This window comes from Tenrec ecaudatus, chromosome X, assembly GCF_050624435.1.
Source record: "Tenrec ecaudatus isolate mTenEca1 chromosome X, mTenEca1.hap1, whole genome shotgun sequence".
NCBI classification, from domain to species: Eukaryota; Metazoa; Chordata; class Mammalia; order Afrosoricida; family Tenrecidae; genus Tenrec; species Tenrec ecaudatus.
The window spans coordinates 1,943,232-2,015,320 of record NC_134548.1 but is presented as its reverse complement, the minus strand read 5'-3'; the positions used below and the strand labels follow the sequence as shown (position 1 = coordinate 2,015,320).

Genomic DNA, 72,089 nt, shown 5'->3' with positions numbered 1-72,089 from the left:
AATATACACCACTGAACACCTAGCATATGGATTAGGTAGGGGCGCCATGCTGGGGATGGGGAGACAGGCACCCCAAGAGGCCTGTGGGCTGAGCCCCTAGTCAGCCAAGAGGGAGACACAGCTTCAGATATTCTTTTAAAAAACAAAAATAAATCATACAACAAAGAGGTTTGGAGGGCTGTCCCATTTATACACCACATTGTAAATATACAGGGTTTATAATACATGTGCTTCGGTCTGGAGCTTGCATGTCTGTCTGTACATCTGGTCAGTCTTGGGGCTGGATCTCAGGAGCATTTTAAAAAATCATTCTACTGGGGGCTCTTACAGTCTTAGAACATTCCACACATCAATTGTACCAGGCATATTTCTGTAAATGCTGCCTTCATGATTTCCAAAACATTTTATATTTAAGATCCTCGTTTTGCACCCCCTTCTGCCACTCACACCCTCGTGAAGATTTGCCATTTGTCTTCCACAGAAATTATTTACAGAATATACCTTAACAAAATCTTGTTTTCAAATAGAAGGGATTTTGATGGTTATCTCTTATTTTAACAGTCACATGGAGAAGCTGGGGCATTAGTGAAGACAAGGATTAGTGAACGGATTGAAGGAGATAAAAAATAGAAATATTATTAAGTAATCCTTAATGTTACTAACAAAAAGTGTGGAATTAAGTGACTAACAGTAATAAAAATGTTAAGTAAATGGAGTGTAGTGATACATATTTCTGAGGGTCATGTGGTTCATTCATGGCCATTCTGTATATTTAGCTATTGCATGGCTCTCTAGGCCATCTACCCACCTCTTTCTTCTCTAGCCAACTCTGGCGTCTCTATCCACCTCTGTGCCCTCATTGGATTAGGGACCTCACTGACAACATTCTTCCCTTTCACCAGAGTATCATTGCTGAGAGCCTTACCTTTACCCATCTTTGCACTGTAGGAGTAGGGTCTACTCATTTAGGACTATGCCCATTAGACATTATTCCATGTGATTACTGTCATAGAAACAGCCTAGACCCATCTATTTTGTTTACATTTTACTGTGGCATTCAAATTAACAACCATCTAAAAGCGGCACCAACTAAGTCCACATGGAAGAAGCACAGCTGTCTATGAGACGTCCCAAGAGAATGGAGAACAAAATGCAAGTATGGAGAAGGGGAAGGTATCAGAACTGAGGTTGTGAGCCCCTCTTTGTAGAAGGCATTGGAAGAGAGAGCGCCTGACGTCCAGCTGCAGCGCACCTAGTCGGACTCTGCCTCTGGCAGATCTCCTCTGGTCACAGTTTAGGGAAGTGAAACGCGTCTCTGTCAGAAGGAGATTGCTGTAAACTTTCCTGTAGTCGATGGGATTGTGGTATTATGGAAGACCTGCTCAGGTGACCTCCCTCTGGACTCCTCAGAAAGTTCTCTCGGTTTTTCCATGAGAGAAATCTTCCCTCTCACTTATTTTAATATTTAAGGTGGTCTTTTCTTTCATACCCTTTATTTATTTGAATTTAGTTGAATGCTTCCACGATGCTTCTGAATGTATCAGTTATCCCTTTCTACCCCAACCTACCCCTTGCCCTCCTTGTGTCCCTACTCTCATTATAGGTTCTGAGGGGTTTATCTGTCCTAGATTCCTTGTGTTTCCAGTTCCTGTCTGTGAATGAGGGGGAGTGCGGAGTGGAGGCCCAAAACCCATCTGTAGGCAACTGGACATCCCCTAACAGAATTGTTTCAGGGAGGAAACGAGCCAGTCAGGGTGCAGTGTAGGACTGATGAAACGTACACATTTCCTCTAATTCTTTAATGATCCCCCGCCCACTTCCGCGCTATCATGATCTCGATTCTACCTTACAAGTCGGGCTAACCAGAGGATGCACGCTGCTTGCAGATAATTGATCACAAGGATCGTTATATAACCCCCTCCAGGGGGATGGACAAGAGAAAAGTGGGTGAAGGGAGACATCAGACAGTTTAAGACAAGACAAAATAATACTATTTTATAAATTTCCAAGGGTTCGTAAGCGAGTCAGTGGTGGGAGGGAGAGGGAAAAAATGAGGAGCTGATACCAAGGGGTCAAGTGGAAAGCAAATGTTTAGAGAATGATGATGGCAACAAATGTACAAATGTGCTTGACACAATGGATGGGTGTTTGGATTGTGATAAGAGTTGTAGGAGCCCCCAATAAAATTATTTTAAAAAGAAAAAATAAAGAGTATTTCAATAAGGTATGGAACACAGGAAATTGTCAAAAAATCAATCCAGGTCAGATGATCCCTTCAGGGCCAGTGGTAACAGTGGTGATACCTGGAGGGTGGAGGGAAGGTGGGGTACAAAGGGGGAACCGTTTATAAGGATCTACATATAACCTCCTCCCTGGGGGTTGGACAATAGAAAAGTTGGTGAAGAGAGCCGTCGGGAAGCGTAAGATATGACAAATTAATAACTATTTATGAATTAAGAAGGGTTCATGAGAGAGAGGGAAGAGGGGAGGAAGGGGGAAATTAGGAGCTGATATTAAAGGCTCAAATCAAAAGCAAAGGTTTTGATAATGATGATGGCAACAAATGCACAAATGTGCTGGACACAATGGATGTATGGATTGTGATATAAATTGTATGCACCCCCAAAGAATGATTAAAACACTAAGGGGAAACCACAACAGGGTCATGAATGAGACATGCATATTTTATTAGAGATTACAAGATAGGTACTTGTAACCATGCAGTCAGTGTATATCCGCTAGGGTCTGACTCCTGACCAGGGGTTAGCAAACTTGGGCTTGAGAGCCTTAAGAGTAGCGGTTCTCAACCTGTGGGTCCCAACCAATCTGGGGGTGGAAGGAACCTTTCACAGGGGTCGGTTGCCAAAGGCCATTGGAAAACACATGTTTCCAATGGTCTTAGGAACCTAGACACCACTCCTCTATCCGTCTCCAGATGGGTCCGCCCACATGCAGATAAGTTCACATAACAGTACCCGGTGTGAAGACTGTTCCCCATGCGACACCATGCTTCAAGAAAAAATTTCACTTATTTGTCATTAGAAATAAATATTTCACAATTTAGAGTTACATATTGTTTTTGTGATTAATCACTATGCTTTAATTATGTGCAACTTGTAACCATGAAAATGCCTCCGGCATATCAGATCATTACATTATGATTTACAAAAATGGCAAAACTACAGTTATGAAGTAGCAACGAAAATAATTTTACAGGTGGAGGTGACCACCACATGAGAAGCTGAATTAAAGGCTTGACGCACTGGGAAAGTTGAGAACCACTGCTTAAGAGGATCTTTCAGTACATACATGTGTCTCTAAAATAAAATTGTAAATTAACTTATCATAGTTGTATTTGAAGGGTAATATTTCCATCATGGTGATTTCATTTGTTTGTAAGACTAGCTTCAAGACACTGGAATCCTTTTTATATTGTTGCTCTTCCAGCTCTAAAGTTTGCTAGCCTCTGCTTCCTGACTATGGAAACTTCATTAAGCCCATCAACGACACACCCAAGACCCTAAGAGACCACTTTCCCCGAGGCTGCTGGAGAAAGAGGGAAGTAATCCACTTCTGATTCACTTTGCCTGAGGGGGAGATGATCTGCTTCTGTGGATACTGATTGCAAAGGAATTCAGTGAGGCTGAATTAGTGTGGGGACTCTGCACCTACATCTCTGGCTATATCTCTCAATAACCGGGCACCATCAGCTTTCTTCACCACGTTTGCTTACGCACACGTCTGTCTTCAGTGATATCAACAGTAATTGTAATGACCACAGGACCATTATAATTGGGAATAAACCCGATGACCAGTGAGTTTGGTTTATTTCATATTTTTAATGGCAGACTTTGGCATCTAACGATCTCCTACATGGTCAGCCTAGGTGATAAATAAGCCAGGTGTGACAAGATGCAGGGTGGGACACTAAGAACTTGATATCTTCAGAGCACAGATTAGATTCTTGGGAGGGGAGTTTTCTGTGGAGGCGGCTACAGAATTTGTCATTTGACAAGAGAGGATCAGTTATAACAGCCAGCAGAGAGAGAGAAATTCACAGCAACCCAGAGAGCTGACCTGGATACCGTGCTCCGGTGAACCTGAAAATTCTACCCACTTCCTGACCCAGTTCCTAGACTCAAAGTAAGTTGATGGGAAGACACACGGCCTCTTCAAGGGAGGTCAGATCCATGGATATTGAACAGCTAAAAAGACCCATCCCCAGACACATTGGCTGCAAAGGTTTTCTCTTTGTACCACTGTTTCTTGGTCACATGCTTTCTCTTGAAATGGTTGATGGTCTAGCTCTCTTTGGTTTGGCGACTTTGTGTCCTTACATCTTCTACTTATGGTCCCTCCATCTCTCAACAACCACTTTTCTGCCAGCTTGTTGTACCCTGGTCCCTTGTGAGGATGGCACAGGACTGGGCAGTGTTTCCTTTTGTTGGGCAGAGTGTTGCTTTATGGGTCAGGAAGCACACAGTGGCCGATAAAATTAACATTTCAAACTTGTGACCGTGTATTTTTAGTTGTGTTTAATTTTTTTTCCTCCACTTCTATCAGCTAAAGGTCTTCAGTTTGTTCAGCTTAAAAAATTTCTCAGGGGGTTCTTCAGTTTCCCCAAAGGGTGAGTGCTTATACCTTACAGGCATTTTGACAATCCTCTTGAAATAAAACCTACTGGCAGGGGGTCAATGCTCACTGAAATAGACCCCCTGTGGATTGCTGACACTGTAGCTGTTTATGGGAGTAGAAAGCTCAGTCTATCTCCTGGGAAGCTGCTGCTGGTTTCAAACTGCTGACTATGTGAACTAGTAGCCCAACATATAACGATTTCCATGTCAGGGCTCCTCAGTTTTTCCTAAGGCCTGGAATAGTCATACTGCCTTCTTGACAACACCACACTCACTTTCTGACCAACAAACTCTAGCATTGAATTTTCAGGGATACAGGTAAAAGCAGTAGCTCTGGATCTCCCTGGTAGTCCTGGAAACCAGTAGGAACAGATTTCTATGAGAAAGACAGGTAAATGAATGAAGGTACCCCAAAATTGAAGGGTAGACCTAAGAAGGTTCCCCTGTAGTCTAAGACATGTACATGAGAGAGCTCAGTCTTTTGTCCTTCATTCTGACCTGATGGATCCAAAAAGTGCCCTCTTGATTACAAAGCTATAAGCAAAGATCTTGGCAGAAGTGTCTGTGTATGTTTAGTTTGTTGAAAAGAAAAAACCACAAACAGATATGTCTGTAAATGCTTCAAATGCCTACATTTTCCTTTGGTCTATGTCAGGCAAAGCTTTGTTGGGGTATCTGCCCTTTCCCACCTCTGTTTTCTGTACTACATATATGGAATGAAATTCCCTTTGTCCTCATATTATAGATTTGATTATTTTCCCCTTGGACAGCATGCTTTGGCATGATAGTTTATCTTCTTACATTGCCCTTTGAAATGTTATGCTCAGTCTTGCTCCTTCATCATTTCTCGCATTTCCTTTAACGACGTCCCCACGAATGGCAGACTCTGAGTCTCTGATTTCCACCTTGATCGTTCTGTTCTGTCTGGTGAATGATTTTGCTTCCTTCATGCATGTTACTGATGGCATCCTACAGACGGCCCAGGTCCCAGTCCCTAGTGATCACTTAGTCAAATCTGCTCTTGAGATGGTTTGGACATTCATGTGTGATGCGCATAAGTTTACATTTTGCTGTATTTGCATGTCAAGGCTGTGGGCCAGAATTCTCAGAGGTATTTCTGTTAGGTTGTGGACATTCTGTCTAATTCCATCCCTACTCTGATGAGATCTGTTGTGATCAGACAACCATGGAGAGGTAGTATCTGTGAGGCTGTGACTCACAAAGCTCTCTGACTCTTGACTGGATCTCCAGGGCCCTGGAACTGAGAGAGTAATGGTTCTTAATGCCCATTTATCTTGGATTTGTCAACTTGCACGGTTTCTGCAGCTTTCAAAAAGCAGCCTGCGACTCACCTGCCCATCTTGGATTCATCAACTGGTGGAGTCACGGGGGTTAGTAGAAATTCCCATTCTGATATCCCAACTTATATTGAGGGCTTCCCAGGCACTACATTTGTGAGTTGAAATGAGGACTACTGGGATGAGAGAGGCCCATAGAGTCTCTAGGAAATCAGGGCGAAGGAACTAGAGTTTGGAGTGCGGGTCTCAGTAGCTTGACTCTAATTGAGGCTTTGGCACAGGTCCGTATCAAACAACGTGTGAGCAGGAGTGGAGAGATTTGAGGCAGGCTGGACATCAGTTCACTCATAGACACAACGAAAAAACATCCCATACCTAAAAAAGTACACCGACCACCACCCACACCCATGGAGCCCTGATGGCTTAGCTGCTAAGCATTGGACTACTCACTGCAAGGTCAGTGGTTTGAAATCACCTGCACACCTTGATTGAACTATGAGACTTTATACTCCTGTAAAGACTGACAGTCTCAGGAGCCCAAAGGGGTTGTTCTACTCATCCTACAGGGTTGTGATGACTCAGAGTGGATACGAAGGTAGTGAATTGGGCTTGGAGTGTCTTACTTGTGTGTCAGACGGAGACTGGAGGATGAAACCCTGCAACGTCTCCTGAGTAAAGATGACTCTTTGTTACTGTGAAAGTCGGCAGCCTTGGAATCCCTAGTGATTTGGAAGAGACTCAAAGAGAGTGAACTTTGCGTGTTATCATTTTGGACGATGTAGCTCTGCTTTGTGTCAATTTCCAGCATAGTGAACTATGAAATGATAAGGCAATGTTTGGTAAAGGGACTAAAGGCAGAATTCAAACATTTAATGCCTTTAACAGTGCTGACAGAAGCCTGGGGATTTTCCCTGTTGTTGATTCCAGCACATTTAAACATGAAATGAATTATCACTACGGGAATACAGTCCACAGAGACTTGGGGTAAAAATTACTATCTGGAGGATAGAACGAGGTGCATTCAGTGTGGCGTTTGGACCCCCAGTTCCTGCACTGTCGTCCTCATACACCTGGAAACATGGGTGCTACAAGAAAAGCCCCCCCAGCACCGAATGATTACAATGAGGGGCAACCCTTCCTGTGCATTGCCTCCAGGAACAGCTGCAAGGCAGAGTTAAATGATCCCCATATGTTTGTAAAGTTGAGTGTGAGGCTCTAAGCAGATCCATCCGAAGTTGATGTAGTCACTGGGGGCACATGACTGATGGAGTCACTTTTAACAAGAAGTGTCGTCTCACAGCACTGGATCAATTAATATGTCTAATGTCTGCTCAGAAACTCTCTACTCTCAATGGACTTTATTAAACTTTGGGAATGATTTAACACCGTTCTCATATTTGAAGAGGAATAAATATGACTGTTTGTCTAAGGGGAATCTGTTTCATAAATCCCAGCAGACTTAATCATATTGGCATATGTGAAGTTCACGGTGATGAGGCCATCTCTGGAACTATGGCTTCTCAACACTCCCTTTTCTACATGTCTTATGTTTTCTACAACACAGGTGTTGGTTGCTAGTGAGTATTGTGTGACTGGGTAGATTCTGTGTCAGGTTTATGGGCTAGAATTCTCAGAGAGTTTTCCTTATGATGTTGTAATTGGCCCTGATGTTGTCTGTTGTGGTGCAATCACCTCTGTGCTGAGATCACTCTGTATGCATGTGTGGACTCTCTCTCAAAACTGTCTACGTTGTTGGTCAGCTTGCACAGCCTGTGCGGGAGCAGTCTGCCACGTGAATTGCCCATCTTGGATTGATCAACTTGAGTCAAGAATAGCCATCATCTGGCATCTGAACTTCCATTTAGGCCTTGGCAAAGTCTAACTGGTGAGTTCAGAAAAGTATTGTATCCCTTCTCTAGGTACATGTTAAAAACTGCTCTGACAGAGGAGACCTCACCTGAGCTGGGGTCAGTGTTTCCAGAATGAGGGGGAAGGATGCATTTGTTGACGTACTGAACTGCGCACACAGGTGAATCCAAGTCACCAGAAAAGAATGATGTTTCCTAGAAACATTAGTCCCACAGGCTGGGTCATGGATCTCAGTGGTTTAGCAACACTGTCATGATGAAGTCGCCCCTGAACTTGCAGTTGGCTATAACAACGTCGTTTTGTTGATGAAATCTCATATGCTACAATCCCCTCTGTGGTGGGATTCTATAGGAAACACAATCGATAGGGAATTCCCTGGTGCTGTGTTTGACTCAGCAGAAATGAGACCTTTCTGAGCGCATTCTTTGTTTCCCTTTCCATGGTTAGGATACTACAACTAGATTGGCATCACCTGACTGACAGCTTGGACCCCACAGGCCTTCTGACCTGGCATAAGATTGTGAAACGACAGTAGTCAGAAGAGCCCAAACTTACACCCAACCTAAAACCTTGAGACGCTTCAGCACCTTGGCTGTCTTCGAGTTGAGGGAAGTTCCTGGACACTTCTCTGGTCAACAAGGATTCACATTCCTGCTGGAGCACCTGAATCAGCATGAAGAGGTACAGCCCACCCAGTCTTGTGGACCTTGCAAGCCAGAGCTTCCTGAAGGACGAGACCTCAGCCATTGCCAAGCTGCGCTGTCTACCCCGTCCTCTCTTCCTGCCTGTGTTCAAAGCAGCTGTTACTGGAAGGCACCTTGCAACATTGAAGGTGATGGTGGCTACCTGGCCTTTCACACGCATGCCCCTGGGGACTCTGATAGGAGCTCAGAAGCTCCCCCAGGACATTTTAAAAGCTGTGTTGGATGGACTAGATGTCCTGCTTGCCCAGAAGGTTCACCTTGGGAGATGTCAGCTGAAAGTTTTAGATTTTTGCGCACACGCGCACAGCAATTCCTGGAACCTGTGGTCTGATCCAGGTGCCCAAGGTTCATCAGACGACCTAGAGGCAGCCCAGCCCCCTAGAAAGAGGGCCAGAAGGTCTAAATCAATGTCTAACAGGCCTTCTGTGGAGTTGGTCCTAGACCTTTGCTTCTTCGAAGCCACTTTGGATAAAGTGCTCACATTCCTCCTTAAAAGGGTCAGTCAGAGACAGGGCCAGCTCCTTCTCTGTTGTAGGAAGCTGGAGATTTTTAATACGTCAACTAGAATGGAAATTATTGAGAAGGTCCTGAAAATGACGCAGTTGAACCGTGTCCAGGAGGTGGCAGTGAATTGCACGTGGGAACTCTCTACCCTGGCCAGGCTAGCTCCTCTCCTGGGCCAGATGGTTCATCTGAGAAGACTGATTCTCTCTGGAATCGTCTTGAACTCCTGGAGGGAGGAGGATGAAGTGAAGAATCTAGTCTCCCTATTGGCTTCACAGTTACACCATCTACACCAGCTCCAGGAGCTGTATCTGGACCCTGCTCAGTTACTGGTAGGTCACATGGACCAGGTGTTCGCATGCTTGGAGGCCCCCTTGAAGATGCTCTGGATAACGGAGTGCTCACTTTCTGAGTCTGACTTCATAGATCTGTCCTTGTGTCTGAGCACCAAGTCCCTAAGATCCCTGAATTTGAGTAGAATCAAGTTGACTGGCTTCAATCCTCAGTCGCTGCAAGTTCTGTTGGAGAGCGTCTCAGACACTCTCCAGATGCTGAACTTGGGTGGCTGTGGGATCACAGACTCCCAGCTCAAATCCATCCTGCCTGCCCTTGGACACTGCTCCCAGCTCCAGCTCTTCAGGTTCTATGGAATCCCGGTCCCAGTGGCTACCCTGGAGGGTTTGCTGCGGCACACCCTCCCTCTGTGCAAGCTGCAACTCTTGCAGTTTTCTATCCCTCTCGAGTGTTACCTGGACCTCCAGGGCCCTCTCCAACAGGAGAAGCTTCCCGTGTATATGGCCAAGCTGAAGCGGACACTCCAGGACTTGGGAAAGTGGAACAGCTTGCTGGTCTGCCAGCATGATACTGCTATAGACGACCATTCAGTCACCTGCATTTTCCAGGACTGATGTGACTATCCTCTAATGCAAATGCATTTATGTAAAAATTGTAAAATTAAAAACATAGACTACACTGTGTAACTTTATTAAAACATGTTTACTTGGATATCATTAAAAATTAGTTCACAATGCCAGGGTATCCTTAGCTGAAACAAGATGTGCTTCATGTCTTATTGTTATGTACATTATGATGATGGTGTTGAAGAATTCTCAGTCACCAGGACACTCAAATAACACACAAGGCATTTTTGCAATCATTCTGTAGGGGAAAGCAATGCTATAGCTGCTGTTTTAAACATGGACACAGTCAAACCATAAAAATTTGAATCCAGTTCAGTAGCATGTTTCCTGAGCAGATTGCATGCACCGTTTTGTCTCTTGCCTGACCTTGTACTTGTTGAAAGCAGAGTGTTCTTTAGAAACGAAGCTGGTGCCGCTATGTTTTGAGCTCTTTGAAGGTGTGATCAGGAGAGTGGTCTCTGGGGAGGGACATCATACTTGGCAATCTGGAGAGGCAGTGAAACGAGGAAGGCCCTCAAGGGGATGGATTGACCCAGGGCCTGCAGTGCTGTGCTAAAACAAAAAGATTGTAAGAATGGCCCGGGTCATGGACGTGTTTCCTTCTCGGTCTCTGGTACATAGATTCCAGATGTTTGTAATCCAACTCTAGAACCACTAAAAACAGGATTTATACTCTCAGAAACCCACGAGGACAGTTCTGCTCTGCCCTACAGGCTCACTAGGCCTGGGAAAGATCTGATTCCTTTAATCAGAATAAAAAATTTAATGATTACAGATATAAAAGTTTCAGAACTGCTAAAATAGTAGTGCATAATTTATCAAGGTGTCACGACGGTCAGGGGAGGGAGGAAAAAAGAGTAGCCAATATCAAGGGCTCAATACAAAGTATATGTTTAATCATTGTAAATGAGGGTGATTGCAGACTGCAGACCCAAAGCCCATTTGTAGGCAACTGAACACCCCTTCACAGAAAGGTTGTGGGGAGTAGACCAGTTAGACAGAGTGCAGGGAATCAGCGATGGAACATACAACTTTCCTCTGCCAGGAATGTAAAGTTGAGAAAGATTTTATTCAGGTAGGGAAAGAACTCCTGGGAAGGAAGTGAGAGCATGGAAGGACGGGCATCTTCAGCCCCCGGGCAGGTTCTGAGACATACGAGTTAGATCAGGGAAATCGCTGCTAGCAGTGAATCTTGGGACATATATAGGGCTTGAGCCAAGGATGTATGTGCTCATGAGGGGAAGGAAGGCCTTCTGGGGCTGCAGGTGCAGGGTCTGAGTCAGGATGTGGTCTGTGAGTAAATCGTCCCGGAACACTGAGGGAAGGGGCTGTACAGACCCGGCCTGGAGAGATGAGCTCCTTAATATGCTGGAGGCAGGGACTGCACAGTCCAGCTCTGGCCTTGAGAGCTGGGGGGAAGGGGCCCCAGAGAACAGCAGGCCATCTTCAGGGAGAGTTAGAGGAAGAGGCTGCATGGTTCGGACCTGGCCCAAACATCAAAACTCTTAATAGTGGAAATAGGTGTGGTGTTCTATGGTTCACTACTTCCTGCTGTGATAGGACAAAGAAGGGGGGATTAAGAGCTGGAAAGTTCGGGCCCGGTTTAGTTGGCAGCAGACTATAAGGGCGAAGCAAGAGTTGGCTGAAGGGCAGGTTGGAGATGGCTTTCATTTGGTCCTGGAAAAATTTAAACAGAGGGAGGCAACAGTAACAGTACACAAATTATTCCCAAAGGTCCCTCGAGGGGCATAATCCAGGACGTGGTTTTACAGAACTCCGTGACAAGGGGTTGATGGTGCCCCACTGAGGTTTCCTTATTTCCCTGACCATGTTATAGAGTCCTTTAACATTTTATTTAACAGCTTTTGACTCATTGATAGAGTGTGTGTACTTTTTTGTCAGCTGTTAGCGGATTTAATGCATGGTGGTTCTGAAGGGTTACCTGAGCCAAGGATGCAATTTGTTGCTTCAAGGAGGTGAGAGACTCTGAGGAAGAGTTTATGACCAGCCGGAGTTGAGAGAGGGAGCCTGGCACAGGGTTCTATTAGGGTTTTCAATAAACTTAAGGTGGATTTTTTGTAGGTTGTTGGGAGACAGCAAAGACAGGACTTGGTGTGAGGGAAGGTTTTGCAGTTTGTGGGTAGATAACGTCTGGATAGGCTCTCTTAGTGTTAGTTTGACACCTTCTTTTGTAAGGGCGGCAGCTTCTGCCAGGTCCCAACGCACGGCTGCCCGCCTCTGACTGTCATATCTGTCTGTATAGACTTGTAAGTTACTGGAGAGTGGGTGTGTCCCAGGACCTGAGTCAAGACTTTAACTGCTATTTCCTTGGTTTGCGTTCATGTAAAGTAAAAAAGGTTTACTGGGTTTGGTAAATGTAAAGGCGGAGATTGGAGGAGAGTTTGTTAAAAAGTTGCTTTGAGTAAATGGGGAGGACTCTGCAGGTTTAGCAGAGGTGGCTGGTTTGAATGAGTGACCTTGTCTGTTTTGTTGCTTTCCTGTGTTCGCGAGGAACAGTCCACTTGATATCCTTTACATCTTTTTATTAACTAAGTGTCAGCAAGGAGTTAACGGTCTGCTGGGAATCATTTGGGTTGTAGCACAGGAAGGCTGCTGCTTGGAGGGAGAGAGAAGTTAAGGGAGTTGGGCTGTGTCTGCTTTAGAACTGTTTTAGGAGAGGCTGCAGGTAACGGCAAATGAATGCTGGTAAGCTGGGTTAAGGGGGATGGTAATACAAAGGCATCATTAAAGGTGGGGTGGCTAAAGGCTTGGAGAGATGACCATCAGCTCCCATAACTGAGACCTGGCAAGGGGAAGTCGGGCTCGAGAAGGAGGGGAGGACTGAAAAGACCGTGTCCACCAAAAGGAAACCGGCTTACCTGCTGCCCTGGTCACTACCCTGAGCACGGAGAAGGAGGGGTCAATGAGGATGCTGAGTGAGGGGCTTCTTCATCAGTCATTGGAGGCCAGGTCAAGCAGTGTTAATGGTGGTTCAAGGTTTGGAGGGACTGACTCTCCATGACTAGGCACTGAAGGACAGTCACTTCTCCAGTGGCCCTGCTGACTGCACGATGGGCAAGGCTAGGTGGGTGGCCGGGGATGTGGGCAATGCTTAGTCCAGTGCCCTTTCTGGCCGCCTGTGAAGTGACTGCTGAAGTTGCTGTTTCCTGAATTCTTCTGACCCCTCCCACCAGACGACTTCAAGACTTGGGCTTGCCATCTTGCCTCAGAATTCTCAAGTTGCCTCAGCCTGGTCTTCTCAGGTGCTAAAAACTTTAAATGCCACATTGACTAAGTCACGTATTGGCATCTGAAGTCCATCCTCAGCTTTCTTACGTTTCTTTTGAGTATTGGTGACTGACTATGTTATGAGTGGCTAGCACCGGAGGCCTCGTTCGAGAGGGAGCGTCTAGCCTGGTGTACTCAGGTAAGGCTCCAGCTAGGCGAGTGAGGAAAGCTGCCGGATTCTCACTCGGTTGCTGGGTAATTTCCTGGAGCTTGTCAGAGTTTACTGCTTTATGAGCGATGGCTTGTAAGCCTGAGTAAGGGTGGGCGACTGAGGGGTTTGGGAGGCTGTGGATGTCACCACTGAGAGCTCAGGGAGGTGGTGCTGAGGGGCACCCAGAATATGGATGAGGCCTTACTGGGGGTGCAGACAAGGAGTCAGGGGGGTTAGAGAAAGATCAACGGGAGTAATGTCAAGGGCCTGATTAAGAGAGTGTTTGGTTAAGAGAACTTGAGCCGGGTGACAGGCAGTACATAGAGAGGGAAGGGAGCGAAGAAAGAAAAGGGCCTGAACATTGGGAACCTCAGATCATTTTGGAGTCTAGTGACAAAAATTGTGAGGTCTCAGAGAATGTTGGAATCGAAAGCCCTGGCCAGTGTGACTCATTGTCCAATTGGGATTGTGGCCACACTTGCTTACACAAAAAGACCGGGTGCTTAGGGGGAATATCCGGAACCAGGCCCCGTTCAGTGAGGTTGGTCAGGAGGCTTCCCAAGGGACTGGTCTTGGGAGACTTAGAGAGCGAGCTCCCCATGATGTCTTAAGCTGCAAGGGGTAGGATCAGAGAAGGGCGTATACTGGTCCCTGTCCACACCCGTCAGTCAGGGGGTGACCTGGTATCCTTGAGAGGCGTCCGGGTCAGAGCTAGGGGCCCCGTGGGAGAGTACTGGACTCCCCGTACAGGAAGGTTCCCTGGCACAGTTTTCGACTTTAACCAGCACACAGGGACTTTGGGTCAGTGACAATGAAAGACACTGCAGGAAGCGAGGGAGGGGAGTGGCCTGGCTTTTGGGCCAGATGTATGAAGAGCAGTCAGAGGAGTTGTTCAGGAGGGAGTTGATTTTAGATAAGGTCTGAGAGCAGGCACTGCAGAACTGGTAGGCAGAAGGAGGAAGTAGATTTTAGAATAAATCTGAGAGCAGGCACCACAGAACTGCCAGCAAAAGATACACAAACAGGTAGAAAGAGCTCAGACAGACTCTGAACTCTAGTCCAGTCAGAGGTGCAGGGACTGCTAGGTACTCACTTGTAGATGCGGAGGATGGCAGCTGAGAGGTCCTGGTTCAAGGGAAGTTGGGAAGGGTGGGTGGGGCGCGTCAGCAGACCTCTTACTCCAGCAGCATTCATGCACCAAGTTGAGAGGTTGAAAACGGAGGACAGGACTGTGCACTCCCCAGAGGATGGACAGGGTCCCCCCCTGTCAGTCCTGCGTCTGTCAGCACCAAGATGAGAGGTTGTAGATGGAGGCATGGAACAGAAAGAATTTAGCCAGGAATGTGAAGTTGAGAAAGATTTTATTGAGGCAGGGAAAGAATTCCCTGGAGGGAAGGGAGGGCAGGGGAGCATCTTGAGCCCTTGGGCCGGTTGTGAGAAACAAGGAATTAGGTCAGGGAAATCGCTCCTGGCAGTGAGGCAGCGCTTGAGCCAAGGACTGATTAGGGGAAGGGAGGCCTTCTGAAGATGCAGTTGCAGGGTCTGAGTCAGGAGGTGGTCTGTGAGTAAATCATCTTGGAACAATGAGGGAAGGGGCTACAGAGAGATACGCTCCTTGGAAAGCTGGAGGTAGGGACTGCACAATCCATTTCTGGCCTTGAGAGGCGAGGAGAAGGGGCCGCACGATCCAGCAGCCCATCTTTGGGGGGGAGCTAGGGGAAGGTGAAGCATGGTCCGGACCCAGTTCAAACAAGTCGAAGAACCTCTTTGGCTTCCTAAGGACAGTCAATCTCTCCAGGAGTAGATGGCCAGACCAAGCCCCATAGATTGGCTGTCCTGGTGCTCTATGTCTCTGTGGAGGCAGACTCTCATCGCTTTGCATTGTAGAAGTTACTTGTTTAGAAGCCTCCAACTAGTGATTCATAGACCAACACTACCCACTACCCAGGCACAGCACCCTAATGGGCATCCTTTCATGCCTACTTCTGCTGGAAAGACGGATCACCTCCCAGGTCATGAATGCTTGATTTTTGTATTTAGTCTGTAGGAGAAGTGAACATGATAGTTAGTAGCTTTACAAAGAGATGTTTATTTAATTGTAGGCATGGAGAATGGGTTTGGAGAAATTTGAGCATCTGTAGTGGGAGGGAGTGGTCTCTTTTCAACGTCTGGAGCGCCCCTCTCCCTTGGAAATCTCCATGAGTCTTGTTATCCACATTCCAGAGTCCAGGAGGTTCCCAAGGCAGGAAGGGACCTTGTGTCCACAAAACAGGCTGTGCTCTGTCTCCTATCTGCACCTATCTGTGTGCTGGCCTCTCTGTTCATGGCTTCAGAAGAGAGATGGGATGTCAGCAAGGGTGGTCTCGGGTGAAGCTGCTGATGTGAGACGCCTGCCGTAATCGTCACCTCCACGTAGTCACATTATCATAGCACATATGTCATGATCACGAACCCAGTCCCAAATGATCCCGTATACATCAGAAACATGAACATTCGACAAATGGGGTAGAAACTCAGAATCAATGGTGAGGATTGAGAAGACCCGGTACGGAAGGTGAGCTGTCTATGTGAATGATGATTGCATCCCAATATCTGTAAGGAGTGCTGCCAGCAAAGCTTACATAGAGAGGCTCATAGGCTTGCAGGGTCTCCCTGAGCGCCTGCATTGCCTCTATAAGAGAATCCTGGCACAGAGACACTTGGAAACCCTCATAGCAATCCTGAGGGACAGGCAGCTCCAGAAGGAAGAACTTGCACAGTGGCCAAGTGTGACGAAGGAAGTCCTGCAGGGCAGCTAGGGAGACAGGGTTTCCACCCAACACCAAGGTGCTCAGCAGGGAACAGTGGCCCAGAGCAGGCTGCAAGGCACGGAGCTCAGAGTCCTCAATTTCGCAGTCAGCTAAGTTCAGGTGGGTCAGGGTGGCTGAGACCCTCCCTAGCAGACTTGGGAGGAATCTAGGGCTAAAGCCTGCACTGAGCGCACCACTCAGATCGAGGTAGCTGAGGAGGCTGGTGCAGGGACACGAGCACAGACTTCTCATGTCCGAGTCCACAGGCACGCAGTACGAGAGGGTGAGGGACTCTAAGGGGGCTGACAGACTTCTGAGCAGCTGGCCGAGCTGTTCATCCCTGAAGAAGTCCGATTCCAGGATGAGGTGCTGGAGCTGATGCAGACCGAGGAGCTGACAGGTCAGTTTTTCAAGTAGCTCCTCCACCTTAGCCATGCGATCTGGTACCGGGCGTTCCAGGATTATTCCCGTGAGGTGAAGTTTGTGAAGCTGACCCATCTGGGCCAGGTAAGGAAGAAACCAGTCGAGGGTGTGCAGGTCCCATCTGCAATGCAACGCCACTTTCTGCACATCGCCCAGCTGCACCGCCTTCAGGATCTCCTCCATAACGGGAAGTGGTGGGAGACCAACAAACTCTAGCTCCCTACAACACAGATTGGGCAGGTCCTTTCCCTGTTGGGCCCTTTCCATGAGGAAGGTAAGCACTTCATCTGGGCCTGTCTCTAGGACTCGCAGGTTTGTGAGGAACATGGCGGGGGCCAAGGGCTGAGGCTTCTCCCACGTTCTGGAATCCTGCCTGGTGTGGGTCAGAGTCCCGGGACGGGTGGTCACTGGATCCTCTGATGAGGTCACAGAGGCAATGGATTCGGTTCCAGACCACACTTTCCAGAAGTTGGTGTCAGTGTCCAGGCATAGATCCAGCACTCTCAGCTTGCATCTCCTGGGGGGAACCTTTGGGGAAAGCAGGATGGCAAAAGCATCCAGGGCAGCCTTTAATATGTCCTGGTGAGAATGCGAAGACTTCATGAGAGCCCCTAGTGGGAGCCGGATAAAAGGCCAGGACCCCACCATGGCCTTCACTGTCTCTCCGTGTCCCCCAATGACAGCTGCCATGAACAGCGGGGGGAAGAGCTCTGTGGGCAGCCACTCCAGGGCAGCAATGGCTGAGGCCTCGTCCTGCAACACACTCTGGATGGCCAGATCCAGGAGCCTGGGAGGGTTCTTGCTGCTCATGTTGAACAATCAGCTCCACAGAGAGTCTAGACCTGTGAATAAAAAGAGGGGTGTGCTCAGACTTCTGGAACAGCCACACGGATTGTCCCAGCACTTTAAAACCCGGAACCTGCCCGCCTTAGCTCCTCAGAGGGAAGCTTCCTGGCTATGCCACTCCTGTTATGAACTCACAGTGGTAGAGGCTGGCAAGGTAGGGGCTGGAAAGTTTTCAAACTGGATACTTTCGCTGACTCAAGTGGGTGCTCGAGTTGTAGAATCCAAGATAGGCAGGGCCGATGGTGTGCAGTGACCTCAGCAGCTGTGGAAATGCATAAATCAAAGATCAGTAGGAAGTATGGTGGTTGCATATAGAATCCAACAATCCTATGGCTTACTGTGCAGGAGAGATCAATTCAGAAGGAATGACTGGGCATTCCTCAAATGGAAATTTTACATCTATATTGAACTAACATGGTCTCTGTTTCGGGATATTATCTATTGGAGGACATGAAAGTCTCGTCAATACAGTGTGCAGTCAAATTTGCTCACCAATCGCTAAACGAAAGAACTGAAGGATTCTTCAAACCATCTCAGTATGAACTTGATCACCCGTGTAGTCAAGAGGCAGAGATGAAGATAGGTGATTGCAATAGTAAATTAGGAAACAGAGAGGAAGGAAAAGAGGACAGGAAATATGATCTTGGTGACTGAAAGAAACCTGGAAATAAAGGGTAAATATTTTAAGGCCAATGACTTCTTCCCCAAGCACACCTGCTTTAACAACACAAATGGCAGCTACACATGTTGACTTTCTATGCAGATATGATGGACAGATCTCAAATAGACTTAATCTGAGGAAAATGTTTTAGGGTACAGAAGAGACCCCAATGAAAAATGTCAATTAAGCAAAGCAAGCACTGTCATAAACGATATTAAGGCAAAATGAAACCAAACATACATGATCTCAATGAAGAATGCTATTAGCATGAAGCCATGGTAGAGACCAAAGATTCAGTAAGGATATTCTGTCACTAAGTCATGGAATACAGGAAACTGTCAAGTTCAGGAATCATTGGAAGCTCATTAATCACAATAGGAGGAGGGATTATGGAAACCCAAAGATGGCCAAGACTAAAAAAAGATACCTTAGCCTTCATATAGCTTAGATGATTGATCTTTCCAAAGAAGGCCGCCTAAGCAACAGAGCTAGGGTATGCCTTTTGACTGAAACTTCCAGTACTGGACTAACCATCAAGCACACACCCAATCTGGTAAGAGACTGCTCCTCCCAGGACGACCTGTAGGAGGGTGGAGGTAATCCACTCTCCAATGCACTCTCCCTGTGGGCAAGATGATCTGCTTTATTGTTCCATGATCTCAAGGAATTTAATAAGGGATTTATAGGTGTTTTGGGGTTTTTGGTTGTTTTTTTTTGCATTTCAATGTTATGTTTACCTTCCCCAAAAGGAAATGTTCAGACTTAACCACTAACATAAAGGAGATTTTGGAGGAGCTCGGTATGTGCCGTCAAAAATGAAGCTGAGACCATGAATCTGAAGAAATGAATCCAATACACAAATTTTCAAATATAATCTGAGACTTAACACGCATGAATGTCAAGACCATCTGAAGAACAGGTATGAGTAACGGAGCACTAACTACAGGAAACTGGACCAGCTGTGGAATGACATCAATAATATCACTATGAAGAAAACATCCTTCACAAGGCAGAAAAGGAAGAATGACCAAGGTGGACATCAAAGAGACTCTGAATGTTGCCTCTGGGAAAATCATAGCTAAAGCAAATGGAAGAATTGGTGAAAGAACGAGCTAACAGAACAATTCAAAGACAAACTGAAGTATTAGAGTGAAACATGCTGCCCGGGGGTTTAATCGTGCTCTACAGACATGAGCATTTTGGCAGATTTGTTGGTTCCAATAGATGACAGCCATGAGCATGTCTTGATGATTTAGAAGAGTCTTTATTCGGTTATCTACTAAAGGTGACTCTGGTTGCAGTCTGAAGTGGACATTTGAGTCTATCTTTAAAGGCAAAACACTCATACATCATTTGTCTAAGACTCAATCAACAGTGGACAGAACCACAAAGGAAAATGAATGTTATTATTCTATATTGTTAGCGAGCCTTACATGGTACAACATTGATATAACATCGCGGTTAATAAAACAAAAATAGCAATATCCTGGTTATGCATCAAAATCCACATTATTGAGAACAATGTTCTGATCTGTAGAACATAAGAGCGCACTTTAAAACCAATCACTGTCCGTCCTCTCCACCCCAACCCAGAACTATCAGACCAATTGTTTTCTCCTCCACACTGTTCATCCAGCCAATCTCATCTAGAGAGAGCTGAAGAGATAATAATACTTACCAAAAATACGAGGCATAGCAAGACAAAGTGACAAAAGAGAACACAGCGATGACAACAGAAGGGTTGTAGCGAGGAGACGAGCCAGTCAGGGTGCGATGCAGCAAGGATGAAACATACAACTTTCCTCTAGTTCTTAAATGCTTCCTCTCTGCCACTATCATGGCCCCAATTCTACCTTACAAATCTGGCTAAACCAGAGTATCTGTAGAAGGGTACAGATAGGAATTGGAAACACAGGGAATCCAGGGAAGATGACCACTTCAGGACCAGTGCTGAGAGTGGTGATACTGGGAGGGGGGGAGGGAAGGTGGGGTAGAGAAGGGGAACCGATTACAAGGATCCACATATAACCTCCTCCCTGGGCGAATGACAACAGAAAATGGGTGAAGGGAGACATCAGACTATCTAAGATACGAGAAAATAATAATAATGTATAAATTATCAAGGGGTCATGAGGGCGGGGAGTGGAGGATGGAGAGAGAAAAATGAGGAACTGACATTAAGTGCTCAAGTAGAAAGCAAATGTTTTGAGAATGATGATGGCAACAAATATAACAAATATGCTTTACCCAAATGATGGTTGTATGGGTTATGAGAAGAGTTGTAAGAGCCCCCAAAGAAATTATTTTTAAAAAACAAACCAAAACCAATCACTAGGTGGACTATCCATGATGGGAGGGTAAAGGTGGCAGGTCACTCAGCAGTCAACAAGATGGCATATAGTGGCTACTGCTAGTCTGTCTCCGAACAGATAATAGAAATAATTCTGTTGTATTTTCTGTTGTGAATTGATTCTTGATTGTGAATCAGTGGGCATTTATGCTGGAAATCATCAGTTCAGATTCAGAGATTTAAGCTATGTGTTAATTCTGTAATGCTAACTATCCATCCCCGTAGTCCCTCTTGAAATGGACTGTGCGAGCGCACACGGCCAAAGTGCTCTTTAGAGGCAAGAATGGCAACACATTGGTGGCACTCGATTCACATAGGCCCTCAGAGACGAGCTTCAAACAAACATCCAGGCTCCTCCCCACACAGATTCTCATGCCACTCCCAAGTCCAACTCACCGTTGCAGAGGCAGACAAGGCTCAGATTTCAGTCTTGACTCTTATCCTTGATCAAGTAGATCCAGTGGATGATGAATCCCAGATGGCAGGTCCAATGGCAGCCTTCTTCCTCAAGGGTGTTGAGACTGACAACGTCCAGAGAAGCAGTAATGATGGCAAGATTCTGTCCCAAGTCCCAAAACCTTCAGGTCAGAGGAAGGGTCCAGGTCCAGAACAAAGCTACAGTGCTCTCACAGAGACCTTTTAAATCATGAGACCACACCCACAAGGTAGCTCTCTTGCCCCTCATTGGCTGTTCACAGTAAATCTCAGCTGGAAATTGATGGTATTTTATGAAATCCCATCAACAAGGTTGATGCCATCGTAAAGAACCAGCCCCTTAGAATCCAGACCCAGCCCTGTTGACACAAACTCTCAGCCATCACACCTTACCCACTGTGGTTGAGACAACATAGTAAACATTGAGGAGTGGGTAAGCTGCTGAGAGTGGATTATGCTATTGGTTACAGACATGGCTCTAGAGCACAGAATCTCACCTTTGCGACAGGGTTTTTTTTTTAATTTTAACAATTTATTAGGGGCCCATACAATTCTTTTCACAGTTCATACATATACATACATCAATTGTATAAAGCACATCTGTACAGTCTTTGCCCTAATCATTTTTTTCTCCTCTTTTCTTTTTTTACATTTTATTAGGGACTCATACAACTCTTACCACAATCCATACATATACATACATCAATTGTATAAAGCACATCCATACATTCCCTGCCCCAATCATTCTCAAGGCATTTGCTCTCCACTTAAGGCCCTTGCATCAGGTCCTCTTTTTTTTCCCTCCCTTCCCTTTCCCCCCTCCCTCAGCGACAGGGTTTTATCCATGTGGATATCCATCTGTGTAATTAATTTCCCAAAGCACAACATTACTTGTATTCTGTTTCTCTTCCAACTAGGAGTCAACTATGGGAAAGAACTGAAGTGCCTCTTTAGCTTCCTAATGACTGTCGATGTCTCCAGGAGTAGAGGCCTCATCAAGTCCCTCAGATCGGCTGAGAGCTTTGAACCAGTGACTTGGTGGTAAGCACCCCAGTGGATTACCAAACACGAGACCTCAATTGCATGTCCGTAGAGCACAGTAGGGATTATTAGATCACACTGGACGTGCTTTAAGGATTGACTTCTGGAAAGAGTCCTGTACATTCTCTTCTCAAGTGCTCTGATGGGAGAAACATCACCAATTAGGGTTCTTAAAACAACCAACGTTAACGGTTTTCTGACCCATCTGCTTCTCTCATTCTGTTAACTTTAGAATTAGTCCATTGACCTTGGGTGAGGTTATTGATATATATATTCCAGAAATTTTGCTTTATATTTGTGCATGTTGTGTGAGAGTGTGTAAGTGTATTGTGTTGTTTCTTGTTCTTCATGTATTACATTATTGCGTGGGGTGTGGGTCTCTCTGTGTGTGTTGTTGTTTGTGAGGAAGCGCTGGTTTCAGATTTGTGTTTGGTTTTCACTGATATTTTTCTCACAGTCCGTTACTGAGTGCTTTTTCTGGTTGTGGTGTTGTATTTTGATTTCAGTTCTTCTTGTTTGTGAATTTTATTTCTCCATCATATTTGATCAATATATTTACCAGGGAACAGAACTATAATCTCATTACAGAGAACAACATCAATCACATATGATGGGGAAATACAAGAATTCCCAGACTAAAAGTGCAGTTCTTTGCCCCATGGCGTTGCTGGGTTGGAATGGATTTGATGCCCGTGAGTGAACTTGGTGACGTTGACCAATCTTTGTGTTGAGAGATCAGGCTTCGTCCATCACAATTAGCCTTTGTAATAATCACTTACAACAGAATCCTGTCCGTAGTTCCCACTACCTTTCCTTTCTCAGAATAATCGTGATCCTCAGCAGTTTCTCTTTAAAAACCCATGGTTCGCTGAGAGATCCCAATTAATTCACTGTACCACATATGATTTTAAGGGATTAAGTGTTTTTCCTAGGATCCTTAATCCTTTCACAAGGATAGAAGCAACAGAAACCAGAAAAAATTGTCTTATCAAGGTGTGTGAAGTCCAAATTCAGGGCACCAACCAGAGGAGACAGTTCTGTTTTTCGGGTTGGGTCTGGGGCCAGTTCCTAGTCAACTGGTAATATATGAGAGTGTGACCTGCCTGGGAAATCTGATGGTATTTTAGCATCTGCCTTAACTTGTGTCTAGGAAGCTCACTGCAAAAGGATTCCCAATCCAGAGACACACCTGACCCTCACTCCTTTCCTGGCTGTAGACATCTGTGTGTTCTATCATCAGGCTGTGTTGTCCTTGAATCCCATGCGAGACGACAATTCTGTTCAGCCACATCTCAGAGAAACTCGCTTTCCTTCTATTTCCTTGTGGTTGTGGAGGGATGAGAGCTTGGATGTGCCAGCAGAGCAGCCCTGGAGAGTTCCTGATCTCCCCACGCTTGCTGCAGTAAGATCATGCTTCTCTCTGCTCACTTGTCTAAAATCTCTTGGGAGGTAAAGTGATCTGGATCGACACCTCCGGAAAGTCCCCGAACCTCCACGTGACAAAAATTGAGGAGGGATTAAGGATTACTATCCCACCCTGATCCTTCTAAGGAATGTCTTCACACAGGGTTCCATTATAACAGATCCACTCATGGAAGCCACATTATATCACAAAACAATAACACAAACCAAACTCAGGTGCAAAGGCAATGAGGACAGAAAGATATAGGGGATGACAAGCCTCCCCGTGTCTCTATACCCTGTTTATGCTGAGTAGAGCAGCTGAATGCACGTGGATGAAGACATCCTGGAATGCATGCAGCTCCTGCAAAACTGAAAAACTGGTGTTCAAACCGTGATCTTCTGGTTTGCATCCCAAAAGATAAACTATTGATACAGTGCAGCATCCCATCATGTGCACCACCCCTCCATGGTTTCTGAGGGCATAATTAGTGCCTGGAGCATGGAACATGTACTTCTCTGTGGAGCACCTGGTGGGAGTGGCCTGTAGATCCATTCCAGGATACCACATTGTCTCTTAAAAAATAAAATGCACCAAACTCTGCGTGATTGCATCCCTTCCACCTCCTTGCCATCCTGCAGGAACTATTAAGATGAATCCATTCTTTCCTCCAGGCTAAACATCACGTATTTTCAACCTATGGGTCGCTACCCCTTTAGTGGTTGAACGATTCTTTCACAGGTGTCGCCTAAGAGCATTGGAAAACACTTATTTCTAAGATCTCAGAAACAGAGACACCGCTCCTCTATTCCCTTCTCTTGAGGAAGTGGAGCTTGAAGCAGGAAGATGTCCTAAAAGCTGATTGTTCTGAGAATGGGGCAAGAATTAAGTGCAAATTCACTCACCATTCATGCATCTAAATTTTATATATGTCTGATTCACCTTAGAAAAATCATTGTCATTTTATGTCAGCGAACGTTATCAGTCATCCTCCTGGGCATCACATCCATTACCCTAAAGACAATGCTGTCTTAGAGAGACTATATTTGGCAGCGTAGAATGGCCCCTGTGAGTCTCCAAAGGATCCACAGCATAGCTAAATTTGATGGTATGTATACGGTAATATAATTTTATATATAATTCTATTGGTAGGGCTCTTACACTACTGATAAGAATCCATACATCAATTGTATCAAGCACATATGTCACCACCAACATTTTCAAAACTTTGTTTCCTACTTGAGCCCATGCTATCAGCTCCTCTATACACCCCTCCTTCCACCACTCTCCCATTCTCGTGAGTTAATGATAAATTATAAATTATTTACATTTCTTACACTGTCTGCTCTCTCCCTTCACCCAGTTTTCTGTTGTTCGTCTCACTCGGGGGTGGGGTGCATTATACATCCATCCTTGTGATTGGTTGCCCATCCCCTCCACATCAGCCCACACCTCAACTCTACCCTCATGGTATCGCAACACGCATAATTGCTTCTGAAGTTTTAACTGTCCTGGATTCCTTGTGCTGACAGCTCTCATCTGTCCCTGTGTCTTAATAACAGTAGTCAGTCCCATATTTCTCTGCTGGAGAAAAGTGTGGTTTTGAACTGTCAGCCTTCTAGATAACTGTCCAACACATAAGTCGTTACACCATTAGAGCTCTAAAATATATATCCTTACCTCACTACCAAACTACAGAAACTCCTGTCCCGTCCAAGTAGACATAGAGAAAGCCCCACCGCAAGTTGATGGGATATGCAGAAAAGACAAGACAGACAGCTGCTGCAGGAACCGTGAGTGCAGCAAGGTACAGGGGTGACCAGCTCCGACGTCCTTATACCCTGTTGATGCTGAGTACAGCAACCATGTGCACTCTGACGAATGCACCCTGGAATGCACTCAGCCTATGAAATACAGGAAGACTTATGTTCAAACCCTGATCTCCTGGTTTGTATATCAATACAAGCACTGGCAACAACCACCTCTTCCATCATAGGCAGCCACCCATCTCTGATATCTGAGGTCATAAATGTTTGAAGCAGATAAATTCGTCCTTCCCTGTGGAGCACCTGGTGGGATAATTCCATAGGTCTTGTGCTTATCTGCCCAGAACTTCCTTCACAGCACCACCTGGGATAAGGCTCTATGAAGCGATGCAATAGGAACCCCAAATGACATCAGGGAATAACTGAAGTATCCCCTAGGAGCACTACTGAAACATGTCGTCCTGATACTTGGGAAGGTGGCCAAAGCCCAGCTTTAAAGGTGGTAAAATTTGAGGAGATAAAGAGGGAGACCAGTACCCCCAAAAGTGGATGCCCATTTCTGCTGAATGTGCAACCACAAACCATGTCATGATTACTTAAAGTTCAGACAGTCTGCAAGAGAAATAAATACCACAGTGAATGGCTTTACGGAGAGATGTTTATTTGAACACAGAGTACAGAAATGTAGGCATGACTTTTAACAACGGGTTTCAGTTGGTTGTAAGGAAAGGGGCTGGTCTCTTCTCGACAAGGGGGGTTCCTGAATTTCTTGGAGAGTTTCCTAGGTCGTGGAATCCAGGTTGAACTGAATCGAGAAGGAGGCCAAGGCCAGACCTTCAATTCCAAAAACATGGTGCCGTCCTGTCATCCTTTATTGAGGGTGGGGTCAGCATCCAGTCTGCTGGAATCTTTCTTTCAATGCCTTGTACAAGGCAGGTGTGAAGCAAGCGAGGGTTGACTTGGATGAGGGTGATGTCCGATGCTGCCTGAAAACTTCAACTCTAAAGGCGACTTTATCACAGAGAAGACTCCTGATCCTCATGCACCTCAAGAACAAATGCTTAGGCATAGGGAACAGGAACACTTTACAAAGGGGATAAGGGACTCACAGCTGGATATTTTGGACTGAGAAGATACCGGGGAGGAGATGATGGCATCAGCTGTCCATTTGAATGATGATGGCTTGCGATGTTTTGTTAGTACCTCTGTGGTTACAGAATTCTACACAATCGACTCCGTTGGGCATCAGGATCACCATCAATTCCTCCATCACAGGAAGGAGAGCATCCATGTCCAGCATTCCTTGGGGGCCCACGTAGCAATGCAGTGGGACAGGGAGCTCCAAGAACTTGCACTGAGGGGGGGTGTGCTGCAGCAGCTCCTGCAGAACATCCCAGGACACGGGATTTCCACATAACATCAAGGTGACCAGCTGGGAGCAGCGGCCCAGTGCATTCTGCAAGGCCCTGAGGTCAGGGTCTTGGATCCCACAGCCAGCTAAGTTCAGGTGCATAAGGGTGGTGGAGACAATCTCTAGCAGACCCGGAAGGAATGCATAACTTGAGCTAGGCCTGAATACACCACACAATACCAGGGTCCTTAGGCGGCTGGTACAGGGGCATAAAGACAGGTAAGTCAAGTCCTCGTCCAAAAGCACACAATCAGTCAGGCTGAGGGTCAGCAAGGGAGATGGCAAGCGTGTGAGCAGCCGGATGAGGCAGCCCCTGGGCAGGCAGGCAGAGTCCAGGAAGAGGTGCTGAAGCTGATGCAGATTGAGGAGCTTAGAGGTCAATTGGGCAAGGAGTTGCTCCATGTTGCAGTCTTTGCCGAAGTCCTTGCAACCCAAGATGACTCCAGAGAGAAAGAGGGTCTGCAGGTGACACATCCGCGGCAAGTAAGGAGCAAACCAGTTGAGGCTGTGCAGGTCCCATTTGCCATGAATTTCCACCTCCTGGACACAGTCCAGCTGCACCATCATCAGGATGTCCCCAAGAATGTGAAGTTGTGGGAGAGGTCCAAGAAACGCCACCTTCCTGCAGCACAGCGTTGGCAGGGCCTTCTTCTGCTTGACCCTTTCAATCAGGAAGGTGAGCAGTACCTCTGAGGTAGCTTCCTCAAACCACAGGTCTGTGAGCACCTCCACGGAGGTCAGGGGCTGGTGCTTCCCTCCTGATCTGGAATGGGGTCCTTTTTCCATCTGAATTCTGCGGGGTGTGTCCTCAGGCTCTTCTGATGACATCACAGAGTCAGTAGATGGGGCTCCAGCCCAGACATTCCAGAAGTTGGTGCCAGTGTGCAGCTGTAAATCCAACACTTTCAGTTTGCATCTCCTGTGCTGAGCATTCTGGGCAAGCAGGATGTCAAGGCCATCGAGTGCAGCCTTTAAGATGAGCTCTCGAAACACACAATCCTCCAACAGAGCCCCAAGTGGGAGCTTTCTGAAGGGCCAGTAGTGCACCATGGCCTTCACCACCTCACTGCGTCCCTTGGCAACGGCTGCCATGAACAAGGGAGGGAAGAACTGTGTGGGCAGCCACTCAAGAGCGGCAATGGCTGAGGCCTCATTCTGCAACACGCCCTGGATGGCCATGTCCTGGAGCCTGGGTGGGTTCCTGCTGCTCATGATGATCAGTCTGCTCCAAGAGGAATCCTCACCTGTGGATGGGAAAACAGGTCTGCTCAGATCTCAAGGAGAGCCACTCTGTGGACCCCGCCATCCGACAACCTTATCCTTCTCCCATGTTCGCCTCAGAACCATTTACAAGTAGAGGGCTTTCATGTTAATGATACATATTTCACGCACAGTGGCAGGGACTGAGAAGACTCAGATTTCATTCCTGACTCTTACCCTTGAGAGACAGTGGCTGACAAATCCAAGCTGGGCAACTCAGATGACAGGCTTCTTCTTCAAAGGACGTTGAGACTGACAACTCCCAGAGAAGCAGGAGGGATGGCAAGATTCTGTCACAAGTTCCCAAACCTTCAGGTCAGAAGACTGGGCTAGGAGAGAACAAAGATCATTAGCTTTCAGAGTGTCCTTTTAAATCATACGACCACCCCCACAAAGACGCTATATTCACCCTCATGGGTTGATCGCAGTAGGGCTCAGCATGGAATTTTGGCTTTTTGATATCTGCTCAACCAGGTTGATGCCATCAGAACTAACCAACCCCTGAGAATCCAGCCCCAACCCTGTTGACACAAGCCCTCAGCCATCTCTGTGCACACTGTGCGTGAGAGAACATGGAAAACTTTGAAGAGTGTGTTAGTAGATTATGTGGATTTAGCAATTGTTTCCAGAAAAGGCTGCATCACCAAAATTCTCATATGTGCAGTATAGTTTTTCCTTTGCATTTTCATGTGGGTAGCTCATTTCCCAAAGCAAAACCTTAAACCCACTGACTCTCTTCTGACTTTGAGAAACCTTATGGAAGCGAAATGCCTCTTTGGGTTCCTACGGATTGTCAATCATTCCAAGAGAGCCTGGGCTCATCTGTCATCACAGATCAGAATTGAACTGCTGACCTCACGGGGGGGAATCCCAAAGCCTAAAAAATATGCCACCGAGATTGCATCCCTCTCAAACACAGTAGGGATTCGTGTACCCCACTGGGTGTCTATGCAGCATTGCTCTCTGGAGAAGAGTGCAGCACGTTCTCTCAGATTTCAAGTGAGATTATGAGAGAAGCGTCACCAACTGGGGGTCTTAAAACCCCCAAGATGTGCTGTCTTATTGTTCATTTGTATACAATCCAAATCCAGGACCTCAGCTCATGGATAGGTTTCTCTCCCTGTGTGTTCTGGCCCAGTTCCTTGTCTTCTTGCAAAATGTCTAGGCTTGACTTGCCTAGGGATCACTGCGTCTCTGAACATCAGCCTTAATAAGCTCAGGAGCTTCACCAAGCAGGGGCTGCAGGTCTACAGAGGCACCCAGATCCAAGTCACCTGTCTTGCTGCAGACAGATCCTGCTTCTCTCTGCCAACTTTTCTCCAATCCCTAGCTGGGTGAAAGGTTCTGAATTCACACCCCAGGAACCTCTGCTTATATCAATCTGGTAAAGATTAAGAAAGGATTAAGGATTGCTATCCTACACAGAATCTTTTGACCCTGGACCAGCTTCCTACAGGATCCCATCATAGCAGATCCAATCAAAGATACCACAGTTTAATGTAATAAAGGAAATAAACTGAATCCAGTGTCATTTCATGCTATACCCCCTCATGGCTATACTGTAGAACATGTTACAACTGCTCTCTAGTCCACTCAAGGTTACATATCACAAGCTTGTACACTTACTAGACCTCCTGTGAGCCGTCTTCTTAGGAAAACAGAAAAGTTACTCATACACTTTGTGGTCATTGAAACCTTTTGTGGGAAAGCTGAAATAAAGTATCAAGACCTTACTGTCACTGTCCCTGTCCATGAATGGTAGCCACATAGAACAGAGTAAACTGCCCCTACGTGTTTCCAATGCTATAATTCTTAATTGGAACGGAAAGCCCCATGTATAAAGTACAGGCATCTCTTTTGCAATGAATGGGCATTCCCATTTAACCTCAGTGGGCAGAATGACCTACTTTGGTTAACGCTGCTGTATGTCTTTCTGGGAGCAGACTGCCATCGGTGTGAACTGCAGAGTCTGGTGGTTTTGAAGCCTCCAACCCTCGATTGATGGAGGAATAAGCCCACACTGGAGCCCAGCTCCCACACTGACATCCTTACATACCTGCCACGCCACGGAGCACCTCTACCCAGCAAGTTGATAACATAATGGACCATTGCACAAAGACAAGATATTAAGACACATCAAGTCCCTGAATAAGTTCTGAGGTGTGAAGGGGATTGAGGGTGAGCAGGACACCTTAATCTGTTTACCCTTCTTATATGGAGTAGAGGAAACACATCCATATGTTCAAAACACAATATAGAAACACTCACTTCACGTAGGTCTCCAAGAGGGCCAAGATGGGTACCCCGTGTACAAACGCCTAGTTCCCTCCCAACTTCATTCCTCAGAACCACTTAGAGAATTTTCTGCTTTCTCCCTATTTCAACTTTCAGTTCCAGAGGCTGGCAAAGCTCACATTTCAGTCTTGGACTCTTACCGGTAATCAAGCAGATACAGTGGATGATGAATCCAAGATGGCAGGTCCAATGGCAGCCTTCTTCCTCAAGTGTGTTGAGACTGACAACTTCCAGAGAAGCAGGAACGATGAAACGATTCTGTCCCAAGTCCCCAAACCTTCAGGTCAGTGGAAGGGTCCAGGTCCAGAACAAAGCTACAGAGCTCTCATGGAGACCTTTTAAATCATGAGGCCACACCCACAAGGTAGCTCTCTTCCCCGTCATTGGCTGTTCACAGTAAGTCTCAGCTTGGAATTGATGGCATTTTATGAAATCCCATCAACAGGGATGATGCCATTGTAAAGAACCAAGCCCTGAGATTCTGGTCGCAGCCTTGTTAATACAAACTCTCAGCCATCACACCTTCCACACTGTTTTTGAGACAACATAGTAAACTTTGAGGAGTGGGTTAGCTGCTGAGAGTGGATTAGGCAATTGGTTACGAAAAGCCTCTAGCGCCCAGAATCTCACATTTGCCACAGGGTTTTATCCATGTGGATATCCATCTGTGTAATTTATTTCCCAAGGTACAACATTACTTGAATTCTGTGCCTCTTCCAACCTACAGCCAAATATGGGAAAGAATTGAAGTGCCTCTTTAGCTTCCTAATGATTGTCGATGTCTCCAGGAGTAGAGGCCTCATCAAGTCCCTCAGATTGACTGAGAGCTTTGAACCAGTGACTTGGTGGTAAGCACCCCAGTGGATTACCAAACACGAGACCTCAATTGCATGTCCGTAGAGCACAGTAGGGATTATTAGATCATACTGGCCGTGCTTCAAGGATTGACTTCTGAAAGAGCCCTCTGCATTCTCGTCTCAAGTGCTCTGATGGAAGAAACATCACCAATTAGGGTTCTTAAAATGACCAACGTTAATGGTCCCTCTGTTTAGGTAGCTGGGATCCAAATGTAGGGCATCACCTGCAGGAGAAGACTCTCCCTGTGTGCTCTTGGGTGTCTTCCTTTTCTCTTTGCAACATCTCTGATCCGGACCTCCCTTGGCGAGCACTGTGTGTCTGGGTCTCAGCCTTAACTTGGGCCAAGGAGGTTCACCAGGCAGGAACCGCACGTCCAGAGAAGCTCCCTGGTCTAGGTCTCCTTTCTTCTGCTATTCAGTTAAACACTTATCAATAGTACGGTCCCGGCTTTCCTTTGGTTGCTCTATCTATGCTTCATATGGTTTTGGGCGGCCGCTGGTTTTAAGTAGTTTCAGGTCTGTGTATATGAGGTCTGAGGTAACATGATGTAGCATTTGATAGTTTTGTTTTCTGACCCACCCGCTTCTCTCATTCTGTTAACTTTAGAATTAGTCCATTGACCTTGGGTGAGGTTATTGATATATATATTCTAGAAATTTTGCCTTATGTTTGCACATGTTGTGTGAGAGTGTGTAAGTGTATTGTGTTAAGCTTCCTTGTTCTTCATGTATAACATTTTTGCGTGGGGTGTGGCTCTCCATGTGTGTGTTGGTGCTTGTGAGGAAATGATGGCTTCCGACTTGTGTGTGGTTGTCACTGATATTTTTCTCACAGTATATCATTGAGTGCTTTTTGTGGTGGTGGTGGTGTTGTATTTTGATTTCATTTCTTCTTGATTGTGAATTTTATTTCTCCCTCTTATTAGATCAATATGTTTTCCAGGAAACAGAATGATAATCTCATTACAGAGAAAAGTACCAATCACATATGAGGGGAAATACAAGAATTCCCAGACTAGAAGTGCAGTTCTTTGCCCCATGGCTTTGGTGGGTTGGAATGGGCTTGACGGCCAAGAGTGAGGTTGGGGACAGTGACCCATCTTTGTGTTGAGAGATCAGGCTTCGTCCATCACAATTAGCCTTTGTAATAATCACTTACAACGGAATCCTGTCCGTAGTCCCCTCTACCTTTCCTTTCTCAGAACAGTCGTGATCCTCAGCAGTTTCTCATTAAAAACCCATGGTTTGCTGAGAGATCTCAATTAATTCACTGCAGCACATAGGATTTTAAAGGATTAAGGGTTTTGACTAGGATCCTTAATCATTTCTCAGTGATAGAAGCACCACCACCCTGAAATAATTGTCTTATTATGGTGTGTGAAGCCCAAATTCAGGGCATCTACCTGAGGAGAATGCTCTATCTTCTTTTGGGTGTGGGACCGGTTCCCAGTATACTGATAGCATATGAGAGTGTGAACTGACTCTGAAATCTGACTGTATTTTAGCATCTGGCTTTACCTGGGTCTAGGTAGATCACTGGGAAGGGATTGCCAATCCAGAGTCACACCCCAATCCACACCCCTTTCCTGGCTGCAGACAGCTATCGCGATATTTGAAGGTTGAGAACCAATGCTATGCATCATAGGCTCCCGGGCTTATTGTTATCACTCCATGTCCCCTTCCCAGGAACACAGAAAGAATATGCACACTCTTGCTGACAACTGAAAACTTATTACCTGTAGCTTATGATGCAGGTTAAAGTATCACAAAATCTTTCTCCCATTATACAAGGAATAATTGCAAACTCTGTAAGGATTCAACAAACATAAATTCATTCTTTCCTACTATCCCTTGGTAGAAAGATAAACTTGGGGACTGCCTGCAGGTTCTCAACCTTCTTGATGCCATGACCCTTTAACAGAGTTCCTCGTGTTGTGGTGACCCCAACCAACAAATTATTTTCATTGTTACTTCCTAAATGTAATCCGCTACTGTTCTGCATCATAATGTAAATATCTGATAGTCGGGATGTATTTTCATTGTTACAAATTGAACAGAATGAAGCAGAGTGATTAATCACAAACAATATGTAATTATGTACTGTGAAATATTTACGTGTTTTCCAATGGTCTGAGGCCACCCCTGCGAAAGGATTGTTTGACCCCCACAGGGGTCGCGCCCCACAGGTTGAGAACCGCTTCTGTAGGGGATGACATTATCTCTCTGTTGGCATTGGGGCAAAGTCTTTGTCACCATTCCACATTTGTGTCCTGACATTTCACCTCCTGCTCCTTCAGGAAATGTGTTGAGTCCAAAATATTTCCAGAGTCTGAGATGTCTCACATGAACCGTCAGGTCCAAATAAGAACCAGACGAGTCCAGGCAGAGCAGTGGCAGCTGCAAAACACCACCACACCGTGCACACAGTCTTGTTGCAACAGTTTGAAGAAATCCTCAAAAAGAGCAAGTTAAGTTCTGTAGGAAGCATCCAGCTGACCAAGGTGTTTACTAATGGGTGACTAGTCCCCTGAGCCTCTGTGTCTCTGCAGACAAAAGCATTGCAAACTGACTATTTGTGACTTTGCTGCTAAAAAGCATTGAGGGATAACTCAGTTAATTAGGATCCCTTTGAGGCTCTCTTGAATCTTGCATATCCCTGTGATTGTCTTTGAACCTAGTGCTTTTATTACTCTAAGGTTAAGAAACTGTGACTAGTTGAGTTACATTTGCATAGATAAGAGTTTAGGAATGTTTAAGTGCTTTGATGTTTGTTTTGGAACCAAGTCCTGTGTAAGAAGAGTATATATACCAAGCTTTGAATATACTGGAGACTTCAGTCTATTGGATTGGAGTCCTCCCTGTCCCATGCTTTGTACATAGCTCTTTCTTTTCCTTTCATCCACACGCCTCAGTTCAAACCCAGCTTGATGCGGGACAGCTGGTCTAATCCCCCGCAAAGGTCCAGTCCCAATAGAGTTCAGCTGCCTCCAACAGAGAAACGGTGTGCATCATCACGAATTAGGGTAGCGATGAGAAGATGGGGCATTCCAAAACACTTCGTCGTTGCACGGTTACGTGGATGAAAAACCGTTTGGGAACACAATAAGGAATTAGTGGATGATTTCTAATCAGCGCAGGTGTGCCAAAAGGACAAGCATATCTATCTTGAAAGAAATGTGACCAGATTGCTGCTTACAGGCTTGGATGATGGGATTTCAATTGACATAATTTGGACAGGTTTTGGGGAGAGATCATTCCCTGGAGAAGCACAGGGAGACAAAAGAAGTGCCTTGACGTGATGGATTGATGGAGTGGCTGCAACAAGGGCCTGAAACATACAGTCGTGAGGATGGAACAGGAGTGTGCAGTCTTTCCTTCTGTCGTGCATGGAGTCCCTGCGCATCAGAGGTGATTCAGTGACACAGAACAACAGCGACGTCGGCCATCATTGAATTCACACTGTTCTCTGTGAGATAGCAGGACTGTTCGCATCCCTCCATGGTGATTACAGGCCAGTCATGGGGAGTGTAATTTACCTGTGATCAGCGCAAATGGGCTGTGTGCTTCCCCTGTCAGCTCTAGTCTACTACAAAGCAGGTGTGCACAACTGAAGCTGTGATGCGATTCCATCATATAGCACAGGGTTATATTATTTACAATCACTGGATTGAATGGAAGTTGTGGAACGTCAATGGGCACTGATTTAGAAGCTTGCTTCTTCGGACATATAGCTTTAAGAATCCTGATATTGTTCTTTTGGGGCCAGGCACCCACGAGTTACTACGTTATACTTTGCTATTGCACTTGTATCTTCAGAGATCTCTTCTCTTGAGGAAGTGGAGCATCAAGCAGGAAGATGTCCTAAAAGCTGACTGTTCTTAGAATGGGGCAAGAATTAAGTGCAAACTCACTCACCATTCATGCATCTAAATTTTATATATATAGATATGATTCACCTTAGAAAAATCATTGTCATTTTACGTTACAGAACGTTATCAGTCATCCGCCTGGGCATCACTTCCATTACCTTAAAGACATTGTTGTCTTAGAGAGACTATATTGGGCAGTGTAGAACTTCCCTGTGAGTCTCCAAGGGATCTACAGCATAGATATATTTAATTGTATATATACGGTAACATATATATATAATATAACTTTATTGGTAGAGCTCTTACACCTCTTATAAGAATCCATACATCAATTGTATCAAGCACATTTGTACATATGTCACCACCAACATTTTCAAAACATTGTTTCCTACTTGAGCCCGTGCTATCAACTCCTCTTTACTCCCCTCCTTCCCCCACTCTCCCACCCTCGTGAGTTAATGATAAATAATAAATTATTTACATATCTTACACTGTCTGCTCTCTCCCTTCACCCATTTGTTTTTAGTTTGCTTCACTCGGGGGTGGGGCGGGGGTTCTACATCCATCCTTGTGATCGGTTGCCCATCCCCTCCACTTCTGCCCACACCTCAACTCTACCCTCATAGTATCGCAACACCCATGATTGCTTCTGAAGTTTTATCTGTCCTGGATTCCTTGTGCTGAGAGCTCTCATCTCTCCCAGTGTCTTAGTAAGAGTACTCAGTCCCATATTTCTCTGGTGGAGAAAGGTGTGGATTTGAACTGTCAGCCTTCTAGATAACAGCCCACATATAAGTCGTTACACCATTAGCGCTCTAAAATATATATACTTACCTGACTACCAAACAACAGAATATCCTGTCCCGTCCAAGTAGACATAGAGAAATCCCCACCGAAAGTAGATGGGATATGCACAAAAGATAAGACAGACAATTGCTGCAAGAACCGTGAGTGCAGAAAGATACAGTCCAAACTTTATACCCCATTCATGCTGAGTACAGCAACCAAGTGCATTCTGATGAATGCACCCTGGAATGCACTCAGCCCATGCAACGTAGGAAGACATGTGTTCAAGCCATGATCTCCTGGTTTGTATATCGATACAAGCACTGGCAACAGCCACCTCTTCCATCATAGGCAGCCACCCATCTCTGATATCTGAGGTCATAAATGTTATTTGAAGCAGATAAATTCGTCCTTCCCTGTGGAGTACCTGGTCGGATAATTCCATAGATCTTGGGCTTATCAGCCCAGTACTTCCTTCACAGCACCACGTGCGATAAGGCACTATGCAACTATGCAATAGGACTCCCCAAATGACATCAAGGAATAACTGAAGTATCCCATAAGAGCACTGGGAGGGTAGAGGATAAGTGGGTTGGAAAGGGGGAACTGATTACAAGGATCCACATGTGACCTCCTCCCTTAGGGATGGACAACAGAAAATGGGGTGAAGGGAGACGCCGGATATGGCAAGATATGAAAAAATAATAATTTATAAACTACCAAGGACTCATGAGGGAGGGGAGAGCGTGGTGGGAGGGGAAAAAGGAGGACTTGATGCAAAGGGCCTGAGTGGAGAACAAATGCTTTGAAAATGATTAAGGCAAAGAATGTACAGATGTGCTTTATACAACTGATGTATGAATACGATGGATGGTGATAAGAGTTGTATGAGTCCCTAATAAAATGTTTTAAAAATAATAAATAAATAAATACAACTGCAGTGTTTCTCTTCATTGCTAAAAAAATAAAGAAGGAAAGAGAACGAAAGAGAGGAAGGAACAAGAAGCTGTGTCACATCCACACAATGAATCCTGCGCTTTCCTAAACACGGTGGATAAAAGGATGAAACCCCGCGAGACATGGGAGGACCTGGAACCCGTTAGGCTGAGTGAAGTCAGTCCATCACAGAAGGATAGGTATTGTGCGAATCCACTAGTATAAGGAAAGACACCAATTAAACAAATCTTAGAGGCCGATTCAAAACATGCTGGTAGAAAGTCTGCCTACGGACCCTAATGCAGAGAGCACCGTCCTTATAAGCACTTCGTACCATCCAACTGGAAAGAGGCCTCACCTCAGCGAGGGTCATCCTATGGGAAGGAGGAACAGGGTGAAGACCATCCACTTGATGCTGTACAGCATCGAGACAAGGCTGGGACAAAATCAGCAGGCCCTCCACAGGACTGAGAGGAGAACCTTACTGGGCAATCAGATTAAGACCAGGGCAGGGGGCATGTCCATTTCAGAGGAGGCACTGACCAGTCTGTTGGTGGGTCAATGGAGAGGAGCATCCTCATAGGGAGAAGGTAGGCTAACCAATAATTTTAGGGAATTAAGGGAAGATTAAACCCAGTTCTATGATCCTGAGTAGAAACGTTTGAATAAGTTTCTATGAAAACGTCATTGATCCATGCCACGGACTAAGGACTATGATGACCCCAGGTGCTGACCGTACAGGGAACATGGCTTCACAATAGAAGAACTCGGTGTGGAAGCCTGACTGAAGGCGAGGGAACATCTCAGTCAGACCTTGCTGTGGCTTCTGACTTAGGACTGAGATTCCTTGATGGGAGTGCTAGCAAACAACGGCCACCCCACACGGTGGAAATGGCCAGCTTTGGATTTTGGGTGGGACCCCTGGCTTCTTGGGTGTCCAATCAAAGGGCCCCCAGAACATACATATATTTACTACTCAGCTCTCTCCTTGCATTCTTCTGACAGGTATGAATCTGATCGACAAGGTGCCACCCTTGTAAAGAACGTTACAGGAAATGCAACCCTGACTCAATGAAAACAGAGCTCGATCATTTCAGCATCCAATGCATGCAATGAAACCACGCACAGACTGTGGTTCACACCTGCACTGGGCTCACATACACTCTTCTCCACATTACCTCGCTATCTAAGCCAATGGATCAATTACTGCCCCTGTCAGCACAATTGCACTATACCCCAAGGGGATGACAGTTAATGTTTTCGTTTTGCTTTGTTTGTTCGTTTTACACTGTGTGTTTTCTTTGTTTGTTTTCCACAAACAAATCAAAACAAGACCCCCAGTAAACCGGTGTGGTTTATAATCAGTGGACAAGCAGAAAGAGTGGAAGCATCGAGATAATATCTGACGCAATGGTTTATCAGTGACAGAGGATGGAGAGGGTGAAGGGAATAGGGGAGCAAGTAATGAAAGTAGGAGGGGGGCACAGAGTCGATTGTGAGGATGCATATGCAACCCTTTTTAAAAGCAACCAAACTATGGAGGTGTAAGATATGTGAAATTTATATCAATAAAACTATACAGGCAGGCGAGGTTTTGCAATGTCAGAATGGAAATTGTGTCAAATATGAATAGGTAGTGATGTGATACAGGCTACATTCTTCCACTGACGTCTTCCCAAATATTCGTTTGTTTTTAAAAATCATTTTATTGGGAGCTTACACAACTCTTATCAAATTACCCCATAACCACAGTGTGGGTGTCAACTTTTGTGTTAGTGTTTATTCCTACAATAGTGTTCTCATACAGTATTTGTGCTTTTGAGATTGACTGAGCACAACACCAGAAGTTGTAAATGATGACTCACTTCGTGGGGTAAGTGGAGGCTGTGTCAGTCCCGAGGGGCAGTTGCTCCCTGTGGTGTAGGCTCCCTAGGTGTTGGAAGCACCCTGATTGTGGGGGCTATGGCTTGTGCTATAGGGATTGAGATAGACAGATGTATATCCAACAGGACTAAACTATATGTAGACCTGAGATTGAGCATGATGATTCTGTTTCAGGTGACTAATGTTTAGCCTCCTCCTCCTACACTTCCTTTCACATGTTCCTTTATGTTCTTAAATGAATCCCTTGTCAACACATGCAGTCATGGAGAAGGGTTAAGGTGATGTGTCAGCATGTCTGTTCTAGCATGCTCACGGACTGGGCTGGTATAATGCACTGGTCTTGGTGGTGAGGTTGATATCACATGATGAAGTCCAGGTGGAGATGTACTGTGAGCCAGGGAACTCGGAGGTAATTTCCTCATGACCATGGTCTCCCCATGTTTAAGGATTCTATGAAACTCTATGACTTTGAACTGGATCTGGTCATGATCATCTTTGAAAAACATGGGATATATCTAAGGGCCCCAGAGCAGGGAATATACAGCCTACCAGATCTAAGAAAGGGAGCAGACACCATGGAGAACACAAAAGATGAGTGGAACCTGTTAAAAGAAAATATATGTACATTAAAATATTTCCTCAAAAGATTAAGACAAGAATCCAGACACTGGGAAAATATATTTATTGATAAAATAATGGACAATAATGAAATCCCATGTAATAACCAAAACTGTATCTCAATTAATAAAAATAAAAATTTAAAAATAAAGAACAACAAATGATTGAAGTGGTAGAGATAGTGGAACACTATCCATTGCTGGTGGGCATTTAAATATGTACAAACACATTTAGGAATCTGGTGATTCCTAAAAGAGCTGGCAATAGAAATAGCATACAACCCAGCAGTGCCATTTGGGGGCATACACCCCAAAAGATATAAGAGACCACTGAGGAACAGATGTATCTTGTCCTATGTTTGTTCCAGCAGCTAAAATCACGAAACCTAGGGATTAAAAGTCAATGTCAAAAAACCCAAAATTGTCATAACTGAACCAGTATGTCACAGCATGATCAATGGAGAAAAATTTTAAATTGTCAAGGATTCTTTTCTTGTTTGGATCCACAATCAATGGTATGGACACAGTATTCAAAATATCAAAAGACATTTTATCCTAAGGAAATCTGTTCCACAACACCTTCTTGAGGTGCAGAACAGCAAAGATAGTCCTTTGAGAATTAAGGTATTCCTGACGAAGCCATGGTATTCTCCATGGTCTTCTACACATATGGAAGTTAGACACTGAAGAAGGAAGACCATAGTAAAACCGGTGCACTAGAATTCTGGCGCTGGAGAAGATCATTAAAAGTGCCATGGACAGCTAAAATGACAAACCAAAGTGCCTTCATAAAAGTGTGGCCAGTGTGATCCTTAGATGCATGGAGCGCAAGACTTCTCCTGAACGTACTTTGAACATATTGTCAGGAAAACCAGTCCCTGCAGAAGGGCTTCCTGCTTGTCAGAGTGGAGGGCGGATAAAAAGAGGAAAGCCCTCATGGAGATAGAGTGACACGGTGGCTGCATCAATGGGCTCAGGAATAGGGACAATTGTGAGGATGGAGACGACTGGTCCGTGTTGGTTCTGTTGTGAAGAGGGTTGCTACGGGTGGGGTGTGATTCTACAGTAACTCACACCGACATCAGTAGTTATGCTCAAGTTTTTTATTATCATGATCATTAAATATTTTGCGACTCTTATCACAATCCACACATCCATCCATTGTGTCAAGCACATTTGTGCATATGTTGCCAACATCATTTTCAAAACATTTTCTTTCTACTTGAGCCGTTCATATCAGCTCCTTATATTTCCCTCCCTCCTTTTTGAACGCGTTGTTTGTTATAAATTATTATTTTCATGTCTTACATCATCCGCTGTCCCCCTTCACCCACTTTTCTGTTGTTTCTCCCCCTGGGAGGGAGTTACAAGTCGATCCGAGTGATCGATTCCCTTTTTCTCCCCACACTTACACCTTACCCTCTTGGCATCCCTACTCTCATTATTGGTCCTACGTCTTTATCGATCCTGGATTCCCTGTGTTTCCAGCTCTGATCTTTATGAGTGTACATCCTCTGGTCTGGCTGGATTTCTAAGGTAGAAATGGGATCATGATAGTCAGGGGGAGTGGGCAGAAGCCTTAAAGGACTAGAGGAAAGTTGTATGTTTCATTCATACGGCACCCTGAGTCTCTCAACTTCTCCCCGACACACCTTCCGTAAAGGCATGTCCAATTGTCTACAGATGGGCTTGGGGATTCCACTCTGTGCTTCCTCCCCACCACCCGCTGCACCCCTATTGAAATTAGTATGATTTTGTTCTGGGTCTTAAATGCCTGTAACATAATCCCATTGACACCTCATGATCACACAGGCTGGTGTCTTTCCATGTGGACATGTTTGCTTTTCAGCTAGATGGCTGACTGTGTATCTTCAAGCATTTAAGTCTCCAAATGCTATATCTTTTGATCGACGTGCACCATCAGTTTTCTCCAACACATTTGCTTATGCACCCACTTTGTCTTCAGCGATCCTGTCGGGAAGGTGAGCATCACTGGGTGTTCTTAAGTTCGGCACTCTTGCTGCAGGAGAAATGAATAGCACGGGTGCATGGCTTTGGAACAGGCGTTTATTTGCTACTATTGCAAGTGGTAGGAGACAGAAATGTGGGGCAGGGCTCTCGGCACTTGTTTTCTCCCTGGAAAGGAGTCAGCGGAAGGTCATGTCGCTTTTTAGCATCGGGGACACCTGCAGCCTGAATAACTCCATGTGCCTGGGCATCCACGTCGCCAAGGTCCTGCATATGCCCACGGAAGGGGCCGTGGGTAACAGGGATGTATTTTGCTCCTGGCTTTGATTCGTGATGTGGGTGAGCACATCTGCTACCTGCTGCTGAATCTCCTTTTCCATCACTTTCAGAAGATGGATGTGAAGCAATTAAGGCTTGACTTCAGGAAGGCTGATCACGTTAGATGCATCCTCTGACCGATACCTCCAACCTCCTTCATCATCATGGCAAACATGACCTCAAGCTCAAGAACTCAATCCAAACCGCTCTAATTTAGGAAACACTAGTCTTTCCAAATACGACATTGGGATCCCGAGGTAGAAGTCAGGATTGAGAACAGATGGCAAAGGGTTGTGGCACTAGTTGTCCATACGGATGCAGATTGCATCGCACAGGGTGTGACAGTGCCTGTAAGCAAGGCGTATTCTTTGGGGTCCATGGAGCTGCAAGGTCAGCCTCAGCTGCTCCATCACCTCTGCAAGGGTATGCCAGGGCAGAGTTAACTGGGGGTCCATGTAGCAATTGAGGGGGACAGGAAGCTCTAGAAAGGCAAAGTTGCACCTTGGGAACGTGTGAAACAGCAGGGTCTGTAGGACAGCCATGGACAACGGGTTTCCGCAGAGTTTCAAGGTTCTGAGCTGAGAGCAGTGACCCAGAGCAGGCTGCAAGTAATCGCAGTCCGAGTCCGTGATGCCACAGTCCGCCAAATCCAGGTGGACCAGGGTGGCTGAGACTCTGTTCAGCAGAGCAGGGAGGAACTCGTAATTGGAGCCAGGCCTGCGTACACCACTCAAGTCAAGGGATTTCAGGTGGCTGGTGCAGGGACATGAGGACAGGTATGTCAAGTCCTGGTCCATAAGCAAGGAACGGCGTATGTGCAGGGTCTCCAAGGGCGCCTGCAAGCATCTGAGCAGCTGGTGGAGGTGGTTACCAAAGAAGTTCACAGAGTGCAGCATGAGGGTGTGGAGCTGATGCAGACTGAGGAGCTGAGTGGTGAATTCTTGAAGTAGCTTCTGCACCTCGTCCTCATCGTTCTCCCCGGGGACGATGCAATACAGGGTGCATTCAGAGAGGAGGAGTGTATGCAGCTGGACCATCTGGGCCAGGTAAGGAGCGAACCAGTTGAGGCTTTGCAGGTCCCAGCTACCAAGCAATCTCATCTCCTGGACAGAGTTTAGCTGCACTATGTTGAGGATCTCCCCAAGAATGGGAAGCGGGGCAACATTCCGAACAAGCTCGAGCTTCCTGCAGCACAGGTGTGGCAGGTCCTTCGTCTGCTTGACCCTTTCGATGAGGAAGGTGAGCATTTCATTTGGGATGTCTTCCTGAAAGCACAGGTCAGTGAGCACCGTCATGCCAGCCAAGGCTGGATATTTCTCCACTGACCTACATTTGTCTTCTTTGAGGATCTGAGTCTTGGGATGGGTGGACTCTGGATCCTCTGATGATGTTACAGAGGCAGTAGACTGGCGTCCAGCCCACACTTTCCAGAAGTTGGTCCCAGTGTTCATTTGTAAATCCAGCACTTTCAGTTTGCATCTCCTGTGCTTAACCTTCTGGGAAAGCAGTATAGCAAGGCCATCAAGGGCAGCCTTTAAGATGTCAGGGGGAGACTGACAATCTTCCATCAGAGCCCCCAGAGGGAGCTTGAGGAAGGGCCACACCCCAACCATGGCCTTCACTGTCTCTCTGCAATCTCCGACAACAGCTGCCACGAACAGGGGAGGGAAGAGCTCTGTGGGCAGCCACTCCAGAGAGGCAATGGCTGAGGCCTCATTCTGCAACACACTCTGGATGGCCAGGTCCAGGAACCTGGGTGGGTTCCTGCTGCTCATGCTGATCAATCTGCTCCAAGAGCGATCCTGACCTGTGAATGAAGAGAAAAGGTCTGCTCAGTGTTCTGGGAGAGCCAATCTGGTTGTCCTAGCCCTCCACAATCTGGACTCCACTGTCATCCCCTTAGCCCCTCAGAGAGGAGCTCGCTGACCATGCTAATCTTTCCAGTAACTCACACTGGTAGAGGCTGGTCCACGTGGGCTTAGATTTCAAACTGGATTCTTCTTCTTCTGACTCAAGTTGACCCAGAGGCTGTGGAATCCAAGATGGGCAGTCAGGAGTCTGATGGCAGACAGTGACCTCAGCAGCTGGCGAGGTGAATGAAGCAAAAATAAGTAGGAAATTTGGGGGACGCTACCTCAAGTTTCAAAGACTGAGAGTGAGATGAAAGGGCCCGACATTTCAGAGCTAGGGAACACTTATCCATGGGACTGGAGGTCTCATCCTTTCAGCTCAGGGGCTCTGACAACAGATGGTTTTGCCTCTCTGGATTCATCTGCATCGCTCATTCCCTAGATCATGAATGCAGAATATTCAAACATCACAACAGAGTGAAATCATCTGGAAATAGAAATTCCACTCAAAACTTACTTTCTGAGTAAGAAGCCGGATGTCCGCATTCACTTTTTAAAAATTTCTTTTAATGGAAGACAGATGTTTCTTTGCTTTTATTAAATATGTTTATTGGGGGCTCTTACATCTCTTATCGTAAGCCCCACATGCATTCATTGTGTCAAGCACATTTGCAGGGATGCTAATATCATTGGTTTCAAAACATTTTCTTTATACTTGACCCTGTTTATATACAATGAGAGGGAAACCGATCCATGTACTTATATCTATATGTTAAGAATTAAGGTTGCAGATGGACATGGGGCCTAGATTCAAGTACTACCTCAACAAAAGTCACTTGGTCCTAATTATCTGCATTCTGTGATGCTCACCTTCCCGACACCATAACGTAAGATGAAATGTGGGCATAAGCAAAGGTGGGGAAAGCTGCCTGTCTATGAAAAGATATAGCATTTGGGGTGTTAAGGGCTTAAAGTTAAATAAGCAGCCATCTAGCTGAAGTGGTTTTCTTGATTTGACTGTTATTGATAACTTATTGAAAATGAAATGTTCTGACTGAAGCCCTTACCTAAAAGACATTTTGTGGGAGTTCATTATCAGCAGGCAAAAGCAAAGCTGGGGCCATGAAGCTGAAGACTTGAATCAGATGCAGGAGAATGCAAATATAACCTCGGACACATTCCACTTGAATGTCAAGAGCATCTCAACAACAGATGTGATGAAGTCAACACGATCGACAGAAAACTGGACCAGCTATAGCATGACATCAATAGTATCATGTATGAAAGAAAAATCCTTCACAAAACAGAAAAGAATGAATGACCTAGCTGGACGCAAAGGAGACTCTGAATCCTGACATTGGTAGAAGCATCCCTAAAGCCAATGGAAGAAACCATCAAGAGCTGAGCAGAACATGTAAAACAGAAGACAAATTACACTATTATAGTGAGATATGCTTCTCAATGTGAACATCACCAGTGATAATAGGAGGTCAAAGAGGTGGTAAGAGGAGGCCATTCCATGCATGTAACAGAGAAAGGAGAGGTGGGAAGGAGCTGAGACCCAGTTAAAGCTTTGTCTCACATAAAAGCAGGAAAAATAAAGGCAGAGCCAATTAAATACAGATTCGTTTGGGGTTTCCTCCTGTCGACAGGAAAACTAAACATAGTCATTTCTGCCAAGATCTTTGTTAATAGCTTTGGAATAAAAAAGGGACTTTTTTTTATCCATCGCGTCATCATTGAGGAGGACAAAAGACTAAGCTTTCGCTCATTTACATGTCTTAGTTTACAGGAGACCTCCCTTAAGTCTACACTCTCATTCTTCCCCTGTGCTTCAGCATCATTTACCTGTCTTTCCCAGAGCAATCTGTTCCACCTTGCTTCCAGGACACCGTGAGATTCCGAGCTACTGATCTTCCCCGTGTCCTTTCAAGTTCAACATGAGAATTTGGTGGTCAGAAAATGAGTGTTGGTTCTCAAGAAGGCAGTGGGACTATTCCCTGCATTAGGACAGACTCGGGAGCCTTCGCAGGCAGTGGTTATGCATTGGGCTGCTGTGACCTGCATGGTCAGCAGTTTGAAACCACCAGCAGCTTCGCAGGAAAAACACTGGGCTTTCTTGTCCCATGAAGAGTTATCGCACCAGCATTTCTAAGGGGTTGCTGAAAGTCAGCAGTGACTCCATGGCAGTGTGCTTCAGTCTGAGAGGCTGTCAGAAAGTGCTCGACATGTAAGGTCAAACCCAATGCAGACAGAGCTGAAGAACCTTCCTTAGAATTTTTTAAGCGCAAGGAACTGAAGATGACCACAAGTGCTAGAAGCAAAACAAAACAAGACAGAACAGAACGAATCGAAAGTGCAAATTTCACAATCAAAATTCTATGGTTCCCAATTTTGAAAGATGCTGTTTTGGTTAGGAGCATTTGTGTCATTCCAGATGCACAGAAATCCTATAACCTACGAAGGAAGCACTGTTCTGTCCTGTCCTCCCAAGCCACCACTGTGAAACAAACTGCCACACAAATATTCGATGAAAAATGCAGGGGCCACAAAAACAAGATGAAGGAACACACAGAGTGGGTTTCCTAAAAGAAGGAGACAGTCAACCATGACAAGAAGTAGCGTATGAAACAGGGATTCTAGGACAAGACCCTTTCCCTCTGTCCATCCATGGATCTGGTCTCCCACGGAGAGGCCGCTGTGTTCTCCCATCTCCTTACACCAGCCCTCCAAGATCTGCGTCCCTCCCCATCAGCTCCTCGCAACCATTCAGGTAGTTTTCATGTAACTCTCATTCAACTCACAGTTGCAGACGCTGACAAGGCTCCAATTTCAGTCTTGGCCACGGTCCTTGTTGAAGTAGATCCGGTGCATGAAGAATCCAAGAAGGCAGGTCGAACGGCAGACTTCTTCGTCAAGAATGTTGAGCCTGAAAACTTCCAGAGAAGCCAGGAAAATGTTGGCAAGGTTCCGTCTCAAGTCCAGACACCTTCAGGTCAGGTGAAGGGTCCAGGTGCAGAACAAAGCTACAGAGCATTCAGAGAGTCCTTTTAAAGGATAAGACCACACCCACCAGGAAGCTATTGCTTCCCCCTCATTGGCTGTTCACAGTAGGTCTCATCATGGAAGTGATGGCATTTCGTGAGATCTCATCAGCCGGGCTGATGCCATCAGAACGGACCAACTCCTGAGAATCCAGACCCAGCCCTGTTCACACAAGTCCTCGGCCATCAGCCCTTATGCACGGGGAGGGAGAGGACACAGAAGATGGTGAGGGTTGTGTTGGCGGGTGAGAGGGATTAAGTGGGTGTTTAAAAAATGGTTTTATTTTCCTATTTCTCATACATGCAATATAGTTTTGTCATTATGGGTGCTCCTCTTTGTAGTGCATTTCCTGAAGCACAAACTTTCGTCCACTGTAGCTCATCCGACTTATGAACAAACTTATGTAAAGGAGTAGAAATGCCTCCTTGTCTTCCTACTGACTGTCAATCTCTCCAGGAGTAGATGGCTTCATTAAAGCACATGGACTGGCTGACAGATTTGAACCAGTGACCTGGTGGTGTGCTGACCAATGTTTGAAGGACTGACCTCTGCAGAAGGATCCCACACACTGTCTTAAATCTCAAGTGCTCTCAGGATACAAGCATCAACCTAAGAGTTTCCATGACTGTAACTCTGTGTGGGAGTAGAAAGCCCCATCTTTCTCCCATATATAAAGTGTCTTGTCTGCTTTTGCCCCATGGGATGCTTTCCACTTTCTCTCAAGGGCTGTATGAGCTTTGTTGGTAAACAATGCTGCGTGTCTTTGAGGTGGCAGGCTCTCATCTTTCTCCATTGTAGAAGCTAGTGGTTTTGGAAGCCTCCAACTATTGATTAATAGACAAGCACAGCCCACTACCTAGGCACAACTCCAAAACTGACATCCTTCCGTGCCCATTTCTGTTAGGTCGAGGGAACAGAGCCCAAAATTGAATGCACATTTTAAATAGTGTTGCTCCAGGAGAAGTAAATACCACAAGAGGATAGCTTTACAAAGAGACATTTATTTTATCTTAGGCAAAATATGTTAGTGTCAGAAGCTTAGACATGGATATGAAAGATTGGATGTTGATTGTCTTGTACTGGGATGGACTGGCAACTTTCAGCATCTGTGTGCATTCCATGGGGATTCCACGAGTGTTGGCATCCAGGTTCTTCTGAATCTATAAGGTTTCCCTGCAGGGACCCTGGGTTCCAAGGACATGCTCTGCTCCTGACTGTTGGCCTCTCTTTTCATGTCTTGTTAATGAGAGATGTGAAGCCAGCAAGGAATGACTGGGCTAAGGGCGTAAAGGTCAGATGCTTCCTGTAATCTTCAACCCCAATCACCACATTGTTAGAGCAAAGATAGCCTAATCCTCTTGAACCTAACTCCAAATAATATCATTTGCATAGTGAACATGAGGGTTTTCCAAGTGGTACAGTAAACCAGAAGCATAAGTGAGGATTAGTAAGGAAGGCAACCACATTAGCTTGCCACATGCATGATGATTTCATCCTAACTTCCCTTACTGGGAGAAAATCTAAAGTGAGAAATCTGTAGGCCTGCAGGGTCGTCTTGAGATCCTCCATTGCCTCTAAAAGAGTATCCTAAGAGAGAACTTTCCGTGTCCTCATAGCAATCCTGAGGCACAAGGAGCCCCAGAAGGGAGAACTTACACAAAACTTGTGTGCTTAAGCAGGTCCTGCAGGACAGCCATGGAGATTGGGTTTCCATCCAACTCTAAAGGTGGTGAGGTGGGAGTACTGGCACAGAGCAGGCTGCAAGGCAGTGAGCTCAGAGTCATCCGGCTGAGACCCTCTCTAGCAGACTTGGGAGGAATTCATGTCTTAAGGAATCCCTGAACAAACCACTCATATGCGGGGACCTTAGTTGGCTGGTTCGGGGACAAAAGCACAGGCGGTCAGACCAGAGTCCAGCGCAATGCAGTGCTTTTAAAGAGAGAAACTGCGAATGTGTAGGCCAACAACTGAGCAGCTGATAGACGTGGTCATTGAGGAAGAAGACTGCTTCCAGAACGAGGTGCTGGAGTAATGCAGACTGACGATATGAGAGGCCAATTTTGCAAAACACTTGTCCACTTTGTCCATGGTACATGACACCAGGGGATCTGGACATATGTGGGACTTACTTGGGAAAGATGGGGTGTGCTCTGGTGACCCATCTGGGACAGGTAAGCAGTAAACCAGTTGCGCCTCTGCAGGTCCCATCTGCAGTGGATTCCCACCTCCTGCACAGAATCCATCTGTACCCCATTTAAGATCTCCTCAATAATCAGAAGCTGTGACAGATCTCCTTCAAATGCTAACACCCGACAGCAGAGGGGTGGCAGGGTCTTTCCACAGTTGACTCTTGTAATGATAATAGTGAGCAATTCATCTGGTACTGATTCAAGAAGGCAAATGCTTGTGAGCAAATACATAGAGGACAAACACTGAGGCTTCTCTCCTGCTATGGGATCCTTCCCTTTGAGAGTCACAGTCCTGGGCTGGGTTGTCACTGGACGCAATGGATTGGGTTTCAGACCACACTCTCCAAAACTTGGTGTCAGTGTTCAGGCATATATCCACAACTCAGAGTTCACATCCCCTGCGTGGAATCATCTGGGAAGCAGGATATCAAAATATCCTGTTGAGAATGCCAAGACTTCATGAGAGCCCCTAGCGAGAGCAGGATAAAAAGCCAAGACACTACCGTGGCCTTTGCTGCGTGTCTGTGTCCACCGACCACAGCTGCATGACAGTGGTGGGAAGAGTTCATGAGTAGCGACCCCAGGACAGCCATGGCTGAGGCCTCATCCTGCCACACACTCTGGATGCCCAGGTCCAGGAGCCTGGGTGGGTTCCTGCTGCTTCTGCTGATCAATCTGCTCCAAGAGCAATCCTGACTTGTGAATGATACGAGACGTCTGCTCAGACTTCTGGGAGAGCTACACTGGTTGTCCTTGCCCTCCAAAACTGGATCATGGCACCCAGAGCTCCTCAGAAGGGAGCTTTCTGGCTTTGTTACTCCTCTTATCAACTCACAGTGGGAGAGGCTCTCAAGATCCATGTGAGGCTTACTTTTCAGTCTAGCTACTTCCTCTGCGTACGTTGGCCCTAAGGTTTTCGAACCCAATATGGGCAGGCCGATGTTGGACCTCAGCAGCTGGTGAGGTGGATAAATCAAAGATCAGTAGGAAATATGGTCATTGCATATTGAATCAAACCATCCCAAGGCTAACTAACTCTACAGGAAAGGCAAACTCAAGAGGCATAATGGTGCGTTCATCAAACTGAACTTGGAGATCTGTATTGAACTACAACACTCTGGGTGATGGGGTATCTATGGGAGTACAAGAAAGTCTTGTCAATACAATGATCAGTAAAATTTTCTCACGAATCACTAATGAAGACGCTGAAGTAGTTTTCCAATCACTTCAGTATGAAATTGACCCATCATGTAGTCAAGCCACATAGATAATTATTGGTAATTGGAGTGAGAAATTAGGAAACAATGAGGTAGGGAAAACAGTTGGAAAATATGGTCTTGGTGATAGAAGGATTCGTGAAATCACAAGGTAAATTTTGCAAGTATACTTTAGACAAACATTGGTCACATTAAGGCAATCTTGTTGACTGATGAATAACCTGACTCCTTCCCCCCTTTCATGTCAGAGAGTCCCAGTAGTCATTTATTTTAAAATATGCTCCTATGTAATCAAAATTAAAACATTTTAATTAATATCATTGTTCCCTTTAATGTTTTAGCCATGATGGTACTATTTTTATTTTATTGACCAGGATGTTGTTATCAAAGCTATACCCTGCAACATTCACTAACTCTAAAGAATAACATTATTAATTTTCCTGGCTGATTTGCAGAAGCTGGTGCCTTGCGTACTCTTGCTGGGTGGTCTGCAGACCAGCGGCACCATGTAAGGCCATAGCCAGCCCACCAGGGGGATGCTGCCCGGGATGTAGTGGATCTTCTTGTGGTAGAAGAGGAGCCCGTCCACCTCAAAAGGGAAGCGTGTGGCCAGCACCTCACACAGCCTCTTGGGGTGCACTGGAAGTTCTGGGCCCCACAAACTAAAAAGGATTGAGCTTTGTTTGCTCTCCCAGGTGGCCTTCCTCGGCTAACTTCACATGCATCCAGTAGAACCAGAAATCAGTGGGGCAGTCATAAACGCGATGTCCCCGCTAACACAACAGGTCCAGAACGTAGTAGGTCTGCTGCACCTCGCTGTGAATGCAGTGCACAATGGTGTCCATGAGCTCTGCCTGCTGCCTCCGGGCAGGAGGGAAGGAAACCTGTCCACACAGTAAACGCTCTTGGTGTAGGTGCTGGTGCAACCCCTGGAGGCCAGGATGAGCGCTCTTTTTCCAATGGGGCACAAGACCACAATCCACTCCTGCCCCAAGTCCGTGGGGACATCAATCAGCCACTCAGAGAGCATCAACTGATTGGCAAAGTGCTAGGGGAGTTTCTCGTCAATGTCAACATCCATGTCTTCGTCATCTTTCCTGTGTTCCTCCTCCTCACTCTGCACTCCAGTCCAGTCATCTTCAGCCAGCCTTCTGGCCTGGTTCACAGAGGCGAGTCGCTTGTATTTCTGCAGTTCAAATAACGACGGTGCAGCTCATCCTGCTCCAAGGAACTGCACTTGGGCTTGTACTGGGACAGGAGCGGGTGTGAGGCTGCACATCCGTTCAAATCTCGGGACACAGAGAATCTGCTAGCCAGGGCTGGACTCAGCTCTTCCATCATTCCATCAAACTTTTTGAACAAAATAAATGGCAGCTATGCACGACTGACTTCTGCCTGTGCAATCCACGGAAATCAAGTCCACTACAGAAGTTGGACAAGTGTTTCACTACAAAAGAGACCCTAACACCAAGATAAGTTAAGGACAAAGTGCCTTCGTTTATGAAGGACACAAAGATGCAGACACATTAGGGTCGCCATTCCCATGAAGTCTTCATACCATCAGACTAATCAAACACGGGATTTTACTTCACTAAGTCCTGGAATACAGGCAGCTGTACAAATTCATGAGTAATTGTAAGACCACTAATCACAATAAGAGGGGGATTATGGAAGCCAGAGGAGGACCAAGATTGGGACACATAGTTTATGTTCTAAAGACTTTGGCACTTTCAAATGAAGCAATTGAGCAAGATGCTAGGGTAGGACTCCTGATTATGCAACCTACAGTCCTGTCCATCAAGGACATGCCCAGGGAGCCCTAAAACACTGCTTCTGCCTGGACCATCTTTAGACGCATGCAAGTAATGCAATTTCCAATGCACCCTACCAGAGGGCAAGATGAACAACTTCATTGTTACATGATCTCAAGGCATTTACAGAAGTGGTTTTTGATTTGGGGTTTTTGTTTTGTTTTTGACATTGGAAAGTTATGTGTAACATCCAAAAACTTAGTGCTGAGACATAAGCCCTAACTTAAGAGATTTTGGAGGAGGTCATTATGTGCAGTCAAAAATGAAGCTGGGGCCATGAAGATGAAGAAATGAATCAACTACGTGAGAGCACAAATATAACCTGAGATCCATCCCACATGAATGGCAAGGCCATCTCAAGAACAGATAGGATTGAGTGAACACTAACAGCAGGAAACTGGACCAGCTGTGTGATGACATCAATAACATCATGTATGAAGAAAGCAAAGTCCTCCACAAGACACAAAAGGTAGAATGACAAAAGTGGACATCTAAGAGACTCTGAATCCTGCCATTGGTAGAAATGTAACTAAAGCAAATGGAAGAAATGATAAAAGAATGCTGAACAGAACATTTCAAAGAGCAACTTCAGGAGAAAAATTAAAATATTAACATGAAACATGATGCCCAAGGGGGAATCCTTCAAGTTATAGTGGTGAGAACATCGAGAATGTCATTCGGTAGATGTGGCACAGAAAAGAGAAGTGGGAATAGGCTCACACCCCAGGAAAGCTTGGCCTGACTTTATCCAAAGAAACATAGTCAGACAGGCATTTTCTGCACAGCTTTCAGTTAATAGCTTTGTAATCAAGAGGGTCTTATTCATCCACCAGGTGAGAATTGACCACAGAAGACTAAGCTATATCTGGTTTACATGTCTAGGACATGTTTGTCTACCCTCCTTAAATTTTCTGTTTTAAGGGTTTGTGGTGGGGGTGTGAGAGGGTTGAATAGTAAGGGTTCAACTTACTCTTCAGACACGAGAGTCTCAGCAGCAGTGCTGTGGGTCCACAAAAATGACGGCCACTAAAACGCCTTGATAATTTAGAAGAGTTGTTATTCAGTTGTCACCCGACATTGAGAATCTAAAAGAAATTCCAGGATTGAAGTCTTGAGTGGATATTTAAGTCCATCATTAAAAGCAAACACTCACTTAGAATCTGTCTATAATTATTAAGCAAGCACAAGGTTTGCACTAAAGTGCATTCTCTCAAACAAAGAGTAAAAGGAGCTTCTTGCCACAGTCAATGCAGATGAATGGAAACCACACAGGACAGAGTAAACCACCCCTGTGGGATTCCACGACTGTAATTCTGAATGGGAGAAGAAAGCCCCATCTTTCTCCCCTTTTTAAAATACAGGTATCACTGAATTGGCCATTCCATTTCACCTCAGTGGACGGGATCACCTACTTGGGGACCACTATTATATGTCTTTATGGGAGCAGGCTCTCATCACTCTGAACTGGAAACAGCGGTGGTTCTGAAGACTCCAACAGTTGATTAATAGATGAATAACTCCACACTGGAGCCCATCCCCCAAACTGACACCCTTCTTTACCTGCCACACTACAGAGAATCATGATCTCAGCAAGATGATACATTTAAAAAGAGGACCTGATGCAAAGGGCTTAATGGAGAGCAAATGCTGTGAAAATTATTAGGGCAAAGAATGTACAGATGTGCTTTATACACTTGATTTATGTATATGTATGGATTGTGATAAGAGTTGTATGAGCCCCTAATAAAATGTAAAAAAATGAAAAGAAAAAAAAATAAAATGATTACGGCAAAGAATGTACAGATGTGCTTTATACAATTGTTGTATGTATATGTATTGTTTGTGATAAGAGTTGTATGAGCCCCTAATAAAATGTATTTGAAAAAGATGATACATTTAATGAACCATTGCACCAAAGTACGCTATTAAGATGCATCAAGTCCCTGAATAGGTACTGAGGTGTGAAGGAGATAGAGGGCAAGCACAACACCCTGATTAGCCTGGGTAGAGCAAATATATTTATATGTTCATAATGCAATATTGAATGCACTCAATTCACATAGGCCTCAAAGAAAGACAAGTTTGGAATGCCACACCTCAACCTCTAGGACCTTCCCCACTTAGCACCTCAGAACTATTTAGAGAATTTTCCTGTTACTCCCTATTTCAAATCACCATTGGAAAGGTTGACAAGGCTAAGATTTTAATCTTGACTCTTATCTTTGATCAAGTATTTCCAGTGGGTGATGAATCCAAGATGGCAGGTCAAAGGACAAACTTCTTCCCAAGGGTGTTGAGACCAACAATTTCCAGAGATACAGAGATAATGGCAAGATTCTATCTCAAGTCTCCAAACCTTCAAGACAGAGGAAGGGTCCAGGTCCAGAACAAAGCTAGAGAGCTTTCAGTCATTTTAATTCATAAAACCACACCCACAAGATAGCTATCTTCCCCATCATTGGCTGTTCACAGTAGGTCTCAGCAGGGAAGTGATGGTATTTTTGGTCATTTTATCCACCAGGCTGATGCCATCCTAACAGAACACACCCTTAGCGTCCAGACCCAACCCTGTTGAGATAAACTTTCAGCCATCAAACCTCACCCATTGTGATTGATAGAACATAGAACATTTTGAGGAGGTGAGTTAGCAGATGAGAGAGGATTAAGCAATTGGTTACAGAAATGGCTTTAGTACACAGATTGTCACATATGCAAAATAGTACCCTTATGAATATTCATTGATGTAACTCATTTCCCATAGCACAAACACACTTGTACTCTGTCTCTTCCAACATAGAGCCAACTTATGGGAAAGAGTAAAAGTGCCTCCTTGGCTGCCTACAGACTGTTGATCTCTCCAGGGGTAGATGACCTCATCAAGCCCCACAGATTGCCTGGTAGGTTGGAATTAGTGCCCTGGTTACCAAGTATGCCACATCAATTGCATTTATCTGGAGCACTGCAGGGATGATTGGATCACATTGGGCATGTTTAAAGGATTGACCTCTGGAGAAGGGCCCAGTATATTCTCTTCCCAACGGCTCTTATGTAAGAAGCATTACCAATTAGGGATTATAAAACAAACAAACATCATTGTCTTACTGTTTAGGTGGGTGTGGGGGGCTTCTGCCGCACACTGCTGTATGGAGCCAAGAAAGCACAGAGATGGCATTCGAACAAGCCCAGGGGATGTTGCTGTGCCTCCCACCTTTCTGGACCCTGCAAGACCAGGAGGCTTCTCAGGGCGCACGCGCACGCGCAGTGTGACGAGGGGCTGTGCTTTGCCCAAGTTGGATTCACACGGAAGTCCTGAAGAGAGCGGAACTTCGTCATTGACACGCGCCTGGGCTCAGGTGTCCTGCGCATGCGCGCAGCGGGCTTCCTGGCTGGTTCCTCCTGACTAGCCATCTGGGGCTCGGGCGCGCTACCGGGGGGCGGGGCTCCCTGGAGGGATCCGCCCCCTTACCGCCAATCCCTGGCCCAGGCGCGTGGAGCGTGGGGCGGGGCTTCGTTCCGGTTCCACTTTCTTTGCGTTTTCACAGATCCAGAGTCAAGGCGATGTTTTTTTATTCTGGGTAGATGAGAACTATATACCACAGTGGATGGTTTTACAAAGCGACATTTATTTCATCTCAGGAAAGAGCTGTTGGCGTGCAGAAGCTTAGGTGTGGGTGTGCAAGGCTGTCAGCTGATTGTCTTGCTGTAGGAGGGACTGGCCTCTTTTCAACATGGGGGTCAATTCCTTGGAGATTCGTGGAGTGTTGGCGTCCACGTTCCTCGGAGTCTATGAGGTTCCCAGGGCAGGAAGCTTGGGTTTCAAGGACGTATAATGCTCCTTTCTGTCATTTCCAGGCTGTGGGAATCTATTTTCATTTCTTGTGAAAGAGATGTGAAGGCAGCAAGGAATGACTGGGTGAGGCTGTTAATGTCAGATGCTTCCTGTAGTCTTCTAGTCAAACGGACCACACTGTGCTAGCAAAGATAGCCCAATCCTCTTGAACCGAACTCGAAATTATCTTATTAGCGTAGTAAATATGAATGTCTTAAAAGTGAGAGGGTAAACCAAGAGCAGAGCTGAGAATTGGTAAAGAGGGTCATCACATTCACTTTACACATGTATGATGATTTCATCCCAAGTATTCTTACCTGTGCTGGGAGAGAATTTTACAGAGAGGGGCCCATAGGCCTGCAGGGTCATCTCGAGCTCCCGCAAAGCCTCCGAAAGAGTACTCAGATACACTGGACCTCCATGATCCCGATAGCAATGCTGAGGAACAGGGAGCGCCACAAAGCAGAAATTGCACAGTGGCCACATGTGCTCAAGCAGGTCCTGCAGCACAGCCATGGAGACTGAGTTTCCACCCAGCAGCAAGGTAGTGAGCTGGGAGCACTGGCCCAGAGCAGGCTGCAAGGCAGTGAGCTCAGAGTCATTGATGCCACAGTCAGCTAAGTTGAGGTAGGTCAGGGTGGCTGAGACCCTCTCGAGCAGACTTGGGAGGAATTCATATCTCAAGGCCGCCTTGAACACTCCGCTCAAATCCAGGAATCTGAGGCTCCTGGTGCTGGGACTCGTGCACAGACTAAACATGTCAGAGTCCACTGGCACGCAGTACTTTAAGGTGAGGGTCTTCAAGGGAGCCGGCAAACACCTGAGCATCTGGTCAAGTTGTTCGTCGATGAAATAGACAGATTCCAGAATGAGGTGCCTGAGTTGATGCAGACTGAGCAGCTGAGAGGTCAACTCTTCAAGTAACTTCTCCACTTCCTCCCTGCTACATGACCCAAGGGGGTCCAGGATGATTCCAGAAAGATGGAGTGTGCTCAGCTGAGTGAAGTAGGCCAGGTAAGGTACAAACCACTTGAGGGTTTTCAGGTCCCATCTGCAGTGCAATACCACCTCCTGGACAGAGTCCAGCTGCACCTCATGCAGTACCCCTTCAATAACTGGGAGTTCTGGTAGACCTATAAATTCTAACTTCCTACAGCCCAGGGGGGGCAGACCCCTTCCCTGCTGAACTCTTTCAATGAGGCAGGTGAGCAATTCATCCTGGCCTGTTTCAAGAAAACACAGGTCTGTGATTAACACCATAGAGGCCAAGGGCTGAGACGTCTCCCCTGCTCTGAAATCCTTCCCTTGGTGAGTCATAGCTCTCGGCTGGGTGGACAGCGTATCATCTGATGAGGGCACAGAGCACACTTTCCAGACGTTGGTGTCAGGGTTCAGGGTTAGGTCCAGCACTCTCAATTTGGATCTCCTTGGTGGAACATTCCGTGCCCGCAGACTATCAAAACCATCCATGGCAGCCATTAAGATGTCTTGCTGAGTATAAGGATACTTCAGGAGAGCCCCTAGTGGGAGCCAGATGAAAGGCCAACACCACATCATGGCTTTCACTATCTCTGTGTGTCCCCCAACCGCAGCTGCTAGGAACAAGGAAGGGAAGAGGTCTGTAGGCAGCCAGTCCGGAGGAGCCATGGCTGAGGCCTCATTCTGCAACTCACGCTGCAGGTCAAGATCCTGGAGCTTGGGTGGCTTCCTGCTGCCCATGCTGATCAATCTGCCTCAAAGGGAGTCCTGACCTGTAAATAAAAGGAGGGGTCTGCTCAGACTTCTGGGATAGCCAAGGTAGTTGTGCTACAACTCCTAAATCTGACTCTGACCTACTTTTCTCCTAAGAGGGGAATGTAGGACACTCCTCTTATCAACTCACCTTGGTAGAGGCTGGTGACACTTCCACGTGACACTTCGATTGCAAACTAGATACTTCCTGTGGCTCAAGTGGGTGCTGAGGCTGTGGAATCCAGGATGGGCAGCCAAGGGTGGCAAGTGACCTCAACAGCTGAGGAGGTGCATAAATCAAAGATCAGTAGGAATATCGTGCTTGCATATTGAATCAAGCTATCCTATGGCTTAATATACAGGAGAGTCAAATTCAAGAGGAATGACGGAGCATTCCTCAAATGGAAATTATGAGATCTATATTGAACTATAATGATCTGTGTTATCAAATAACGTCTATGAGACTACAAGAAAGTCTTCTAATGCAGTGAAATGTCAAATGTGCTCACTAATCACTAACAAAGAAACTGAAGAAATCTTCCAAACATTTTAGTATGAAATTGATCAACCATGTAGTCAGAAGACATAGATGATTATTGGTAATTGTAATAATAAATTAGGAAAGAGAAAGGAAGGAATTGTAGTTGGAAAAATATGGTCTTGGTGATAGAAACAAATCTGGAAATCACAGGGCATATCTTGTAAGAACAAGGACTTCTTCGCCACACACCTTCCTTGACAATGCAAATGGAAGCTGTACCTATAGCCTTATGCCGATGTGACTCACAGAAATCGAATCGACAGCATCTGGGGCAAATGTTTTAGAGTACAGAAGAAACCCCAATCCCAAATATAAATTGAGGACAATATTTATTCAGACATAAAGGACATAAAGACAAACCCAAACTAAAGATATATGATCTGGATGAGGAATGCTATTAGCATGAAGTCATGATAGCATCCAAAGATTCTCAGTCAGGATATACCCTCCTTAGGGCATGGAATACAAGAAAAGGTCAAATTCATGAGTAGTTTTATGTCCTTCATCACAGGAGGGGGGATTATGGAAACCCAAAGAAGGCCTAGATTGAGACACATACTTTACGTTCCTTGTCGTTTAGAAGATTGATCCTTACAAACAAGGCAGCGTGAGCACGATGGACAGGGTACGATTTTTGACTCTGCAACCTCTGGCTCAGAACTAACCATCAAGGACACACCAGTCAATCCGATAAGGAACTGCTCCTCCCTGAACTGACTGGAGGAGGGTGGAGGTAATCCACTCTCCAAGGTACCTTACCTGAGGGCAAGATGATCTCTTTAATTGTTACATGATCCCAAGTAATTTAATGGAGGGGTTTGGTTGGTTCTTTTTGCATTTGTCAGCTATGTATACCTTCCCCCAAATGAAATGTTCACCTATAAGCCCTGACATGAAAGAGATTTTAGAGGAGCTGGTTATCTGCAGGCAAAAATGAAGCTGAGACCACGAAGCTGAAGAAATGAATCAAATATATGAGAGCACAAATAGAACCTGAGAACCATCCCACTTCCATGGCAAGACCATCTCAAGAACAGATATGGCTTGTTGAGCACCAACAACAGGAAATGGTACCAGCTGTGGGACGACATAAGTAGCATCATGTATGAAGAATGCAACATTATCCACAAGACAAAGAAGGAAGAATGATCAAGGGGGATAAAAAGGAGACTCTGAATTTTGCCATTGGGAGAAATGCAACTAAAGAAAATGGAGGAAATGATGAGAGAACGGAACAGAACGTTTCAAAGAGCAACTACAGACGACAAATTGGAGTAGGAAAGTTTAACTTGCACCCCAAGGGGGAAGTCATCAAAGTGATAAGAGTGAGAACAAAGAGAGTGTCATTCTGTCGATGAGGTAGAGAAAAGGGAGATGGGAATAGGCTCACACCACAAAACAGCTTGGCCTGACTTCATCCAAAGAAACGTAGAGAAAGAGCCATTTATATGGAGTCTGCTCTCTTTAAAACTCTTCTTTTGCGGGGTGAGGAGTGAGAGGTTGGGGAGGAAGGTTTAAACTTGCTCTTCAGACATGAGAGGTTTGGCATAAATATTGTGAGTTCCAATAAAAGACAGCCATAATCATGCCTTGATGATTTAAAAGAGTCCTTGGTCCGTTATCACCCGGTGCTAGATTTTGAATATGACTCTTTGGATGCAATCACAAGTGGATTTTTCAGTCTCTCTTTAAAGGTCTGCACTCATTTATCATTTGTCCAGGACTGAAACAAGAGTGGACAGAAGTAGAAAGCCAAAATAACATTATGATTCTTCAGAGTCAGTGAGCAATTGAGGGCACAGCATTGATTGTAATAGCTATGTTAATAAAATTAAAATATTAATATCCAGGCTACATCAAAGGGGACATTGTTGATAAGCATGTTCTCACCTCCAGGCCATAGGATCCATGTTAAAAACAGTCACTAGTAGGACTTCACGTGATGGAAGGTGATCAACAGTCAACAAGATGGCCTTTTTGTGGCTCTCGCTCGTCTGTGGCAGAACACATAATAGAAGTAATTAATCATTTAATGCTGTTGTGAAATAATTATTTATGTTGAATTAGGTGGTGATTCAGCCTTGAAATCATCCATTTCAGATTGGGTAATTTAAGTCATTTATCAAATTTGTAATTGCTTCAAAATATAATTGCTTCTGAGCATCGCCTGTAACCCCTCCTGAGAAATAACATGAAAACCCACTTGGCCTAAGCTCCCTTTAGACACAAAATGGCAACACTTTGTCTGACAGACTTTGCACATATGGTCAAGAAAGACCAGTCCGTGAGCAGGAGAGCATGGTGAAGAAGAGGGAAGCCCTCACAGAGGCGGATAGACACAGCGATGGAAAAATAGTCACGTCTTGGGGAGAATGCTGAGGATGGCCCAAAGTGTGCAAGGTTTCTTTCTGTCATGCGGGGTGTGCCTATGGGTTGGCCCCTATTGGCGGCACCTAACAGACAAAACCACCACCAATAAGAATTCCATCACATCTGGAATCCAATGCTTGTCCTAAAGCCCGTAATCCCAGACAAAGTATTAAAAGAGCTCACTGCCATCATCAATGTCGATGAATGGAAACCACACAGGACACAGAAAACCACCCCTGTGGGATTCGAGGACTGTAAATCTCAGTGGGTGCACAAAGCCCCATCTTTCTCCCCAATATAAATACCGGAATCACTGAAGGGGATCATTCCTTTTCTGGTCAGTGGGCAGGATCACCTCCTTTGGGAACCACTGTTATATATCTTGCTGGGAGCAGACTCTCTATCTCTGAATTGGAAACTTGGTGGTTGTGAAGCCCCCAGGAGTTGACTAGTACACACATAAACCCACACTGGAGCCTGGCTCCCAAACAGACATCCTTACATCCCTGCCACAATGTGGACAAGCATGACCTTAGCTAGTTGATACACATAATGAATGGTTGCACAAGGGAAGATAGGAAGACACATCAAATCCCTGGAGAGGTTACTAATGATGGAGGGTAAGCAGGACCCCCTACTCTGTTTACTCTGATTATACTGCATAGAGAACATACATCCACATGTTCATAATGGAATACAGAATACACTCACTTCACATAGGTCTCCAAGAGAGCCAAGCTGGGAACGCAGCCTTCCCACCTCTAGGTCTGCCCCCACTTAGCTCCTGAGAACCATTTAGAATGTTTTCATCTTACTTCCTATTTCAACTCACAGTTGCAGAGGCTGACAAAGCTCAGATTTCAGTCTTGACTCTTCTCCTTCATCAAATAGTTCCAGTGACTGATGAATCCAAGATGGTAGATCAAATGGCAGACTTCTTCCTCAACGGTGTTGAGACCGACAACATCCAGAGAAGCAGGAATGATGGCAGGATTCTGTCTCAAGTCCCCAAACCTTCAGGTCAGATGAAGAGTCCAGGTGCAGAACAAAGCTACAGAGCTTTCAGAGAGTCCTTTTAAACAAGAGACCACACCCACAAGATAGCTATGCTCCCCCTCATTGGCTGTTCACAGTAGATCTCAGCTTGGAATTGATGGCATTTTTATAAAATCTCATCAACCAGGCTGATGTCATCATAACCAACCCTTCCCTGAGAATCCCTACCCAGCCCCATGGACACAAACTCCCAGCCATCACACCTTCCCCACTGGGATTGAGACAACATAGAAAACTTTGAGGAGTGTGTTTGCTGCTGAGAGTGGATTAAGCAGTTGCTTACAGGAATGGCTCTAGAGCCCAGATTCTCACATGTGCAACAGAGTTTTGTCCATATGGATTTTCATCTGTGTAATTAATTTCCCATAGCACAAATTTACTTGTAACCTGTGCCCCTTCCAACTTAGAGCCAACTTTGGGAAAGAGTAGACGGGCCTCTTTGGCTTCCGAAGGACTGTCGATCTCTCCAGGTTTAAAAGTTCTCATCGAGCCTCACAGATTGGATGAGTGGTTTGAACCATTGCCCTGGTGGTAAGCACCCCAGTGGATTACCAAACATGCGACCTTAATTGCGTCTCCCTAGAGCACAGTAGGGATTATTAGATCACATTGGGCGAGCTTAGAGTTTTGACCTCTTGAGAAGAGCCCTGTACATTCTCTTCTCAAGTGCTCTGATGAGAGAAACATCACCAATTAGGGTTCTTAAAACAACCAACGTTAATGGTCCCTCTGTTTAGGCAGCTGGAATCCAAATCTAGGGCATCACCTGCAGGAGAAGACTCTCCCTGTGTGCTCTGGGGTGTCTGTCTTTTCTCGTTGCAACATCTCTGCGCCGGACCTCCCTTGGAGAGCACTATGTTTGGGCCTCAGCCTCACTTTGGGCCTCGGAGGTTCACCAGGCAGGGACTTCACATCCAGAGAAGCTCTCTGGTCTCGGTCAACTTTCTTCTGCTATTCAGCTAAACACTTATCAATAGTGCTGTCCCGGCTTTCCTTTGGTTGCTTTATGCTTCATATGCTTTTGGGCAGCCTCTGATTTTAAATATTTTCAGGTCTGTGTGTACGAGGTCTGAGGTAAAATGAGGTAGCATTTGATAGATTTTGTTTTCTGGCCCATCAGCTTCTGTCCATCTGTTTAATTTATAATAGTCCATTGACCTTGGGTGAGGTGATTGATGTGTATGTATTCATTCTAGCAGTTTTGCTTTATATTTGTGCATGTTGTGTGTGATTGTGTATGTGTATTGTGTTCAGTTTCTTCGTTCTTCCTGTGTTACATCATTGCCTGGGGTGTGGCTCTGGTGTGTGTTGGTGTTTGAGAGGAAATGCTGGTTTTAGATTTGTGTGTGGTTGTCACCGACATTTTTGTCACAGTACCTCATGAAGGGCTTTTTGTGGTGGTGGTGGTGTTGAATTGTGATTTCATTTTTTCTTGTTTGTGAATTTTTTAATTCTGCATCATATCTGATTGATATTTTTCCCAGGGAAAAGAATTATAACTTTGTAACTGACAAAAATATCAATCACATATGATCGGTAAATAAAGAATCCCCCGACTAGAAGTTTAGTTCTTTGCCCTCTGGGGTTGCTGTGTTGGAATGGACTTGATGGCTGTGAGGGAGGATGGTGACGTTGACCAACATTTCTGTTGAAGTTCAAGGCTTTGTCCATCACAATTAACCTTTGTAATAATCATTTACAACTGAATCCTGCCAGTAATCCTCTCTACCTTTCCTCTCTCAGAACAATCATGATAGGCATTAGTTTCTCATTAGAGAACTATGGTTTGCTGAGAGATCCCAAGTAATTCACTGCACCACGTGGGATTTTAAGGGATTAAGAGTTTTGCTTATGATCCTTAATCCTTTTACCAGTGATAGAAGCACCACCAACCAGAAGTAACTATCTCATCATTAAAGTGGGTGAAGCCCAAATCCAAGGCATCAACCAGAGGAGAATGCTCTGTCTTCTTTTGGGTCTAGGGCCGGTTCCTCATCACCTGGTAACATGTGAGAGCGTGTCCTGCCTTAGAAATCTGCCTGTATCTTAGCATCTGCCTTACATTGTGTGTAGGAAGCTCCCTGGTAAGAGACTACAGGTCCAGGGATTCAACCTGACCCATACTTCTATCCTGGATGTAGTCAACTTTGTAGTATATCTCCAGGTTGCTCTCACCTAGAATCCCTTGAGAAATGAAAGTTCTGTTCAGCCACACCTCAGAGAAACTCCCTTTATATCTATTTCCTTGGGGTTGTGAAGGGATGAGTGCTTGGATGTGCCAGACACAGCTGCCTCAGAGAGCTCCTGACCTCTCTATCTCCTTTCTTTATGCAGAGACATCAGACTTCTCTCTGCTCACATCTCTAAAATCCCTTGGTAGATGATAGGATCTGGATCCACACCTCAGAAAACTCCCCGGACATCAATCTGACAAAGATTGAGAAGGGATTGAACAGTACTACCCACACCCTGATCCTTTTACTAAGGAATGTCTTCACACAAGATTCCATTATAGCAGATCCACTCATGGAAGCCACATTATATCATCAAACAATAAAATTAATCAAACTCAGGTGCAAAGGCAATGATGACAGAAAGATATAGGGGATGACAAGCCTCCCCATATCTCTATACCCTGTTTATGCTGAGTAGCGCAGCTGAATGCACTCGGATGAACACACCCTGGAATGCATGCAGCTCCTGCAAAACAGAAAGGCTGATGTTCAAACCGTGATCTTCTGGTTTGCATCCCAAAAGATAAACTACTGAAACAGTACAGCATCCCATCATGTGCACCACCCCGCCATGGTTTCTGAAGGGGTGAATAGTGCCTGGAGCATGTAACTTGTTCTTCTCTGTGGAGCACCTGGTGGGAATGGCCTGTACATCCATTCTAGGATCCCGCGTAGTCTCATAAAAAAGTAAAATAAACCAAACTCTGCACTATTGCATCCCTTTCACCTCATTGCCAACCTGCAGGACACATTAGGACGGATCCCAATTTCCCTCCAAGCTAATCACCGGTTCTCAACCTATGGGTCACCACCCCTTTAGTGGTTGAACGATTCTTTCACAGGGTCTCCTAAGACTATCGAAAAACACATATTTCTGAAGGTCTTAGGAAAAGACTCTGCTCCTCTATGCATCTTCTAGGGGCTCTGTGCACATGCATATACCCCCACACACAAGTACCCGGCGTGAGGACAGTTACCCATGCTACACCATGCTTCAAGACCAAATGTCATCTATTTGTAATTAGAAATAAATGTTCCACAAAGTGTGATTATGTATTGTTTTGTGATTAATCACTATCCTTTAATTATGTTCCATTTCTAAAATGAAATACCTGTATGTCTGATATTTACATTACGATTCAGAACAGTAGCAAAATTACCGTTATGAATGAAGTAGCAACAAAAATAATTTTATGGTTGGGGGTAATCACAGGAGAAGGAACTGCATTAAAGGATCGCGACATTTGGAAGGTTGAGAACCAGTGCTATGCATCATAGGCTCCCAGGCTTATTGGTATCACTCCATGCCCAATTCCCAGGAACACAGAAAGAATATGCACACTCTTGCTGACAAATGGAAATTTATTTCCTGTAGCTTATGATGCAGGTTAAAGTATTACAAAATCTTTCTCCCATTATACAAGGAATAATTGCAAACTATGTAAGGATTCATCAAGCATAAATTCATTCTTCCCTACTATCCCTTGGTAGAAAGATAAACTTAGGGGACTACCTGCTGGTCAGTGGTTCTCAACCTTCCTGATGTTACGACCCTGTAATAGAGTTCCTCATGTTGTGGTGACCTGACCCCCCAACCATCAAATTATTTTCATTGTTACTTCCTAAATGTAATATGCTACTGTTATGCATCATAATGTAAATAGCTGATACTCGGGATGTATTTTCATTGTTACAAATTGAACATAATTAAACACACTTAAAGCACAGTGATTAATCACAAACAATATGTAATTATGTATTGTGAAATATTTATGTGTTTTCCGATGGTCTGAGGCCACCCCTGTGAAAGGATTGTTTGACCCCCACAGGGATTGCGCCCCACAGGTTGAGAACCGCTTCTGTAGGGGATGACTGTATCTGTCTGTTGGCATTGGATCAACGTCTTTGTCACCATTCCACATTTGGTGTCCTGACATTTCACTTCCTGCTCCCTCAGGAAATTTGTTGAATCCAAAATATTTCCAGAGAGTCTGAGACTCCTCACATGAACCGTCTGGTCCAAATAAGAAGCAAAAGAGTTCAGGCAGAACAGTGGCAGCTGCAAAACACCACCACACCGTGCTCACAGTCTTGTTGCACCAGTTTGAAGAAATCCTCAAAAAGAGCAAGTTAAGGTCTGTAGGAAGCATCCAGCTGACCAAGGTGTTTACTAATGGGTGACTATTTAGTCCCCTGAGCCTCTGTGTCTCTGCAGACAAAAGTGTTGCAAACTGACTATTTGTGACTTTGCTGCTAAAAAGCATTGAGGGATAACTCAGTTAATAAGGATCCCTTTGAGGCTCTCTTGAATCTTGCATATCCCTGTGATTGTCTTTGAACCTGGTGCTTTTATTATTCTAAGGTTAAGAAACTGTGACTAGTTGAGTTACATTTGCATAGATAAGAGTTTAGGAATGTTTAAGTGCTTTGATGTTTGTTTTGTAACCAAGTCCTGTGTAAGAAGAGTATATATACCAAGCTTTGAATGTACTGGCGACTTTAGTCTATTGGATTGGAGTCCACCCTGTCCCATGCTTTGTACACAGCTCTTTCTTTTCCTTTCATCCACACGCCTCAGTTCAAACCCAGCTTGATGCTGGATAGCTGGTCTAATCCCCCGCAAAGGTCCAGTCCCAATAGAGTTCAACTGCCTCCAACAGAGAAACGGTTTGCATCATCACCAATTAGGGTAGCGATGAGAAGATGGGGCATTCCAAAACACTTAGAAAAATCATTGTCATTTTATGTCAGAGAACGTTATCAGTCATCCTCCTGGGCATCACTTCCATTACCCTAAAGACATTGCTGTGTTAGAGAGACTATATTCGGCATCGTAGAACTACAGCATTGGGATCTACAGCATAGGTATATTTGATTGAATATATACAGTAATATAATTTTATATATAATATATTTTATATATAATTTTATTGGTAGAACTCTTATACCTCTTATAAAAATCCATACACATTTGTGCATATGTCGCCACCATCATTTTCAAAACATTGTTTCCTTCTTGAGCCCATGCTCTCAGCTCCTCTTTACCCCCCTCTTTCCCCCACTCTCCCACCTTTGTGGGTTAATGATAAATTATAAATTATTTTCACATCTTACACTATCTGCTCTCTCTCTTCACCCACTTTTGTGTTGTTCGTCTCACTCAGGGGTGGGGTGGGTTCTACATCCATCCTTGTGATGGTTCCCCACCACCTCCACTTATGTGCACACCAAAACTCTTACCTCATGGTATCGCAACACCCATGATTGCTTCTGAAGATTTATCTGTCCTGGATTCCTTGTGCTGAGAGCTCTCATCTGTCCCTGTGTCTTCATGAAAAGAGTCAATCCCATATTTCCCTGGGGGAGAAAATTGTGGTTTTCAACTCTCAACCTTCTAGATGACAGCCCAACACAAAAGTCGCAAGACCATTAGAGCTCTAAAATATATATAATTGCATCACTACCAAACTACAGAAAATCCTGTCCCGTCCAAGTAGACATAGAGAAAGCCCCACCGCAAGTAGATGAGATATGCACAAAAGACAAGACAGACAGCTGCTGCAGGAACCGTGAGTGCAGAAAGGTACAGGGATAATGAGCTCCGACGTCCTTATACCCTGTTGATGCTGAGTACAGCAAACAGGTGCACGATGACGACTGCACCCTGTATGCACTCAGCCTATGAAATACAGGAAGACTTATGTTCAAACCCTGATCTCCTGGTTTGTATATTGATACAAACACTGGCAACAGCCACCCTGTCCATCATAGGCAGCCAATATCTCTGATATCTGAGGACATAAATGTTTGAAGCAGATAAATTCGTCCTTCCCTGTGGAGCACCTGGTGGGATTATTCTACAGATCTTGTGCTTATCTGCCCATTACTTTCTTCAAAGCCCCACCAGGGATAAGGTGCTATGCAACGATGCAATAGGGTCCCCCAAATGACATCAGGAAATAACTGAAGTATCCCCTAGGTGCATTACTGAAACCAGGCGTCCTGGTACTTGCGAAGTTGGCCAAAGCCCAGCTTTGAACGTGGTAATATTGGAGGTAAAGAAGAGGGAGACCAGTGCCCCCAAATGTGGATGCCCATTTCTTCTGAGTGTGCAACCACAAACCATGTCATGAATAATTAATGTTCACTCAGGCTGCAAGAGGAATCAATACCACAATGAATGGCTTTACGGAGAGATGTTTATTTGAACGCAGTGTACACAAATTTACCCCTGCTTTGAACAATGTGTTTCAGTGGCTTGGAAGGAAAGGGGCTGGTCTCTTCTCAACAAGGGGGGTTCTGAATTTCTTGGAGAGTTTCCTAGGTGGTGGAATCCAGGTTGCAGTGAATCGAGAAGATGCCCAAGATCAGACCTTCAATTCCAAAAACATGGTGCCGTCCTGCCATCCTTTATTGAGGGGGGTCAGCATCCAGTCTGCTGGAATCTTTCTTTCAATGCCTTCTACAAGGCAGGTGAAGCAAGCGAGGGTTGACTTGGGTGAGGGTGATGTCTGATGCATCCTGAAATCTTCACATCTGAAGGCGACTTTATCACAGAGAAGATTCCTGACCCTCGTGTACCTCAAGAACAAATCACTTAGGCATAGGGAACATGAACGCTTTAAAATGGGGCAAGGCACCCACAGCTGGACGTTTTGGACTGACAAGATAGCGTGAAGGAGATGATGGCATCAGCTGTCCATTTGGATGAGGATGGCATGCAATGATCTGTCAGTACCTCTGTGGTTACAGAATTCTACAGAAATGACCCCGTTGGGCATCAGGATCACCATCACCTCCTCCAAGACAGGGAGGAGAGCTTCCTAGTGCAGCATTCCTTGGGGGCCCAAGTAGCAATGCAGTGGGACAGGGAGCTCCAAGAACTTGCAGTGAGGGTTGGTGTGCTGCAGCAGCTGCTGCAGAACATCCCAGGACACGGAGTTTCCACATAACATCAAGGTGACCAGCTGGGAGCAGCGGCCCAGTGCATTCTGCAAGGCCCTGAGGTCAGGGTCCTGGATCCCACAGCCAGCTAAGTTCAGGTGCATAAGGGTGGTGGAGACAATCTCTAGCAGCCCCGGAAGGAATGCATAACTTGAGCTAGGCCTGGATAGACCACACAATACCAGGGTCCTTAGGCGGCTGGTACAGGGGCATAAAGACAGGTAAGTCAAGTCCTCGTCCAAAAGCACACAATCAGTCAGGCTGAGGGTCAGCAAGGGAGATGGCAAGCGTGTGAGCAGCCGGATGAGGCAGCCCCTGGGCAGGCAGGCAGATTCCAGGAAGAGGTGCTGGAGCTGATGCAGATTGAGGAGCTGAGAGGTGAATTGGGCAAGGAGTTGCTCCACGTTGCAGTCTTTGCCACAGTCCTTGCAACCCAAGATGACTCCAGAGAGAAAGAGGGTCTGCAGGTGACCCATCTGCGCCAAGTAAGGAGCAAACCAGTTGAGGCTGTGCAGGTCCCATTTGCCATGAATTTCCACCTCCTGGACACAGTCCAGCTGCACCACCTTCAGGATGTCCCCAAGAATGTGAAGTTGTGGGAGAGGTCCAAGAAACGCCACCTTCCTGCAGCACAGTGTTGGCAGGGCCTTCTTCTGCTTGACCCTTTCAATCAGGAAGGTGAGCAGTACCTCTGAGGTAGCTTCCTCAAACCACAGGTCTGTGAGCACCTCCACGAAGGCCAGGGGCTGGTGCTTCCCTCCTGATCTGGAATGGGGTCCTTTTTCCATCTGAATTCTGCGGGGTGTGTCCTCAGACTCTTCTGATGACATCACAGAGTCATTAGATGGGGCTCCAGCCCAGACATTCCAGAAGTTGGTGCCAGTTTGCAGCTGTAAATCCAACACTTTCAGTTTGCATCTCCTGTGCTGAGCATTCTGGGCAAGCAGGATATCAAGGCCATCGAGTGCAGCCTTTAAGATGAGCTCTCGAAACACACAATCCTCCAACAGAGCCCCAAGTGGGAGCTGTGTGAAGGGCCAGTAGTGCACCATGGCCTTCACCACCTCACTGTGTCCCTTGGCAACGGCTGCCATGAACAAGGGAGGGAAGAACTGTGTGGGCAGCCACTCAAGAGCGGCAATGGCTGAGGCCTCATTCTGCAACACGCCCTGGATGGTCAGGTCTTGGAGCCTGAATGGGTTCCTGCTGCTCATGGTGATCAGTCTGCTCCAAGAGGATTCCTCACCTGTGGATGGGAAAACAGGTCTGCTCAGATCTCAAGGAGAGCCACTCTGTGGACCCCGCCATCCGACAACCGTGTCCTTCTCCCATGTTAGCCTCAGAATCATTTACAAATAGAGGGCTTTCATGTTAATGATACATATTTAACGCACAGTGGAGGGACTGAGAAGGCTCAGATTTCATTCCTGACTCTTACCCTTGATAGCTAGTGGCTAACGAATCCAAGCTGGGCAACTCAGATGACAGGCTTCTTCTTCAAAGGACGTTGAGACTGACAACTCCCAGAGAAGCAGGAGGGATGGCAAGATTCTGTCTCAAGTTCCCAAACCTTCAGGTCAGAAGACTGGCCTAGGAGAGAACAAAGATCATTAGCTTTCAGAGAGTCCTTTTAAATCATACGACCACCCCCACAAAGACGCTATCTTCACCCTCATGGGTTGATCGCAGTAGGGCTCAGCATGGAATTTTGACTTTTGGAAATCTGCTCAACCAGGTTGATGCCATCAGAACTGACCAACCCCTGAGAATCCAGCCCCAACCCTGTTGACACAAGCCCTCAGCCATCTCTGTGCACACTGTGCGTGAGAGAACATGGAAAACTTTGGAGTGTTAGTAGATTAGAGTGGATTTAGCAATTGTTTCCAGAAAAGGCTGCATCACCAAAATTCTCATATGTGCAGTATAGTTTTTCCTTTGCATTTTCATGTGGGTAGCTCATTTCCCAAAGCAAAACCTTAAACCCACTGACTCTCTTCTGACTTTGAGAAACCTTATGGAAGCAAAATGCCTCTTTGGGTTCCTAAGGACTGTCAATCATTCCAAGAGAGCCTGTGCTCATGCATCATCACAGATCAGATTTGAACTGCTGACCTAACGGGGGGCAACCCAAAGCCTAAAAAAATATGCCACCGAGATTGCATCCCTCTCAAACACAGTAGGGATTCGTGGACACCACTGGGTGTCTATGCAGCATTGCTCTCTGGAGAAGAGTCCAGCACGTTCTCTCAGATTTTAAGGGAGATTATGAGAGTAGCGTCACCAACTGGGGGTCTTAAAACCCCCAAGATGTGCTGTATTATTGTTCATTTGTATACAATCCAAATCCAGGACCTCAGCTCAAGGACAGGTTTCTCTCCCTGTGTGTTCTGGCCCAGTTCCTTGTCTTCTTGCAAAATGCCTAGGCTTGACTTGCCTAGGGATCACAGAGTCTTTGAACATCAGCCTTAATGAGCTCAGGAGCTTCACCAAGCAGGGGCTGCAGGTCTACAGAGGCACCCAGATCCAAGTCACCTGTCTTGCTGCAGACAGATCCTGCTTCTCTCTGCCAACTTTTCTCCAATCCCTAGCTGGGTGAAAGGTTCTGAATTCACACCTCAGGAACCTCTGCTTATATCAATCTGGTAAAGATTAAGAAAGGATTAAGGAGTGCTATCCTACACAGAATCCTTTCAACTTGGACCAGCTTCCTAAAGGATCCCATCATAGCAGATCCAATCAAAGCTACCACAGTTTAATGTAATAAAGGAAATAAACTGAATCCAGTGTCATTTCATGCTATACCCCCTCATGGCTATACTGTAGAACATGTTACAACTGCTCTCTAGTCCACTCAAGGTTACATATCACAAGCTTGTACACTTATTAGCCCTCGTGTGAGCAGTCTTCTTAGGAAAACAGAAAAGTTACTCATACACTTTCTGGTCATTGAAACCTTTTGTGGGAAAGCTGAAATAAAGTATCAAAATCTTACAGTCACTGTCCCTGTCCATGAATGGTAGCCACATAGAACAGAGTAAACTGCCCCTACGTGTTTCCAATGCTATAATTCTTAATTAGAACAGAAAGCCCCATATATAAAGTACAGGCATCTCTTTTGCAATGAATGGGCATTTCCATTTAACCTCAGTGGGCAGAATGACCTACTTTGGTTAACGCTGCTGTATGTCTTTCTGGGAGCAGACTGCCATCGGTGTGAACTGCAGAGTCTGGTGGTTTTGAAGCCTCCAACCCTTGATTGATGGAGGAATAAGCCAACACTGGAGCCCAGCTCCCAAACTGACATCCTTACATACCTGCCACGCTACGGAGCACCTCTACCCAGCAAGATGAGAACATAATGGACCATTGCACAAAGACAAGATATTAAGACACATCAAGTCCCTGAATAGATTCTGAGGTGTGAAGGGGATTGAGGGTGAGCAGGACACCTTAATCTGTTTACCCTTCTTATATGGAGTAGAGGAAACACATCCATATATTCAAAACACAATATAGAAACACTCACTTCACGTAGGTCTCCAAGAGGGCCAAGATGGGTACCCCGTGTACAAACGCCTAGTTCCCTCCCGACTTCATTCCTCAGAACCACTTAGAGAATTTTCTGCTTTCTCCCTGTTTCAACTTTCAGTTCCAGATGCTGGCAAAGCTCACATTTCAGTCTTGGACTCTTACCGGTATTCAAGCAGATCCAGTGGATGATGAATCCAAGATGGCAGGTCCAATGGCAGCCTTCTTCCTCAAGTGTGTTGAGACTGACAACTTCCAGAGAAGCAGGAACGATGAAACGATTCTGTCCCAAGTCCCCAAACCTTCAGGTCAGTGGAAGGGTCCAGGTCCAGAACAAAGCTACAGAGCTCTCACGGAGACCTTTTAAATCATGAGGCCACACCCACAAGGTAGCTCTCTTCCCCGTCATTGGCTGTTCAAAGTAAGTCTCAGCTTGGAATTGATGGCATTTTATGAAATCCC

At 45.6% G+C, this 72,089-nt stretch overlaps 3 protein-coding genes and 1 pseudogene across 3 annotated transcripts in view; all 4 read right to left on the bottom strand.

The window, feature by feature from the left end:
- Nucleotides 1-17,390, bottom strand: part of LOC142434760 (melanoma antigen preferentially expressed in tumors-like) — a 20,102-nt gene extending 2,712 nt beyond the window's left edge. Inside the window, 1 exon segment of the mRNA XM_075539375.1 lies at nucleotides 16,352-17,390. Within this exon segment, the coding sequence (XP_075395490.1) occupies nucleotides 16,352-17,390 (1,039 nt within the window).
- A 24,191-nt stretch (nucleotides 17,391-41,581) lies between these two features.
- On the bottom strand, nucleotides 41,582-42,577 carry LOC142434759 (PRAME family member 27-like). Its single transcript, XM_075539374.1, has one exon. It carries the CDS (start codon nucleotides 42,575-42,577, stop codon nucleotides 41,582-41,584), a length of 996 nt encoding a protein of 331 aa, XP_075395489.1.
- Nucleotides 42,578-49,998: 7,421 nt separating this feature from the next.
- LOC142434758 (snurportin-1 pseudogene) lies at nucleotides 49,999-50,921 on the bottom strand (annotated as a pseudogene).
- Nucleotides 50,922-67,978: 17,057 nt separating this feature from the next.
- On the bottom strand, nucleotides 67,979-69,151 carry LOC142434757 (melanoma antigen preferentially expressed in tumors-like). Its single transcript, XM_075539373.1, has one exon. It carries the CDS (start codon nucleotides 69,149-69,151, stop codon nucleotides 67,979-67,981), a length of 1,173 nt encoding a protein of 390 aa, XP_075395488.1.
- Nucleotides 69,152-72,089: the final 2,938 nt, after the last annotated feature.

Excerpts from the sequence above, each read along its gene's own strand:
- LOC142434759 (XM_075539374.1), bottom strand. The coding sequence starts at position 42,577 with ATGACGGTGCTCACTGACCTGTGCTTTCAGGAAGACATCCCAAATGAA.
- LOC142434757 (XM_075539373.1), bottom strand. The coding sequence starts at position 69,151 with ATGGTGCACTACTGGCCCTTCACACAGCTCCCACTTGGGGCTCTGTTG.